Below are 72,089 nucleotides of genomic sequence, written 5' to 3'. Positions count from 1 at the left end.
TCTTTTCTTTAGGTTTCTTTAGCCAAGGTTACTAATTACTTTAAAAAAAAAAAAAAAATAAGAGCTAAGACAAGTTTCCTCGCATCGTCTTCCCTTTCTATATTCGAGTCCGACATCTTGTTATCAACATTCACTCACGACCGGGACATCTCAACCCCTCCCCTTTTTGCTTCCCTTCCTCACCCAATTACTAAAGAAATCAGGAACCGTTTGTTTTTTCAGGATTCTACGGCGCACCCCTTCCCCCTACCGAAGGGGGGATGTCGGAAGTAGGTCGTTGCCTTCCCTTCTCCCCAGGTACTGTTGCGTGTTAATGGGAACCATATGTGGGACAGAATGTGGGATGGAGAGAAAGAAAAACGATGTTACGCCACTGGAAGGGGACAGATATACACATCAGGAGGCTGAGCGGGGATAGGTGTTAGTAATGAGGGGTGGGAGAGAGTGACGTTCTTTTCTGACTTCTCTTTTTTGATCCCTGCTGACTGAGGTTTGACACCATTGGATTGTGTGAAGTCCAGGGGATTCCTGTCGAGCGATGAAATAGTGGGATCCGAGATAGAAATAAGTCGGCAAAGGTTTATCGGAGATGGAAGATGATGTCGGATTAAGCACCAGCATAAGGATCAATCTGAATTGCGACAAAAAAAAAAAAAAAAACTCCCGCTTTTCGCATAGGCCGGTTATCTATTTATAGAAAGATAAACAAATTAACAGCGATCAAAATGTGCATCTCAGGAAGACAAGTAGACCTGCTTATGCAGAATTTTTAATACATATAAAATATGTTAAGCAGAGTTATTAGTTAGTTATCCCAAAATTCTTATTCATTATTTACACTTGGAAGTTAGTTTGGTTAAGCTTAACGGCAAAAAGTCTGCCCCCTCCATAGTTGCAACTTTAAGGGTTAAGTAAGATAATCCTGGCTCCTTAAATGAGCTAACCGGAAACTATATATTGAATACATCGACTGGTAGCCACAGTTAAGATGGTCACAGACCAAATCTCAACACCGGCCATTTGGGATTAGTGTTACTGGCGAATACCCAAACCAGAACTTAAGTAAACCCCCTGCTCTGCTCGAAGCACGGAGACTTCATATCTCAGATCGTTTCCTCCTAAATCAAATGCTAACGGAAGTATAGCACTTATTAAGGTCGACGCCGACTTGAATAAGTTTTGCGCTAATCAAACCTATAGACAAGAAGTCTTGGAAGCTCACTCGAATACAAAAAGTCAATAAGAGCAAGCTCGTTCTCCTCTCAACACATACTGCCAAGCCCCCCTGTGCTTAAAAAAAAAAAAAAAAAGTTGCTACGTGTGGTGGTTAAGTCGGACCATAACCATGCTTCTGTAAACAAGAGCGCATCGACGCGTATCCATATAGAAGGTATAAATGCTATTCATGTATATTGTAAATATAACTTTATGATGTAGAAATTCAAATACAATTACAGAGGACCGGGCACCCCATCAGTGTTTCGCTTGGTAATTCAGCAACTCTTTAAATCGCAAAATGAGAGATGCCATTTTAGATTTTAAAACAAGACTACTTAAAACTCCCCAGGAAAATTTAAATAAATCTGAAGCAAATATCGAGGAATTCAAAAAAATAAATAAATATAAGAATACAAAATCAAAAAAAAAACCTGCAAGAGTTTAATCCCGCATCAGGTTTCTTTCTGATGCCTGTAAAAAGCAGGAAAAAAAATCCTCAAGCAAAGTTGTGGGGAGAAAAAAAAGTGTACAATTCTAATCTATATTAACTAGTACAGATAGCTGTTTCCTTTTTTTTAAAACATTTCTACAAAATTCCTGGAATACTGAAAAATTCTCTAAACCTTGCACCTATTCAGCTCCTCGAATAAAATCTGGTATAACTGATCTTAAGTTAGGTCTAAATTCTTCATAAAGAGGACAATCACAAAAACATGCTCCCATGTTTCAGGTAATCTACCTATACAGAAAGGATCCTCCTCCACTATGTCACATAGCTTACATTTAAGTGAGCCATGCCCCGTGATTATATGAGGCTTCCATGCAGAGAAAGAACCATTTATTATGTTTATTTCCAATATTAAAGCATACATCAGGAATAAAAAGCCTAGTTACAGCACCAGTTACACTGGTGCTCCAAAGTTCTTGTCATATTTCTGTCAACTTCAATAAAATATTTTTTTCCTCTCTCTTCCGATCAATCAAAATATCATTTGTAATTCCCACGATTGTAACTTGTCTGCCCTTCCTTAAAAAAGTAACTAAAAGCTCTATATAGGATGTACAAATCCAAGGGGAGTGCCCCAGAAAGCACCTGAAGGACATTAGTCGATACTATCTTACACACTCTGAGTTGTTAATAACATAATACGCTGTAATGAATTCAGCTTATTTCTAAACTTGATATTACTTAAACGCTTAAACCAGACAGAGGCAGCGTAAGCTACAATGTGTAAAAGAATAGACTTATAGTAAAAACTGAGGACCCTTTTTCCTACCCCCCAGTCTTTCCTGGTAATCCGAACTATAGAGGCTGTGTATTTTTTTTACTTTACCACCTAAATATTCCAAGTGGGGGGTGTAAAGAATAAATTGTCATCCAACAAAATCCCTAAGTATTTGACTGGAGACACCAAAGATATCTGTTTGCTATTAATAATTAAATGGAGTGGTCTCCTGTAGTCCAGTTTACCTTTCAATGACATCATTACAGTCTTATTAGAAGAAATTCAGAGTTTATTATTCATAGTCCAATTCATCAGGTGACAGAATTACACCTTCGAGTTTAACTTTTAACTTCAATTACTCGTCTGGATTTCCCCTGTACACTCAGTACCAGGTCGTCAGCATATGCAACCTTGTGGCAATCCACACATTCTTGTTATAACAAGTGTTAAGGATCAGATTTCAAAAAATTGGTCCTAACACCGAACCTTGTGGGCCCCCTCGATTAAACTCTCTCAAATTTCAAATGTTGAGAACTAACTATAATTCTTCTATCTGTTAAGTAATTGCTGACTGTCCTAAACAACAAATCAGGACAATTCAAAGATTTCAAAACACTGGGGTACCGAACCGTATCGAAAGCCCCTTCAAAATCTATGAAGAGTGCTAGGACATTGTTAAAATTAGAATAAGTAGCAAAGTCAACGAAATCATGAATTGCATCCTCTGTGGAACATTTTTCTTTTTAAATTCGTATTGACAGGGAAAATCCAATTTCTTTGTACAAAATAAAGTTTCAAGTCTTACAGGCAATAACCATTCAAAAATCTTCCCGAGGTTTTCCAACAACTATATAGGCCTATAACCTCTCGGATCAGTTAATGGTTTCCCTGGTTTATGAAACAGCTTGAAAAAGGCTGTCTTCAAACACCTTCAGAATATACCCCGGAGGAAACATTTATTAAACATATTTAACATTATATCAGGAAACAGCTCGACAAATTTAACAATACTATTATTTTCAATTTTATCAGGACCAGGTGTTTTGTTTACATTTAACTTAGAACACACTATCCTAAGTTCAGTAATACTGAATAATTCAATGCCATGACAGCCAATATAATTTATATTCTGTTCTCGAACCTTATTCTGTGTAACTATATCCTCATTAACACAGTCAACCAAAAACAATCTGTCAATATTGTCTTGATAGTGGAAAGCCAATCAACAGATTCCTTATTGTCAGACACAATTGTACTAATTAAATTATTAATATTCAGTTTGTTTCTTGTAAGTTTAAAAAAAGAAGTCCCCAGAGTTAATTATTCCCAACCATGTAAACCAAATCTTTCCAAGCTTCAAACTTATGATTATAAATAGCTTTATGGTTTTTATTACTTTTGTACAATTCCTTGTAAATCAATGCCTCAAGAATGCCTCAGATCAAATACTTCTTTTCTTAGGGCTGTCAACTCAGCAGACCACCAAGAAACCTTATGTGTTAACGCTCTTTTTCTTAATAGCAAAATGTAAAGCATTATAAAGTGTTGTCTGTACATAAAAAACATTTAACTGCATTTAATCCAAATAACCCTTGTGCAATGATATCTGAAAAACTGTTTGAAAAGCTAAACCCAAATTTTCTCCAATTGATCCTTTTATAATTAAATATAACATTGTCTTGCACTATAGGTTCATTTAAAATTCCATCTACCAAACTTAAGCTAAACACATTTGATCTGTGATCACTATTAGTGTGCTCTGTATATTCATCCCAGCAACAGATCCTTCTATTCAAATGTTGAGTTACTATTGTTAAATTCAATATTAGAACTTCCATGGGCGTTATCGAAAGTATATGACTTATTAGGTAGATTTAACACATTTAAATTATGGTACAATAAAAACTTCTCTAACTGTACACCTCTGCTACAACATAATTACAATGGTTCGAATCGATAGATATAATCAAATTACTGCCAGCAACAAAAGCCACCAGTTTTTTTAAATACCGAATAGAAGGATCAAAACTCGCTGCAGGGGGGCAATAAAGAGACACAAGATAAAACGATACTACCGTAGAATTAATATGAATACATGTCGCATACTGAGTACAAAAACTAGAAATGGCTCTTACATTTAATTTATTACTAAAAATAACTATAGCTGTCTTTGGTTTAATATCCTGGGTATGTGTTACTTTAGTAGACACAGGAAAACCTGCAATCCTAAAGGAATCTGCAAAAGTTCCTACATACGGTTCTTGAAGAAACAAAATATCATACCTTTTCTCTATCATAACAACCTTAGCCTCATCCATAACACTTCTTGATCTCTGCCCATTTAATTGTATGATCTGTATCAACCGAGCTTTCTGAAATTATGAGGATTATAGCCAATAAAAATTCTATCAGATTCAAATAAAGACTTATGCATCTGTGCAGTTAAGCCTATAACGCAATTAGTTACTCGTGATTTTAAACCAGTAAGTATTAAATCTGAAAGAAACACCTTTTTTTTACTTCCTGCTCAGTAAAACCAGTCTTTTAAATTTTTACAGTACAAATCCTACAAAATTTCTTCCTTGGTAACTTCCTTAGGTACATCATAAATCAGAACTGTCGGCTTGGCTAACTTGACATTATCAAAATTTAACACTTTCCCGAGCATTCTCAGACCCAGCTAATTTATTCAAATCCTCCACTGTATCATCTCCACCCAGTACTGCTGTGATAGCGCAGAACTTTTGCGAAACGGGCCTGAAAGAAGTGTTGTGTCAAGCCACTGCGCAACCAGGGAGAAGCCAACACCTGGATCAACCATTCTCTGTGTGTGCTTTATTGCACAAATTCCACACCCACCGGATAAAGTGGTATACCTCTAGGTGCCAACATTCCCGCTCCCAAGGTTTCCCAGACCTGGGGGCCAGCCAAAAAAAAAAAAAAAACCGCTAACTGATAATAAATTATCCATATAAATAATAGAAAGATTCCAATTAAAAACAATATACACTTGTTGAAAAGAGTCAAACAAAAGCAATATTATCCAGTTATTTGCATGTAAAGAACAAATACATTTAGAATAACATTAACTTAACATTAACACTTATTGAAACTTGAACTCTAGAGTCCACCCAGAAATACAAACCTGCATTTGGGTTTCCTGGAGCAAAAGTTGATCTTGCACTATCATCTGTTCTTCTTTATTGATATTAGAAATAATTGTTTATATTTGTCCTCTAAAAATTTGTACTCACTGTAGTAGGCAGTTTTCTGACGTTAACTTCTATCCTGCAATAGAGTTTTTGCTTCCTGTCTTCTTTTAAAGACAGGCCGAGAATTGCTGGAGCAAAGCAAAGATGTCCTGGCTCTGAACCAGAGAGGTAAATTATTCTTCGTTAGGTTTGGTAACCTATTTAGTAATTCCTGCTTGTCTGAGGCATACAGTCTACAGTCAAAGATGACATGTTTCCAAGATTCAACCTCACCACACGAACAGTAGGGATAAAATTCTAATCCTCTTTCAAATAGTTTGGCCCTTAAGCTATGTTCAGTAATTAAGTAACTCGTGGTCATGGTGGGCACAAACCAAGAAGATACCCTCTTATTCATTGCACAACTTACAGTTGGAATGAACCCTCTTGTAATGGTTCCAAACTCACTCACATCCCAACTTTGCTGCCAGAAATTCCCAAGCTCACCCCAAATTCTACGTTTTTCCTCCTTTATGTTGTTATTTGGATTAGAGTTGATATTCGGTATTTATAATGACCTTCCCTTCTTTAAGTTATACACAATACCTCGGAAAATAACCTATAAATCCAAGAGGATGGTACCTATAATAACCTGCAGGACGTTTGTGGACACTGTTCTGGGAGCGCTTATAACTGTAAGCAACATTGAACATTGCAGGGACAGAAGCTTGGCTTTAGTTGTAATCTTGGTAGCGGCCAAGTACCAGCACCATAAACCACAATTGGAAGAAATATCGTCTTTTAGTATAATACCAGTGGTTTTTTTTTTTTTTTTTTGGATAAACCCCATTCTTTGCGGGAAATTCTATTTCAGCTACAAACTTTTTGATTTTTTCTTTCATTGATTTTTGTGACACGTACATGAAACCTGAGACGATCATCCCAAGTTAAGCCCAGATGTTTTGTACATATGGAATTTGAGTATCATATATGGTTACCTTTGGCGGCCTTCCATAATTGAAGTGTTTAAATACCATAAAGTTTGTCTTACTGACGGAAATCTTTATTTAAACCCGGCCAAGCCAATAAATCATTCAAAACTGACTGAATTTTTTGTTCGAGAATTTGTCTTGATTCTCTCTGCACAGCCACCACCAGATAATTGCCATGTGCAACTTTGATGAACATTTAGCTTTTCTTAGAGGAGAGGTCATAAAACTGAACCCTGAGGACATCCTCTGGAAGCGGTAGTCTGTATGAGTTAAGTGCTTGGCACATACTCTAATTTTTCTGTCCTTAAAGTAAGAAATTTGAACAGGTAGTCATCACACTTCGCCATCTGCAGTGACCCGAGGGCCCTCTCCCCAAGAGGGAATCGAAAGCGCCCTCGAAGTTAATAAAACTAAAAACAGCAAGAACATATTTGCTGTTTGCCTCCTGAATGTAAGTCAGCAGGGTTGAGATTGCATCCTCAGTGGGTCGTCCTGTTTTGAATCCAAACTGGTAATCAGAGGAGAGTTGATGTTCTGTGAATAATTTTAAAATCCTTGGGGCAATCATCCTTCCGAATAATTGGCTAACAGAGAGATCGACCTGTAGGCTCTGGGATTTGTTTTTGGCTTTCACGGTTTGTACAAGATTTTTAAGAGCGCAAACTTCGATTAACAAGGGAAAAGTCCCTCTAGGAAGCATTTATTAAATAAGTTTAATAAGGTCTGTTGGAAGAATTCATAAAATTTTTCAATCACTTGATTCTCGATGAAGTCAATGCCAGGGCATATTTTACGGTTCAATTTAGCTACTGAAACTCCTAGCTCAAGCTTAAAAATGGCAATATCAGTTGTTCTCGTGCATTCCTGGTTAATACGTCTAACCTCGGCTGTCCATATACAATAATTCTTCCCGTGCCATAGAGCAAATGGAAATGCTGCAATGTCAAGTATATTGCAGTACATGTGGCCCACACGATACTAAGTATGATGAATTTCTTGTAAACTTCTTTGACGCAAGGTGGCTATCTCGGAGTGTAAACAGAAAATTTATACAATTCAGTTTTATTGAAATATGAAGTCATTTGTCCTAAACACATTACTGGACTGTACTTGTATGTTACATATTTTATAATTCTCATGATATATTATATTTGTAACTTTTCTTCCCCATCCTTTTCCTGGTCAACACTTTATTATATTTATCTTAATGTTAAGTGTTATCAAGATGTGTATATAATTTCCCTTAAAATTTGATTGTTTTTATGTCTAGATTTGTTACGAGTATTAAGCCCCTGGATGCATGCTGTGGTGGGTAAGTCGTATATATATTTTACATTTTTTTCCCGTGGTGTATACTGTACAAGAAAGATTTATTTAGGCAAGAAACCAGAAAATACGAAACTGATGTCCTTGTGGTAACCGCTTTCCTGTAAATTCCACTGACACTATCTGGCCCTCCTTTGGGGTTGTTTCAGCAGCACATTGTTAATGAGCTCATATTTAAGAACTCGGAAAGAAAATGCAGTGATGTAGTCTGTCTTACCGAGTTCTTGCTGTCTTGCTGAGTATTACTTGATGTTGAAGATGTTACTGTTTTGTAGATTGTGTTTCTTACATATTAAACATAAGGCAAGAATTGAGCTTTTCAGATTCCGTTAAACATGAACAGACCGTACCTTTATTATAGTCCTCACCTCTCCATAAATCGATTCTTAGAGAAAGAGATGAGGAGGTGCTCTCTTTTCAGTGACAGGCTTTTACCGTCTCAGAGATGATTATATTTATGTGAAGTAAAGTCAGATCTCTTCAGTTTGGAATAAGTTTAAGATCTAATTGCTAAGAGTTGTAGTTAAAGGTGACCATCTGGATTTGTAAATATTTAATCCGGCTTTGGGGAGAGGTATAAATAACAATTTCGTGGGATTGCTGTCCATATTATTTATAACAAGGTATACATAATATGGACAGCAATCGCTGTCCTTCCACTCTGTGAAAAATAGCTGGGTTCGAGTTCCTCAAGATGGCAGGAACTTATGGACTGTTTCCAGGTAGCATCGAGATTGGTGGGTAAAGCTTCTTTCTGAAACACTTTTTTTTTTTTTTATCCACAAAATAACCAAAACTGACTGCAGAATTTACGCAATCAACAGAGTATCTGCGCGAAAGACAAACTCTATAAACAAATCTTATCCTAAGAGTAAATAGTTATAGTTGAGTCCTCCACAAGATCGTCAGAGTATTTTACCATTTCAATGCTCAGTTCCATAGCTATGGTACAGAGCATTGAAAGTACTACGATACTTTGCCATAGTATTGGCAAAATACTGTATGTATCCTGTTTTTAAAATGGATATTTCGGATGACATGTTTATTTTTCAGAGCAAAAATCCAGAGAGTCTTATTTTACTTATTCATTACACATTATAGGGCCCTCATGGGTAGAACAGTCGGTATACGTAATCATCTTCTCCCCACTCCGGTGGAAACGATCTAGTTCGAATCCTGTCAATGACGCGAGGACTTTTTATGGGTATTTTTATTCACAATGGCTGAGTTAGTGGGCTCAGGCGAGGGTAGCGTGGTTTTCTTCCGGAAACTTGGGTTTTTTTTTTTGGAAACAAAACAGGAAATGGATCAACAGAACCACAGAACACAAGCAATTTACAGACATATTATACACGGCACAATATGGCCTGAGTTGCTGATGCGCTTAAAATCCTACTACAACTAACCAGCACATTATAGGCGAATTCCCGGTTACAATCTGCAGAAAAATCATTCAAAATGCATACTGCACAATTATAAGAAGCAGCGATATTTAGATACCTAATTTATAGTATTTGTAAGCGCAACTTGGCAGTAATAGCCCGTGCGCCATTAAACCTTTACTCCAAGAACAATAATATTTGCATAAGTATATATGCTTGGTTATTTGTAAAATTAAAAAAAATCCCGAACTAGAGATTCGAACTAGAATTCTTTTTCACGCGGTGTGGGGGAGAGCAGTAATAATATCGACTCTGCTACTCATGAGGGCATTTCGTTATGTTGTATTTTCGTTCATTAGTTAAGTAGAAGTTTTATATGCGTTTTCTCAATAAACCGTGTAACTGCTGAACTTTGTGAATGGATCCAAGCTAAGTGGTAAAACACATCATCGATATCCTTTCTATCGTTTAAGCTTTCAATAATTGTCTCAATTATAATTCTGTAATTGAGATATTGTTCTTGCATTCCCCATATTACATTGCGATGTCAACTGTTCTACAGTGTCCTACTTTTGAGACCCTTCGCTCACCATGAACATACACCCTGCGTAATCCTTTACATTTCGTTGGCGTGATGTGGTTTGACCCGTTCCACACCATTCTTTGTAGACCTTAACCACAGTGGGCCGTGAGCAACCAACAAGATATCTATTACGTCCAATAACTGCTACCTTATTACTTTGACTTGCACGATCATATGCCAATTACCACTGCTCTAGAGAAGTTGTTCGGCTTTGTATACTGCGAGCTATGTAGTATAGTCCATTAGGGATGGGATGGTCACAATCAGTGATTACTGTGTCTAGACCTACAGCTGTAATCAGTTGTCTGTGCAAAGACGTTTTTTTTTTAAAAACGTAATAAATACTAGATTAATATAGTACTAAGAAAACCAACAATCTTCTTGCCAATATGAAGTGTGCTTTCAGACGAAGCAGGAAAACACTAGACCATCTGTAGATCATCTTGTTCAACTTGAAACCGGTAGACAAGACGCCTTTTTCAGATTCAAACGCCCTCGTGGGTAGCATAGCCTGTAGGATCACCGTCCTCCCCGCATCGGGCGGAAAAGACCTGAGTTCAAGTCCCGTGGATGACGTGAGGAGAATTTTTATGAGTCTTTTTTCACAACGTGGCCGAATTAGTCGGTCTCGGAAGAGGCAGCATGTTTTTTCGGCCGGGAACTTGGGTTTTTCATTCAGATTACAGAAAATTGACCACAGAACACGTTTACAGACAATATACACGGAGCATTATGGCCTTAGTCACTGATGCTGCTAAAACCTACAACAACGACAGATCTGAACATTCAGCATCAGTATATTTTGCAATAGAAAAAGTTTGACAACATGCCACTATGGCACCCTGCAAATCATACTAAGTTTTGGACAGGGGTTATTAAAAAAAAAAAAAAAAAATAGAAAGTCACAAGAAAGTAAAAGTAAAAATTAAAGGAAAGTAAAATCATATGGTTATGTTTCATTTATTGTAAATATAATTTATTAATGCATATATGCATTGTAATTATTGTTTTCATTATTCAGTATTTTTTTTTTTTTTTTTCGCTTCTGGAAATATTCCTTTAAACCATCTTTGTTTCCCAGTGGATTTGTAGCTGGTTAAATCTAAATTTCTTCTATCTGTTTCTTGTGACAACGTTTGCATCTGGTTCGGGTTTTGTCATTAGAGTGCAGAAAACACAAACATTACTGTTTGTGTCTTCATGAGATTAATATATTTTTTACGCAACCTATATTAACTACATTTGGTCTCTACACACCTATATATATAATTTATTTATTTTTAGTGCACCATATTGTTAATGTAAGCTGTGTTTTTAAAAACTTGTATTTTATTTATTTAATTTTTTGTATTCGGCCATTGGATTCTTTTTTATAAGATTGCTACATACATGATCGATTTTTATATAATTATACTGCTCAAAACTAACATTAGAACTGCACATTTAGATTTTAGAGCTGCACAATAAAATAACGCTGGTTTTGGATTCGGAGGACATGCCATACTTGTATTTATCCAAAACTTCTTATCAAAACGAAATTTCCAAGTACGCTAAAAACCACATGTTCAAAGACATTCCAAGATGTAGATCCAGCAGGGTTCCATCGTCAGTGGTACTTTATTCGCAATAAAAATAAATATTACTACAGGACAATTGCTACCCAATATATAGATAATTTTAGTATCTATAGTCACTCGCAGAATATGGGAATAATCGAAATAAATTCACCCAGATCCAGAACTAAAATTAAATGGACAAATAATCTCAGTCAAACCGTGTGTGAAAATTTTAGGACTTCTTCTGGATAGGAAGCTAACGTTTTTAGAATATATAAAATAGTTGCGAACTGCTGAACCCATCTTAGATTGTATCGAGCTTTATTCCGATCCAAACTGGTCCAGTATGTAATTTTCAGTGCGGAATTACATACTTCTGAAAGGATCCGCTCTATCATCAGGCTCTCCGCATCGCAATAGGAGCATTTTCAAAGCAACTGAGACCACAGAGCCCCCCCCCCTTCTCTCAGATGACAACAGCTGGTATTAAATTATACCAACGAAATCTGATACTTTACCTTGGTGAGAATTATCCCTTAAATTGGATTAATTAACAATCGAAAGACATGGACACTATTGTCCATGACTTTCGATTGTTCATTATCGTCATTGACACTATTTTAAACAATTTAAATCGTACGTTTAAAATGACGAATGAATTAACTATTCCAGTAAAAATATTCCCACCTTTAATACCTCATCAGTTATTCTCTATGATATCTTTGCGCTGGGAAGTGTTCCTGAATAATTCTTGAAATTTGGGATGAAACCTAAACATTTACATTAGGAAAATCTCCCATGTCAACAACGAGTAGTCATGCAATTCAATGGATGCAGTTGTCTCTGCAATCGTAATGCACGCTGAAGAAGTTCGCCACGCTCTGCAGCTGCTACCATGACAGAGACCCAGAGGGAAAGACGTGGGGAGGGAAAAGAAAAAAGCGAGTTAAAAAAGCTTTACGTAGTTCCCTAAATGCATACATTCCCTCTCCAACCCTTCACAGTCGATGAGTGAACAAGTCTGATTCAAACGCGACCCAGCAAGTGTTGTGCACGTGGTTGAACGTAGCCCTGCTTACTGGTGACAAAATTCGCACGTGTGGATATTGCTCACGGGAACGCCTGGTACGCGTCTGTTTACGTTTGCCGTGGATTCACGGTTCTGTCTCCCGGGTTACAGTGTGGTATGTTTGTTCAGCCCTCTCCAATGGCCATTTGTGTTTGCCAGTGCTGTGGTTAGGGTGTGCATATAATGCCAGCCATGGAGATTGCGGATGTTATGAATACAAACAGCCACAACCTCCAGTCCTATCAAGCAAAGCCATAAGAGGGCGGAAAAAAAAATCTCCTTTCCTTAAACTGAATAAGTGAAAACACCTCCTCCATAGGAGGGCTGCGGAGTTAATATTTCTGCTAAAGATAGAAAGAGAGACGTCTGGTATAAGGTAACACAAATATACGTAACCTGGAGGGGCACAAAATGTTTTAAAAAAATCCTGTTATCTTCTAGATATCAGGGTATTTAGTCTGCATATGTATATCATAAATTATTTTAAAGGAATCTCAAGAATTTCTGCTGTAAGGTCTATGTTAAAAAAAAGAAAGAAAAACGTAGATATCTTCTACCTTAATTACTGTATGATACTACAATGGCGCCATCTATGAACAAATCTGGACAATCTCGCTTTAAAACAATTCTGCATTTTATTATGATCTGTTTATTGTTTGTATTTTCGATTTATTGCGTCCCGCTGCTGTTTAACTCTCCATTTAATGTCCGCGTAATATTTTCTGCTCGAATTGCAAAATATTAACTACGGAAACTTTAATGTTTTCAACAAAAACAAGATTAAATATATTTTTTTGTCGTGTTTATCTAATACACGCAGATATTATGCATTATTCATAATTAGTTTGATATTCGGATGCCAGAGTTAATTACAAATGTGCTCGAACATTAAGTCAGAAAAATATCTGGGGAATTTAGCGAACCGTACACATTTAGCTTAATTTTTAAAAGTAAACATCGACAAGCCGTAGTTGAGTAGTCAGTGGGAGAGTTTGAATTTATGGTGTTGTTTTAAGCCCACTTGGCAACTGAATTCGATAATATTATTTTATTATCTCCAGGGGGATGAACAAAACAATAGAAATACCTGCGATAAGAGTTACAGGTATGCTCTAATATAGTTTTGAGCCACCTTTTTAAAACAGTTAGTATTATACGTCGAATAGATTAAAATAACTGTCTCTAGAGGAACATTGTACCATTCTTCATGGAGGAACGATTCAATCTCCTTGACTGAAGGTGGAGGAAATCTAGTTCTCGCTTTTCTCTCCAAATATGCTCACAATGGCTCAATAACGTTTAAATCTGGCGATCGTACAGGCCATGGGAGATGCTCAGCCTCAATTTCTTGCTTCTCAAACCAAGATTGAACACATCTGGGTGTGTATTGGAGCATTAACATCTTTAAATATGGGATGAACCTGGCCACTCAGAATGTCAATTATCTGCAGTAATTAGACCGTTTAGGGTGATGATAGGACCTAAAGAACCCTATGATATTGCTGTCCAAACCATTGTTGATCCTTCATGTTTGATGGTTGACACAAGACAGTCAGAGTGGTGCTCTTCCTTTCGCATTCGCCAAACGTAAACCCTCGGTGATGTAAAAAAAGGGTGAATGATGATTCGTCTGAAAATATGACGTTTACAATCAAGTGTCCAGTTTTAATGCTCCTTATGCTATTGCATCCTCTTTCTAGCATTATCATCAGTAATGAGCAGCTTGGCAATAGCTGCTATAAAGTTCAAATTTATGAAGTTCTCACTGAATTGCTTTGCTAGAAACTGGAATTTGTGAGACTCGCATCAAGTTCTTAAGTTATTTTTGAAGCAGTAGTTTTATGTTTTTAGGCTACAATACCTTTCATTGTCCGGTGGTATCTTTCATTAAGCTTCGATTTTTTGCCACCATTTGTTCTATCAACCATTTTCCCCCCCATAGTGGATGACTACAGACATTCGATATAGTTAATTTGAATACATTAAACGAATCAGCAAGTTTAGTCCCCTATGCCACTGCTAAACGTAAACCAACAATAATTTGACCTCTGTGTCGATCATTTTGAGAGGGGGAGGAAGAAGTCATATAAGACAGTGCTGTGATCAAAAGAATGGAAGTTGGCCAAATTTCGTTAATTTTTTTAAGTGCCCAATCAGCGATGCACTTCCTCCATCCCAGGCAGGGGATTTCATATGGTTGTTCAAGGGCACGCGGAAGTCCAGAGTTTCTAAATTCTCTTTTACTGTAATTTATCTTTCTTTCTGGTTCACTTTATATTTATACATAGGGTGGAGTTGGTTTTTTAACTTTGGATTCATAAGAACGATTGATCTTTCTTGGTATGATATGGTAGAATTAGCCCAGCTACTACGCTTGGCCACAAGCGGCACTGCTCCTGCCTCCCCGTGGCGGGGCCGGTAATCTGGGTGGTAAAGGTAAACCCCCAGGGCCAAAAGGAGCCGACATGGATATAAGTGACTATCCACCATTTAGAGCCCTCGGGCTCGAGATCAGAAATTCCTGACAACGACCGTGACTCCAATCGTCCGAAGCGACTAAGGACAGAAAATCAGAATAATGACGTGCCAGCATTTCTTATAATGCACTCATTATCCACACAACCTGTTGGCAAACTATCGCCTTTTCTTATACAGAAATGTTTAGAATCGGTTTGTGGATCTCCTAAAATGGTTAAGCGTCTCCAATCTGGAGACCTTCTAATTGAAACTTCTAAGACAACTCACTCAGAGAAGCTGTTAAAATTAACATCATTTAACAGTATTCCAGTGTCAGTTACGCCCCATAACACTCTTAACACCTCTAGAGGCGTTATCAGCGAATGGGACTTACTATCAGTGTCAGAAGAAGAGATAATACAAGAACTCAGGGAACAAAAAGTGACTCATGCGCTGAGAATAATGACCAAAAAAGATGGGAACCTACTACCAACCAGGTCCGTCATTTTGACATTTAGCACTCCGACACTTCCATCATCTGTTAAAGCAGGTTATTTAAGCTTCAAGATTCGGCCCTACATCCCAAATCCCATTCGCTGCTTTAAGTGCCAGAAGTATGGCCATTCTCAGACGGCATGCCGAGGCGATGCTGTGTGTCCTATTTGTGGCTCTAAGGAGCATTCCCAAGGAGACTGTACAGCTGCCACTCCTAGTTGCCCTAACTGTAATGGAAGCCATCCTGCCTTTTCTAAAGCATGTGACCTTTGGAAAACAGGCAAACAAATCCAGAAATATAAGGTGGAACATAAAGTCACATACCCGGAATCAAGGAAGCAAATACTGTTAACCATGCCTAGCCGATCATACGCATCGGTCTCTAAAAACAGCCGGTCAATTTCAACTCAAACAGATGTCTCCATAGAACCAAACATTTCATTTGCCACCTGGGCCAAAACTATGCTAACGTGCAATAAAAAATCTACAGTTAATGAAACCAGCAACACGCCAATCAGTATCCCAACTGATGCCATCTCAACCTTGCCCGAAAGAACAAAATCTGTTAGCGTTGAAAATCAAAAGACAATGAAACCATGCTATAGCAACATTCAAATGGAAGTTCAGTCAGAGGACGAAGACACAGTCCTAGAATTACATGCCAATGACACCATGGATACAGGACGCCCAACCTTTCCCAAAAATGAAAAATCAAAACTAAGCAGGCAGAAACCTCAGAAAAAACAGTCAGATCAATCTTCGTCAAATAAACCCAAGCAATGAACAAATTCCTACAATGGAACTGCAGAGGATTACGCAGTAATATAGATGACCTGAATGATTTACTCATACAAACTAACGCATTAGGAGTATGCTTACAGGAAACATTTTTATCACCAAAAGTTTCACTCAAATTCAAAAACTATACTATGTTTAGGCGAGACAGGGATTCTGACTCTTCTTCTCGTGGAGGGGTAGGTATTCTTGTCAAAACTACCATACCATCAAGACATCTCCAACTAGTAACCTCCCTAGAAGTTGTAGCAGTTCGGATAGCAATGGGAATATCATTAACTCTTGCATCTATTTATATACCACCTAATTACCCTTGTTCCCAGGCTGAACTTGACAACCTTTTAACACAACTGCCACCTCCTGTCTGTTTACTCGGTGATTTCAACGGGCACCATCCATTGTGGGGATCCTCCACTATGGATAAGAGAGGCCAATTAATTGAAACATTCCTAGATAACCATAATCTGACTGTATTAAACACTGGCTCTCCAACTCATGTTCAATTACCTACAGGTACAACCTCTGCCATAGATTTATCTATCTGTTCAGCATCTCTTTTTCCAAGTATGGAATGGTTGGTGTTGAATGATCCATTCCACAGTGACCATTTTCCCATCATCAGCTCAATTCAAACACAGGTCGTATCATGCCCGAAAGCCCGTTTATTTTGGAATTTCCACAAAGCAGACTGGAAAAACTACTCTACTTGTGTCCTACTCAACAAACAGTATGTACAGCAACAGCATATTGATGACGTAACCGAACCACATTACCAGCCATATATTATCAGCAGCCGAAATTTCGATTCTAAGATCCAAACAGAGCAAGCGGGTACACCAAAACCATTGGTGGAATCAAGACTGTACCATAGCGAAAGTAGAGAAAACTGTGCTTGGAACCAATTTCTCAAATTCCCCACTACCGCCAACCTTATAGTTTACAAAAAACTGAGAGCCAAAGCAAGACAAATTAGGAAAAAAGCAAAACGTGACTCCTGGATTAAATTCGCCTCAACTATTAACAAAAATACTGACACTCGAATTATCTGGAAAAAAATACAAGCTCTGAATGGAAAATTTCTACCGTCACATTCTCCAATAATACAGTGGAATGGGCAAGACCTATCCTCTCCTACTGACATCGCAAATGCTTTAGCAGAATCTTTCTATAATATTTCGGCCTCTACCACTTATGCGACTGCTTTTCAGAGAATTAAAACTAATGAAGAACGTAAAAAGTTGAACTTTTCGACTAATCTCCCACTTCCATATAACCAGCCCTTTATCATAGCTGAACTCAAAGAATCCTTGAGTAAATCTCCAAATAGTGCACCAGGACCAGACGGCATTCACTACAGAATGCTTAAACATTTGTGTGAAGCTGATCAGTACACACTATTGCTATTTTATAACAGGATCTTCTCAGAAAACACATATCCTCTCTCATGGCGTCATTCCTATATTTGTGCAATACCAAAACCAGGAAAAGATACCTCTCAAGTTCAAAATTACAGACCAATATCATTGACCAGCTGTTTGGGCAAGATCTTCGAAAGGATGGTGCATAAGAGACTCACCTGGATTCTAGACTCCCAAAATCTGCTTTCTGATCACCAATATGGCTTCCGCAAAAACAGGTCCACCCTAGATTTACTTGTCAAAATTGAATCCAACATACGTAACGCCTTCATCAGGAGACAACATTTAGTTATGGTCAACCTAGATATTCAGAAAGCATTCGACACCACATGGCGTTATGGTATTATCAAAGATATGCATCAGTTAGGGTTGAGAGGCTATCTACCTCAAATTATTCAGAATTTTTTAAAGTTACTTACCTTTCAAGTCAGATATCAAAACTTCCTATCAATATCTCATATTCAAGAAGAGGGTGTCCCACAGGGTTCAATACTGAGTCCAACGCTATTTGCAATTAGGGTCAACAATATATTGGAAGATCTTCCAAAAACTATTGAAGTATATATGTATGCAGATGACCTCACCATATCGTGCCAATCACAAAATATGAATGCCATCGAAAGGCAGTTACAGATTACTCTAAACAGAATAGAATCGTGGACTTTAAGCAATGGATACCATCTTGCTGAACAGAAATCCACTACCACTCATTTCTGCAAACTCCGGTCATTTCATCCTGATCCTGATTTAAAGATAAAAAATGTGTCGGTTCCTCTGGTTAACACTGTCCGCTTTCTTGGCCTGGTACTAGATAGAAAACTGAACTTTCAAGCACATGTGGCCCATCTTCGAACCATCTGCTTGAAGAAATTGAATATCCTTCGGTGTGTGCCATCCATGTCATGGGGCGCTGATCGGCATACTCTTATCCATATTTATAGAGCTCTCATCAGGTCCCGTTTGGACTACGGTTCTCCAGTGTATGACTCTGCAAGGAAGAGTACTTAGAGCGATTAAATACCATCCAGCACAGTGCCCTTCGAGTTTCTCTAGGAGCTTTCAGAACCTCCCCAGTCCAGAGTCTTTACATTGAAGCCCATGAACCTCCCTTCCACCTTCGGAGGAAAACATTACTCTTGATGTATGCCGCAAAAATCCGCAGTCTTCCCTCTCACCCGAATTGGAGATGTCTGTACAATACCGAATGGGACTCATTGTACAACAGTAAACCAAATGAAAACAGACCTGCTGCACTTAGACTTAAAGAACTAACTCAAACGTGGAATATTGAAATCGGCAATATATATCAGGACATAACACCGCCTGATCCACCGTGGACAAATATCCCTGCAATTTTCGATGAATATTTCCAACAGTGGGGAAAGAACACCTTGTGTGCCTTCAATATCGCACAGTTACATGAAGCTCACTCTGCTTCTAATTCACAGGCCTGTAAGATCTGGCCCCGGGTGCCAAGCGTTCCGTGGCCAAGCGATTCTAGTGCGTTTTCCAAAGCGTTTTTCTACAGAGAACATTTGAGCGAACAGTTTCTATTTTAGTTTGAAAAACCGTTTTCTTGATTTCTATAGCATAGTAGCTGTCTCGCACTACAAGAAGTAGGCAGAAGCCCAGAAAGGGAAACCACCTTTCTGTTTTTTTCTATTAGTACTAACTTACTAACTCAGCCGCTTGGTCACCTCGTGGCACTGCTCCTGCCTCCCCGTGGCGGGGCCGGAAACCTGGGTGGTAAAGATAAACCCCCAGGGCGAAAAGGAGCTATCATGGATTCAAACAATTTTCCACCCTTAGAGCCTTCAAGCTCAAGACAAGAATCCTGTCATGATAATATTAATCAACCAAAAAGGCTTCGAACTGAAGCACAGCGTCCAGACATCCCTAATTTTCTTGTGATACACTCTCTGTCCACGCAGCCCGTGGGCAAGTTATCACCATTTATGATTCAAAGACATCTAGAATCTATTGCAGGATCACCAAAAATGGTGAAGCGACTACAATCAGGAGATCTCCTGGTTGAAACAGCCACATCCAAACATTCTGAGTGGCTATTAAAAACAACTACATTTGGTGGATTACCAGTGTCTGTCACTCCTCACAATACCTTAAATTCATCTAAAGGAGTCATCACAGAATGGGACTTAATTAAAGTGTCTGAGGAGGAATTAGTCCAAGAACTTAGCCATCAAAAGGTAATCGCTGCTAAAAGAATTATGACAAAAAAAGATGGAAATCTCATTCCAACTCGTTCCATCACCTTAACTTTTAGTACTCCTGATTTGCCATCCTCAGTAAAAGCTGGATATTTAAATTGTCGAATTCGTCCATACATCCCCAATCCTCTTCGCTGTTTCAAATGCCAAAAATATGGCCATTCACAGCAGGCATGCAGAGGTGACGCCATCTGTCCTATTTGTGGAGCAAAAGATCATACACAGGCAGATTGTCCAGCCGCAATTCCCATTTGCCCCAACTGCAAAGGCAATCACCCCGCCTTTTCTAAATCATGTGAGATGTGGAAAACAGGTAGGACAATCCAAAAATACAAAGTAGAACATAAAGTCACATATCCTGAGGCACGCAGACAAATAATGTTGACCATGCCAAGTCCATCATATGCCTCTCGAACCCACAGTTTTCAGACAACTGCAATTCAAACAGATGTCTCAATACCGCCCAACGTCTCGCTAGCTAATTGGGTTAAAACAACCTTATCAACCACTGGAAAAGAAAATTCTAAAACTAAAACCAGCCATGCCACCAACACCCCAATTAGTATCCCAACTGATACTGTGACAGTCTCAAATGATGCAGAAAGATTGAAACCCAATAAAGACTCTAAGGAAACTGATCCACCAACCAACACTATGGAAGTGGATATACACCAAAATGATGAAGACCCTATCCTAGAACTCCATGCCAATGACACTATGGATACTGGACGTCCATTATTCCCAAAAAAAGACCAAAAAAAATGCCCTGCACATAAAAAACAGTCAGATGAATCATCTTCAGCCAAACCAAAATAATGCCTAACATCATACAGTGGAATTGTAGAGGACTAAGCAGCCATTCTGATGACATAAGGGATTTAATCTTTCAGTTTAACCCCATAGGTATATGCCTACAGGAAACATTCTTGTCACCCCAAGTTTCGCCGAAATTCTCAAATTTTATGATATACAGACGAGACAGAAGCCCAGAGTCTCCTGCCCGTGGAGGAGTAGCCATTCTTGTAAATACTAACATACCGTCCAGACCGATCCAATTAAGAACCAACCTAGAAGCTGTGGCAGCTCGGATTGCAGTTGGTATTTCAGTTACCATTGTTTCGATTTATATTCCACCATCTCTATCACTGGCCCAATCAGAACTTGACAACCTCATCGCACAACTTCCAACTCCATTTGTCTTTTCGGTGACTTTAATGGACACCATCCATTGTGGGGATCAGCTACAATGGACAGAAGAGGCAAGTTGATCGAGGAATTTATATATAATAATGACCTAAATTTATTAAACTCTGGAGCTCCTACCTACATCCACCTACCTACAGGATCTACTTCTCAAATTGACTTGTCAGTTTGCTCACCTTCCATCTTTCCAATCATGACATGGTCTGTATTAACTGATCCTTTTAGCAGTGATCACTTTCCGATCATTTGCTCCTTACAAACAGGAGTAACACCAAATCCTGATAAACGATCCTCTTGGAAGTTTAAAAAGGCGAACTGGGATGGCTATTCTGCTCAAATACTTCTAGACAGACTTTACGTTAAAAAAGAACCTATTGATGATGTAAATACTTACATCACCAATCAGATTCTGACTGCAGCAAATACCTACATTCCAAAATCCAAGACATATCACAAACACCGAAATCACTGGTGGAATGCAGATTGCTTCACTGCCAAACAGGAAAAAAACCGAGCTTGGAATAATTTCCGTAAGAATCCCACCACTAATAACCTCATTGCTTATAAAAGGTTTAAAGCAAAAGCAAGGCAGATTAGACGGAAAGCGAAACGAGACTCGTGGATCGCTTTTGCCTCAACAATCACAAAAGACACCGACACACGCCTCATTTGGAAAAAAATACAGGCACTAAATGGGAAATTCGCTCGTATGCCCTCTCCAATACTTCATTGGAAAGGGAAAGACCTATCTACAGCTGAAGAAGTTGCTAATGCACTTGCTGAATCATTTGCTACAATCTCTGCTTCTGCCTCCTATGGGCCCACATTTCAGAACATCAAAGCTAGTGCAGAACGATATAAAATAAACTTTTTCACGCACCGTTCTTTCCCGTACAACCAACCCTTTACATTCATAGAACTTCAAGAATCGTTAAACAGATCTTCAAACAGTGCTGCAGGCCCAGATGGAGTTCATTATGTTATGCTGAAGCATTTAATCCAAGAAGATTTGAGTACCATGTTAATCTTTTATAATCGGATATTCTCCGAAAATGCCTATCCTTCTTCCTGGCGTCATTCTTTCATTATTGCTTTACCAAAACCAGGAAAAGATCATTCCTGTGTTGAAAACTATAGGCCAATATCTCTTACGAGCTGCCTGGGTAAAATTTTCGAAAGAATGGTTCACACTAGGCTTACTTACATCCTGGAGTCACAAAATCTCCTTCCAGTTCATCAGTATGGCTTTCGGAAGAATAGATCAACGCTGGACGTGCTTATCAAAGCCGAATCTCATATCCGCAATGCCTTTGTCATGAAACAACATCTAGCCATGGTCAACCTAGATCTTGAAAAGGCATTTGGCACTACATGGCGTCATGGGATTATTATGGACCTTTACCACTTGGGGTTTAGGGGCCATTTGCCGAAAATAATTCAAAATTTTCTGCAATTGCGTTCTTTTCAGGTCCGATATAAAAATGTACTCTCTGCATCCCACATTCAGGAAGAAGGAGTCCCGCAGGGATCGAAACTTAGTCCTACACTATTTTCAATCCGAGTTAGCAGCATAACACGAGACATCCCAAAAACTGTTGAAACTTACATGTACGCAGATGACCTTACAATTTCTTGTCGATCTCAAAGTATGAACACCATCGAACGGCAGCTCCAACTTGCCATTACCAAAATACAATCGTGGACTTCACGGAATGGCTACAGACTATCAGAAAAGAAATGCACTCTCACCCACTTTTGCAAGAAACGAACTCTCCACCCCGATCCTGAATTACAAATAAACAATATTCCAATCCCGCTTGTAAGTACCGTTAAATTCCTTGGAGTGATATTAGATAGCAAGCTGAATTTTCAAGCTCACATCTCATTTAAGAAATACATGTCTAAAGCATCTGAATATACTGCGATCAGTCTCGGCTATGTCATGGGGCGCTGATCGGTATACACTATTGCACCTTTACAGAACTTTAATCCGGTCACGGCTAGATTATTGTTGTCCGGTGTATGACTCTGCCAGGAGCACTACTTTACAACGTCTAAATATTGTCCAGCACAGTGCTCTCAGGACTGCGTTGGGCGCTTTTAAGACTTCTCCAATCCAGAGTCTCTATATCGAAGCACACGATCCTCCATTACATCTTCGTAGGAAATCATTACTGCTCCACTATGCTGCTAAGATCCAGAGTCTTCCATCTCACCCCAGTTGGGAGTATCTTTATAATACTCGGTGGGATTTGATATATGACAGCAAGCCAAATGAAAACAGACCTGCTTCACTAAGGATTAAAGAGCTTTCTCAGAGTTGGAATATCAATTTAAGCGATATTTTTCAGAACACAACTGCACCTGTTCCACCTTGGACATACGTTTCTTCCTCCCACGATACACATTTTTTGGAGTGGGGAAAGAATACTGTACCTTCCTTTAATATCAGGCAGTTGCACTTAGCTCACACTACTCTGAACTCCCATGCCTGTAAAGTCTATACTGACGGATCCAAAACAACTACTGCGGTTGGTGCAGCTGCAGTTTTTCCTTCTCTAACGGTTACTGCTTCACTACCATTAGTCTGCAGCATCTTCACAGCCGAATTATATGCCATCAAATTAGCACTCAGTAAAATTATTGAACTTTCCATCTCACCTGTCATAATTTACACTGACTCGCTCAGTGCTGTTTCTGCCATAAGGAAGAATTTTTCGTCTTCTCATCCTACCTTGAAACACATTCATTCTCAACTATTTTCCTGCAGTGTGTCTAATCAATCAATCAGTTTTTGCTGGATCCCTGCCCATTGTGGTATTCCGGGAAATGAAAGTGCGGATCTTGCAGCTAAAAATCCTCAACCAGCTGGCCCAGAACATCCTCAGGTTCCTTACACTGATTATAAGCCTGTTATTCGCAAAACAAGTTACGACAATTGGTCACAGATCTGGAAAAGTAACACCAACAATAAACTTTACCAGATAAAGCAAGAACCAAAGCTGTGGCTCTCAGGCTTTCGACAAAACAGACGAGAGGAAGTAGTACTGGCAAGACTTAGAATTGGACACACTCATCATACTCATCTGTTCCTGCTACTGGGAGAAGATCCACCCCAGTGTTCATCCTGTGACAGTCAACTTACTGTTAGACATTTCCTCTTTGATTGTCCCCTATATTCAACCATACGGTCAAACACTTTTCAGTCAGTCTCTAGGTTGAACCTCTCACATGATTTAACTCATATCCTGGGAAATGAAGCAAACATAAATGAACTTGTAATATTTTTAAAACGTATTGGCCTATATAGGAGTATTTAATTTAACATCAACAGTGCTATATTTCGACTAAATAAACTATGAGCAGACACGTTCAGCGGTGCCTACAACCTATCGCACTGTATGCATCAGCAATCTGGTCTTCTGCCCCGACGTCGTACATAAATAGATTCCTCGCAGTCGAGTACTGGGTAATGCGATGGATGAACAGGGTCACGGGCAATGCTTTCACCATCTCCAGGGCTGTGTTATATACCAACTTAAATATCACTCCCTGGAGAGTTCACATTGCATCCAGGAATATTCTTCTTCTTTCTCAGATGCTTACCGGTGTGATTGACGCCCCCAGTCTTCGAGGACTTCTCTACTCCACGTGCTGGACGCAGTAATGACAGTCCCTACTTACCTTTGCATTCTAAACTATCCAACCTGTGCTGTCTGAAGAATTTCTTCCCAAACAACGCAGTGAACCTTTTCAACTCATTGACAATAGACCCTGTGAAATACTCCGAAAGTAAGCAGTACAGAGTGAAGAGCATCTCAGAAGCGCACTGCTTACTTCAACTATAATCTTGACGAGTGAATTTGTAAACAATATTGTAAATATACGCACTTGTGTAAATATTGTAAATAATTGTATTCGTGCATTTTTGTACACCCTTCTTATATTGTAAATACTGTATATAATTGCAATTCTTGCATTTTGTACACCCTTCTAGCCGGTCGGCTGTGTATAAGGGGTGAAAGCAAACACTTGCTATTTTTTTTTAATAAACGGATTTTAATAATAATAATAATAATAATAAAAATTTGGCCTCAGTAGCCCTTATGTCGTTAAGCTAAATAACAACAACAACCTGTAAGATCTATACAGATGGATCAAAAACTGAGACCCAAGTAGGCGCTGCGGCGATCTTTCCATCATTCACCGCTTCTGTCTCATTACCTGTAGGATGCAGTCAGTATCTTCACTGCTGAGCTTTATGCTATTAACTTGGCGCTAGGGCACATTACTCAACTTCTAATTTCGTCTGCCTTAATATACACTGACTCGCTCAGTGCTGTCTCTGCCATAAATAGTAATACCAACTCCTCTCACCTAATAAAACAAATCCATTCTAAATTACTTATGTGTAATGAATCAAACCAAACTGTGACTTTCTGCTGGATTCCAGGTCATTCTGGGATAGCAGGAAATGAAAGAGCAGATCTTGCAGCCAAACAACCAGATATTTCTCTTTTGCAGACTTTTCAAACTCCATATACTGATTATAAGTATATTATCCGTAAAGCATGTTATAACAGCTGGTCATTAATCTGGAAAGGTCATCCAAAAAATAAACTGTACCAAATAAAACCGGAACCAAAACTGTGGCACTCCAGCTTCCAGAAAAGCAGACGAGAAGAAACAATTTTAGGAAGGCTCAGAATTGGGCATACTCATCTCACACACCTGTATCTATTAACTAACGACAGCGCTCCCCAATGTACATCATGTCAAGTACAACTGACCATTCGCCATTTGTTAGTGGACTGTCCCCATTTTCAAAACATCCGCTTAGACACTTTTAAATCAATTACTAATATGCAGAGATAAATAAATTTAATGCAAATTCTGGGAGATGAGCCTAATAAAAAAGAACTATTTACTTTCCTAAACCGGATAGGAATATATCATAAAATATAGTTATTTATTTCATATTCACCATTAGAAAGACACAATATGGCCCAAGTAGCCTATGTGTCGTTAAACCCAACAGCAACAACAACAACATAGCCCAGCTACACGTGACAGGGATGGGAGACCTCTCGACTAAAAGGACACACACATACAAAGTTTTTCGTTGGGTCCGACCGTGTACATTATACAAATAAAATAAATTACAGTAATACCAAATTGCAAAAAAAAAAAAAATAAAAATAAAATAATAATAATAAAAAATAAAAAAAACTCCATCTGGATCGCCAGTCACTTTGGCAGATTATATATACGTGTATATATAATCCAATAATTAAATATTCTTTTAATCTCTCTCTCCTTTTTCTGTTATTTTATTAGGTGCAGATAGTAAGCTGAATAAAAAACATTCAGCTCAGGGTCCTAGTATAGGAACAGTATAGGAACGGGCTTGCGATTCCGGGCTTACCCGAGCTGCAACTTATATCTTGCATTGTCTTTGAGCTGTCCTACACTCTTTGTTGTTATTTCTCCGAAATTATTAGGGTAATCCGAGGATGTCGGAGAATCTGCTTATTTGTACTACTATATTTTCGCCTTCACGGAGTTCAGGTTCTATTATTCTTACTCTATTAGTTTTTATTCTTCTTACTATCTGCATGTTTCTCTTTGCGCTAACTTAATTTTAATTAATTATTTATTTATTTTTACCATATCCATCCCATAGAGGTCACCACATCTATGTTAACTCACTAGAGGGATTGTTATTTCTTTCATGACGACTATTGTTGTTACTACGTTATGCCATGGATACGGTAGATATGCCATTACATTTATTCTCATTTTAATTATTAAATTATGTTCTCTGTCGGGTGAACGATGTTCAATATGTGCTTGCATTTATACCATCTTTCTTTTGATTCTAAAATTTTTTAACTACCTTTTAACTGGTTTAGATTCAAATTACTTAATCTGAATTTATATATCTTAGCAGATATTGATCATTACAGAAACAAAACTCCTTGTTTTTTTTTTCTTCAGTCTGGGTGGTTGGCCGCAGTTGAAGTCACTTAGATTGTGGGTAGACAACGATAAGTTTTATGTATATATTTAAATTTTTTGTGTGTGTGTGTGTGTGTATATATATATATATATATATATATATATCATACCTTACTTTGCTAACCTTACTTTATCCCTTGCGTTCCTTTAAATCCATCTTGGTATAGTCTGTTTGAAATTGTCTTCAATATTATACAACATATTTTATACACATTATAGTCGTAATGTATAATTGCTCTAGCGAGTGCATTGTCCCATAAGTATTGGTTACAGTTTGTTTTAATTTATTAACTTTCTTATATTTATTATTATTATTAAATTTACTGTTATTATTAAAATCAGGTCTGCACCCCTTATACGGCTGCATAGCCAGGAGGGCGATCCATCATACAATTACGTTTTTCGGTCTGAAGAACGTAAAGTTAATAGGCAAATCATATACGGCTATTGTATGGCTTAGCAACGAGAATGTGCCTCCATCTGGTGTGAAGGAAAGATTTAATTTCAAATATAAATAAATCTAGTGCGCAAAATGCGATGTTTATACGTTTCGTGGATTTGTAAAATAACGATTTTTCAACTGTGTAGTGTGGCCAACAAGATAAATGCCATTTCGACCGGTTATTCTTCTTCTTCGTACTATATTCAATTTTACAACTAAATATTTTTAAAAGGTTAATAAGTGTAGACACTGATGGAACTGAGCGGTTACACCGTTCTTATTCATAAGCTTACTTTTTAAAATTTGAAAATTGAACTCGGTGTTAAGTTGCTAAATTTCAATTCGTTGTTAAATTTCAATGTAAAGCTTTCGAAATGTTCCGAATGTCAGAACTAATGAGAATTATTATATAATTTTTGCATGTGTTGGATATATTTCTGACATAAAAGTATGGTGGCATTCGATTTTACTGGAATATTATTTATATACTTACACTGTGCTGCCACTTTATTAGGTACACCTACCTAGTAGCGTGTTGAGCCTCCTTTAGCCTTCAAAACAGCCTGAATTCGTCTAGGCACGGATTGAACAAGATACTGAAAACGTGTGCACGAATGGCGTACCATGCAGACGTGTGTGTCACGCAGTTCCTTGAGATTCGACGGAACTGCAGGCCTACAGCGAACAGTCTTTTCCAGCTCATCCCAAACATGTTCAATAGGATTGAGATACGCAGAATGAGCGGGCCATTGCAGTAAGGAAAAGTCTGGAACCATTCCATAATGATTCGGGCTTTGTGCACCGGCGCATTATCCTGCTGAAAGTAACCATCTGACTGAGGAGAAACTGTCAACATGAACGGATGCACTTGGTCAGCAACGATGTTTAGCTACGATGTGGCATTCAGACGTGAATCTATGGGTATCAATGGACCCAACGTGTCCATTGATACTTCCCCCACACCATAACACTGCTCCATCTTGCACAGTAGTCATCAGACATGATGGGTCCATGGATTCATGTTGTTTTCCCCAAATTCTGAGTCTTCCATCAACATGATGCACCAGGAACTTCGCGTTGTCAGACCAAGCAACTTTTTTCCAATCCTCGATAGTCCAGTGCTGGTGTTGCTGTGCCCAACTCTAAGAGTCTATTTATTGATAACAAAGGTATGCGATGTGGCTGTCGGAGCCCATTCGCGATAAAATGCGACTAGTGGTCCGTTTCGATATTTTGTTCTGCGCACCAAGGTTGTATTGTGACGTGATGTGCGACATTGTGGCTCGTGTGTTAGCTCCATTGTCGTTGCACCATTCTCGATTACACCCTTGAAACTGTGGTGCGTGAAAAGTTCAGGAGCACTGCCGTTTCAGAGATGCTTTATCCAGCACGTCTTGCACCTAATACCATGCCACATTCGAAGTCCGTTAGATTACTCCTTTTCTCCATTCTTGCGTACAAACCGCTTACTGCTGCTGGTTTTTCGGGCTTTTTCAGTGGTTAGTAGATATCATAGTTCCACGTGAAGGTTTCCTGCTAAAAGTGACCTAGAGACGTTCTGAGTCCCAAAACTTCTCTAGGTCAGTCTGTTGATAAGTTGGATTGTGTTTCCAGGAAACATGTTATTTGGAGACCTAGATTGTTACATAGGTGACCCGCTTGAAGAAGAAGCGGGGACGGGACAGCCTGGTAGGGTCCTAGTACTCCTAACGATATCGTCGATTCTGGGGTCATCGATGCGTACAGTTATAAGTTTAGTTAGTGTTAAGATATTTTGGGCATCAGTCTATATTCGAGTACAGTACCGATCTGTAAATGGTATTCTCCCTCTCTGTTATTCCATTAAACCATTTAAAGATCTAACCCGAGAAACTTGAAGCGGGTTTTGGGGGTTTGATGACCGGATGATGGAAGAATATAACAGTATGGGATAAAGGCAACGTTGAACACATTGGAGAATAAGCTGTGAGGGTCATGTATTCCTGTAAACTCTTGGCGTAGCAGCGACATTGCTGCACAGGTCTTCGTTCTTTAGATGCTGCTGAAACGTGAGGCCCCTCATCTCAACAAAAATGTGGATGAAATGACGGAATGCCTCTTACCATCCATTTATTATACGTAAAGTTTACTTAATCTTTTTAAGTGTATATTTAAAAGAAAAACGGAACAACAAATTATTTTCTGACCGGTACTCTCGAAACTATGCTTTGCCTGATGTATACTTTTTATGGAGGCTTTAGTTACTACTAGATGTCGCACATGTGCAGTTTCGTGAAAATCAGGAAAAAAATAAATAAATTACAAGTACTGTAATACAGTGAAAACGCTTTCACACCGCAATTCACAGGGAACAAATGTGGATCCAAGACTTGTCCATAACAAACTCAACAAATTGTTTACAACGTGCTTACATTGTTGAACACATTATTACCCGTGTCAAAAACTTACCAACTACACCTACTTCATAAGATATTTCTCACATACTCGAATATCATAAACAACCAATCAATGGGTACCCAAATTATGGCTCTGATTTCATATACCGTATCTAACATACGGTTGCCTGACTCCATGGTGCCACAACTTCAGAAGTGTCCTGTACAGCAGCTTCACTTTATAAAGCAGTGGGTAAGAAGGGCGTTTATTCGTTTGGTTTACCAACCAGTCACGATAAGAATGTTTGAAAGGAATCGGTGTCCTGAACGTTTGCACTGGCGAGCATTAGAAGGCTTGTGGCTGGTCAATCCCAAGAAGATGCAGGCATATGACTCAATGAACCTGAGATTCACTGGTTTTGAAGATGATGCCAAGAATGTCACCAGTTAGTTAAACTGGAACCAACACAACTGATGTGTAATGAAAATAACCGAAACGTGTTATTCGCAAATGAAACAATTCTTTGCAGATCTGCCATTTTTCTGTCAGATATCAGTGATTTTTAGTGAGAAACCACACCAGGCCTCCTTGGTGAACTACCACATGGTGAAGTACTTTTCCCTCGCGGATAATGAGGTCAAAATATTTCGCCATAGGGTAATTCACATATGGTAGATATAAGACCCGTCCTTCCAATACCAGGTGGAAAGATTCTGGTTGGAACCCGTCAATGACACGAGGAATTCTCATGGGGTTTTTCAATAACGTGGCTGAGTTAGTTCCATGTTTTTTCTCCCGGAAACTCTGGAGTACGGTTTAAATCAACGATGCCCCTAAAGCCCTACAATAACAACAATCGTATACTTTTCCCACTTCCAAGAATTTAGCACTGTCTTTTTCAGGGAGTGAGTGAAAATACGTTAGCAAACGAAAATGCTATTGCTGAAAACAGCATAAACCACTTATACCATTAGTACAGAACACAGTAGTCAAACATGCATTATTTATATATTTTGAATAATTCATATATTACAGTGATAATCACTAGTTCCCCTGTATGCTGAAACACAAAATAAGAATGAACATGAATGAATACAAAATCATCAATAAAGCGCAACTTTTATAGATTTGAACAACATTTATTTACATGTTTCTTATCTGCAGGGTGCGCCTATCCTGGAAAATGGTGAGAAAGTTGAGCATTGCATTAATATAACTTGTGGTAAAATATATACAAAGTTAGAATCAATACTCGTAAAATAGAATAAAAAGCAATTTATTATAAATTGATGCGTTGAGCGTATATTCAATGTGATTGGAATTAGAAAGTGACTTTCAAGTAAAATAGTGATGAGTTAGAACTTACTAACAAATAAATCATCAAGATGAACTTAATTACATTTAGACCAATAAATTTTTTTTTTTTTTGGTAGTTGTTGGCGCATCAGCTTCTGTGGCCATAATGCACCTCCCAAGGTTTTTGCAGTACTTTGATCCAAGCCCGAGGCGGGATTCGAATCCGCGACCTTTGTGTTGCCAGGCAGGCACTTTACCCACCCGGCTAGCCCAGACCAATAAATACTCTTCGGAGATTAAACAACGCGCACTCTAAAAATATCAACCGTACAAACTGGATACTAACGACAGGTCAAATTGATCAAGTAAGGTATAAATACCCTTGGTTAGTTTTAATTAAACATAATACGTTAATAGTAGAATTTTAAGTTAGTTGAGCACACCGAGTCAACTTCCTGAACTAATTTCTGGGAATAATTAATCCTGTGATCATTAATTAGTTTCATACCATGAATTATCGAACTCATTGATAAATAGTTCGTTAATAAAAATCGGTGTGGCTACATTCTCTCTTGTGAATTCTCGTGTGGTGTCGGAGTATAAACAAAACAAATTATTTATTTATTTACAAACTAAAAATGGCTTTAAATATATCCGATTAAGAGAGATAAAAATGCTCTTGGATGTATTTTATGGAATAAAATTCTGTTATTCCTTCAACCTGAATCGCTGTTATGTCATATTTTCGCAACATACCACATTTAGTGAATCTTTTTTTTTTGTATGAGATAGACTGTAGTTAGCACAAAATTGATAAAAATCACTTTAAGCCTAAAACTTTTAAGTCCTTTTGAGATACTGTTATACGGAATTCAAATTTGTCTCGTCTCCCATTTATTTTTTAAATTTACCATTTTCTGGGGTGAAAACAAACTTTATGGAATTTTGGTTTATAAGTGAGCTCCATTACAGCTTCAGTAAAATTTTCAGTAACGTTCTCGGGCATTCTCATTTCATACTTCTGCACAAGGGAAGAAATGAAACAAAATATAACCGCTTTGGCAAAGATTTCCCCGGGGCATTTCCGTTTACCTGAAATAGAAATACGAAAATTGTTTTATTCCAAATGAATTTCAAAATTGTTCATAAATGAAGTATACTTTTACTATTTCTAATCAGGAAGTAGCTAATTTTTTCGCTAAACATTTTGAACAAATAAATTCAAAGTCTATTCATGCTGTTCCATATCATCTTTACTTTCAAATTATGGATACATATACAGAGATTATTTTTGGACGCTGTGTAGACCATTTAGTAGATCATTTAATGTTTTCGAAAGGTCTCACACATTCAAAAATCCATGGGGGTTAAAATCTTGAGTGACCGCAAGCTGGGATTTATAACCCCAAGAATTTTTGAATATGTTCGACAGTAGTTTTCTCAGTTGTTTGACAACCATCTACGATTCGTTTCCGAGAATTTAATCATCACGAATCGGGGCAGTGCAAACAAGACTTTAAATCGGAAGAATGGATTGTCCAATGGATTGGTATTGGTGAACACTTTCTCGAAAATAAGTATCTCGAACACTTTCTCGATCAACACTTTCTCGATCAACACTTTCTCGAAAATAAGTATCTTGTGCAAGATACTTATTTTCGAGAAAGTGTTGATCAGTGAGACTAAAATGTGCTACACGAACCACGCATTTGATGGTCTCTGCAGTGGAACTTCTTCCGACAATGCGGGTAGTTCATCCTCGATGAAATTGCTGTAATTTTGACTATTGAACTTAAATAACAAAAAAAATGGACCGGCTTGGTTCACTATGATACCAGTCCAAATGTTACAATGAAACTGGTGATGAAACCGAGAATGGGTTGTTTTTATTATTGTTGTTTATATATTCCTCCCGAGGCTACATTTCACTTATTTAAATTATAGAAGAAACAAGTTTCACTTTTAAGATCTTGATGTCCTAAATGTATTCATGTCAATAGTGGTTCCAGGCAAGGGCTAAAGGGCGCTTTAGCACCCATTCTTAAGATTTTTTACTGCTACATAATCATTGAACCTGAATAATTCCCCGGAACACTGCTTTAGCCACTTTAGAAAACGTTCTCCAAAAACTGCTTTATCCTCGTAAACAAGGGAGATTTCGGAAAAGGAAGAATTTTAATAGTAACATTTGGTACCCCAATCAAATCTGATGAGATGCTGTAAATACTAGAATTTTAATCACTTCTAGACAGTCTGCAGCGTAGTTTTTATGCCTTACGTCGATCGTATAAGAAAAGTAATCATATTGACTGCTCTGCAGGATCAAAGAAATGCCCAAGTGGAGGGAATCGTCATTATGTCTACTCGCGTGTAGCTCAGTGCATTTAAGACCGTCTTCGCCACATCGAGAGGAAAAAGCTCGGTTCGAATCCTGTCAATGACACGGGGAATTTTTGTGGGCCTTTTTCACAACGTGGCTTAGTTAGTCGGTCTCACGATTAGGATTTTGATTTTTTTTCTGCGGAAACTCTCGTTTTTCGTCCAGCAAATCGACCGCAGAACACAAGAAATTTACAAACGGTATACACGGAGCAATATATCCTTAGTTGCTGATGCTCCTAAAACCTTATTACCAACAACAGCATATCGACATATGAAACGCTTTCCTACCGAGTTTGTGCCTTTCTTCTGTTTTCATAGAGTGAAGTGTAAGACATGGAATCTTACAAAAATAATTTTTTTTTTTTTTTATAAACACTTTGGAAGTTAGTTTTTTTTTATTAAAAGATTCTTGCCGCTAGTGGGATAAGATGGTAATATCGTCAATTTCAGTAATAAGAATTATTCAGTATGAAATATAAATTTAATGGGTACTAAGAAATAAAAGCAGAGCCATTAACTTCCGCTATAAGCGGGGAATAAACGTAGAAAACTACTGTAAAGCAGCATGGGTCCAAGCAAAAACAGGCAAATTAAGGTTTATGCGGGGTCGAACTTAGTAGGGAAGGTTATTTCAAACAGGATACAGTCAGGTCGTAAACAGGAAGTGGTTTCTTGACCAGCACATAAGTTTCCAAATATTGTGGTCACTACATATGAGTTTCGTGGTTTTAGAACGCTACGGGGACAAGGTGTTTGATGAGAAGGAGTGTTGTTTTTTTTGGATAATCGGCAAACATCTAAGGGCATACAGAATGGGAGCGGATCCGGTAAAATAGTAAAAGGGGTGTATTGAATCACGTGCTACTGGGCAGGCTGAGTAAAAGTTTTCCAACAAATGAAGGGAGAAAAAAATCCGAAGATAAGTATAGGATTGGAAGAAGTCACTGGTAATAGGCGTGGCGGACTCGGGAGCCAGATGTGGGCGGAGATGAACAAAAAGAGAGTGAAAGGGTTGGAGACACGCACGAAGTTGGGGTTTTTGTCGTGTTATGAAATATGAGTTAGGAGCACAAAAAGTTGATTTTTGTTAGTGTGAGTGAAAATGGTTTCGGGTAAGACAAAGTTGAGATTTCGTCGGAGTTGGTTAGGATGAGATAGTAAGAGAGAGAAAGTGGAGATCTTAGTTAGTGTTAGTGAAATGGGAGAGTCTGTCAGAGTTGAGCAAGTGCTGGCCATTTTAAGATGGAGTAGTTAGTCGAGAAAGGGTAGATAAGTTTTAAGATAGAAGAATTAGTGAGAGAGGCAGTCGAGTAAGTGGAGAGAATAAGTTAAGATGTATTAGTCAGTTAGTTAGTCAATCCGTCAGTAACAGAAAGTTTTTTTTTTGAGTGAAGGAGTGAATGGAATGGAGAAAGGTGCCGTAGAGAAAAATTAAAATCGTTGGACAATAAAGGAAGCCCGACGTGTTGTCAGTAAAGAGCAGAAGGCAACTAAAATAGTTGAGAGGGCAGAATACGGTGAAGTTAGCTCATTGTAGGATCTTACACAATAATTGAGAAGGAATCAACTCCCGTGTTAATAAACAAGATGTCTGATGTCCAGGAGATAATGGTGCTGAAGCCGATAAAATTCGGATCCGGACAGAAGGGAAGACAAACATACTGAAGGATGGAATGAATCGCTTTCAAGGAGCAAAGGTTTGTTTGTTTGTTATTTGGTTTTTAGGAGCATTAGCAACTAAGGCCATATTGCTCCGGGATATGCGGTGGTCATTCCCTGACCTTTCCGCATTCTCCGTATTTGGTGGTGACGGGCTCGAACCCCGGTCTAATCAAGAAGCGTGTGCTATGCACTGCTGCTCCTTCCCACCTGGCTACGGAGGCGCCAAGGAGCAAAGGAACCCGAGTCCCAGGAAGCAAATCAGATAATTCCTGTCGAACCTTCCAAGGTTTGTGAGATGCGTTCCAGATAGAATAGGCCTGCTGCTCACCGCGAGAAGGATGAAGGACGTGCCGCAAAGCCCCTCAAGATAACTAAGTAAGTGGTTAGTCAATAAGTAGTCATACACACAAAGAACTGTAGGAACCCCGAAATTTGATTAGCAGGACTTTTAAAAGATAAGTACTAAAAATACCAAGTTGTAAAGATAGGTTGGAGAAGAGTCAGGAAGGATAGATATTAACAAAGGGGAAATCATTAGATATATGATATTTTGAAAGGGAATAGGAAGGGATTGACATTTGTTATTAATTGTTTTAAATGATGCAGGATCAAATATATATAGAAAGGGATTGATATCTTGTTATTAGTGGTTTTAAGTGATGCATTATCAAATATATGTAGAAAGAAATAGAAAGTTGATATTTTGTTATTAATGGTTTTAAATGATGCAGGATTGAATATATGCAGAAGGGAATTGAAGGGGATTAGCATTTGTTATTAATGATTTTAAATGATGCAGGATCAAATATATGTAGAAAGGAATAGAAAGGGATTGCTATTTTGTTATTAATGATTTTAAATGATGCAGGATCAAATATATGTAGAAAGGAATAGAAAGGATTGATATTTTGTTATTAATGGTTTTAAGTGACGTATGATCAAATATATGTAGAAAGGAATAGAAAGGATTGATATTTTGTTATTAATGGTTTTAAGTGACGTATGATCAAATATATGTAGAAAGGAATAGATATTTGTTATCAATGGTTTTAAATGATGCAGGATCACATATGTAGAAAGGAATAGAAAGGGATTGATATTTGTTATCAATGGTTTTAAATGATGCAGGAACACATATGTAGAAAGGAATAGAAATTGATATTTTGTTATTAATGGTTTTTAAATGATGCAGGATTAAATATATGTAGGAAATAATAGAAAGGGATTGATATTTGTTATTAATGGTTTTAAATTATGCAGGATTGAATATATGCAGAAGGGAATTGAACGGGATTGGTATTTGTCATTAATGGTTTTAACTGATGCACGATTAAGATATATGTGTGTGTATAAGAAGATGAGACTAGATCATGTTGTCATATGTTTGGGTTTAATCATTTTGGTTTTGATGTATTTATGTAAATATGTACAATAAACTGAATTTTATATATAACTTTTGTGTGTGTGTTTTGTTGTTCTGAGTACCAGCCTATCCGAAAGGAATTAAATACATCTAAAAGCTTTTCCCCTTGAACCTAAAATTTTCTGTGAAGTTAATCGTCAGATGCGCAAGTGGGGAGTTATTTAAAATGGGGAACTAACCTAAAGGATATACAAATATAAATGAAATAAAAAAAAAAAAAGAAAAATCCCCACACCCACGGAAGGTTACCACGCATCTGAATAAGTAAAATTAGTAAATGCAAATATTTGCATATCTGACGTCACAGTACATGATTTCAACTTTGGAACCTTTTGGGTGAGGAACAGTTCTTAATGTGACTTTTCGGTTGTTCTGTTTATCAGTTGTCCTGAGTTAGCTGTAAGTAAATTCAGCATTCCTTTTGTTAATTTCAATCCACTTGTTATTTTTTTCTAACTTGACCAAGAGTGATCAATACTCTTACCTGGAATGGTAGATATTCATTTCGTTTATGGATGAGCTAGCGGAAACGGCAGGGAAGGGCACTTTTGTGCCATCCGTCAGCGTCTCCAAGATAGACGAGATCCTTTTCCCCTGTTGCCGCTTATTGAGAAAGACCCAGAACTATCAAACACCTGCTTTTGAGGAAGAAGTGGAGAACGATTGAGGTGGATTTTGGAATTTGCACGAGAAATGTAGTTGCAGTATTAGGTGTTGAAAATCAGCTATATGGAAAATTCTTCATGGTTTGTAAATTGTTCAATCACTAGAAAGCACTTGGCACTCGTGTGTTTAGGACTGGGTGTGAAATTTCATAATGACACCTCTTGTGAACTGTGATTCATTCGTGAAAAGTAAACAATGGAGAAACCATTAACAAAACGCACTTTGTATATCAGGGGTGGCCAACTTAATTTGTGATGCGATCTACTTTTTCTCTTCAAAATGTGCCGCGATCTACCATCTCAAGAATTTCATTGCACATGATTAAAAAAGTTAATCAACACATATTTAAATTTAAAAACAACATTTTTCAATACAATTTTGAATTCTTATTTTAAAATCATACGTATTTAAATTTTTAATTTATGCGAAGTTTGTGTCTTCATCTCATCTACTAAGCTTTCAAAATCGGGGATATACTGTGCTAAGGCCAACCGTAAAGAATCTTCTGTATGCAAGTCCGTACGAGTAGAGCGGTTCTTCGTCTTTGGTTTTTTTTTTTTTTTTTTTTTTAAATACGAAAAGGCCGATTCACAGAGATATGTGGAACCAAAACAGCAATTTAAAAGTTCACTGCATTTTTTTTACATTTGGGTAACTTTTCTCGACAAACATATTTCCAAAAGCCTTTTTCTGATGATCTGGCTTGTAGGAAGATATCGTTTCGCAATATAATAATTCAATTTTCAAGTAATATTTTCTCCATGTGAAAAATCTCAGCAGATTTTTTTCTGCAATTTGTTTCGTATCTAGTCGACATTAAATGGATAAGAAATATATTGAAAAATGTCTTCAGTTGTTTCAAAATAATCCACAACTTTCTCAATTTCAGAAACATTTCTCACTATTAAATTCAAAAACAGGATATTTTTTTCAAATGAACTTGCATATTTGCAAAATAATAGATTTTTTTTCTTTGAGATCCTTAGCCGTTGCCAAAAATTGATACTTATATGCAGAAATATTACTAATCATGCCACCCACATTTTTATTTTTTCCTTGTAATTCCAAATTCAGATCACTTTCAGATTTACTGGTAAACTCTGTCAAAAAAAAAAAGCCAGACCACACAACCACTCTGTATTTTGTAGCTGCTGATAATCATATTCCCTCTGATCAACAATTTTTTTAATTTCATTCAGCAAATTTCGAAATATCTGTAGAAAGTTACTCCGACTCAGCCACCTCACACCTGTTTGTAATATCAAATCTGGTTCATTTTCATCGAGTTGCATTTTGAAAAGTCTCCTTTGATGAAATTCACGATTTTGAAAGCTATGTTTATAACACTCTTAGTATTTAATCTTTTGCTGGCTAACACTTGTTTGTGGTTGATACAGTGGTAACTCAAAAAATCTGGGAATTCACCATCCTTTTGGCACAATACGATGAATCCATTAAGATGCCTTGTCATTGCTTTGGCTCCATCTGTTATTATTGATACGAGCTTAAATAGTGGTAATTTATTTTTTTCAATAAAATTTTTGATTGCGTTAAATATTTCAAGACCTCTAGTTCTTTCTTTTAAGAATTCGACACATACGCTATGCTCTCCACAACGTAACTGCGTTAGGTTTCACTAGACAAGCGTAGCTGCTGTGCGACGGCAAGAGTAGTTACGTGATTCAACGGATTTGTAATAAGCGTATGCAGTTGGGGCGCATAATAATAATAGTAACATTTAGATTTTGACTAATCTATTGTTTATATATGTTTAAAATCCGTCGTGATCGACCGAAATTAAACCTGCGCTCAACTGGTAGATCGTGATCGACTTGTTGGCCACCCCTGTTGTATATGAAAATCATCTTTTGAGAAAAGCTGTGTTTTTGTCAATGGTGACAAATGCTGAATTGTACAATCTCTTCTTTTCTTCCGAGTGGTTATTCTGGTTGCCTTTTAATTTCGCATCTAACTTTCATTCATTGAGATTTGTAATTATTGTTGAGCGTCCTGTTCTAAAGATTGTACGTAGACACACGCATGCACTATCAGATATTTTCCTCTTTCCACGCGCATTCAATTAACACATCTTAGCTGGTCTCCTGACTGATTTCTGTTCTTGAAAAAATAATAATAATAACTTAACAAAACATACGAGGTGTGGCAATAAAGTCCCCCGAGTGGTGCAATAAAAAAGAACACAAAGTAAAGGAGCGTAAAAATAGTTTTATTTTTTATTCAAAGTAATTACCACATGTTTGAATGCATTTATTATATCGTTCTAAAAGTTTCTGATAAGAGCAAGCTAAAGCGTCCAAAGAGATGATGTTCAGTTCTGCAGTTACGTTTTTCTTTATCCTCAACATCCTGAAATCTCTTTCCTTTGAGTTTTCACCTTGGAAATGAGGAAGAAGTCGGCTGGTACTAGATCGGAAGAGTAGGGTGAATGGTTGATCTGTACAATGCCTTGTTTCGTCAGAAATGTCTTCGAACCAGTTGCTCATCTCTCGAAATTGTGGCCTCACTAGAGGGATGCGCTTCAATAGTATTTTAAGCAACTGTGCAGATTGCATCATTGGCTTTTCCCTTCAGGTACAAATTCCTAATTATCCTGTTTGTCGAAAACCGCAATCAGCGTCATATTGAACCTGGACTTCTAAAAGTAACTTTTTTGGGCCTTGGTGATGATTTTGAAGTCCATTGCATGCTCTGGCACTTCTTTTCTGGGTCGTTTCTGAGTGTATTCTACACTCACATCCAGTGACAGCACAGTCAAGGAAATTGGGGTTGTTTTGGCAAATCTGGTTGAAGCCTTCGCGTGATGACACTCTTCGTTGCGTCTGCTCATCCGTGAAGCACAAATTTTACGCAGAGCTTACTTTTCCATATATCCACATGCAGAATTTGACTAATCGTCTCTTATATACATAATCCACTCATCAGCCATCGTTCTGAGGGTCAAAGGACGATCTCTTGCCACAATTTCCAACTTTTGCAGCTCTGTCCTCATTTCGAGAGATTGATAGACACCCACTTCTTGGGTCATCACGAACATCCTCAAGTCCGTCTTTGAACAGTTCATACCACACACTGGTACAACTTTACGTTTCATCCCCCCATAAGCAATTTTTAACGTTTGGTAAGTTTTGTTTCAGATTTTCCCAGTTTCGAGCTAAATTTGATATTCGTTCGTTGCTCGATTGCAAAATCGTGACATGGAATGTTAACTCTAATAACGAAACTGGTTCTTACTTTCATCAATCTCTAATTAAACATTATCGCCCAATCTCTAAAGCATCAGCACTACTCAAGTTGTATTAAGAAATGCGATGCGGCTCCAAACAGATTACTGTATTGGATAAGCCTCTTCAGATTCACAGCGATCAACGACTCCAAACCTCCTCGAACCACAAAAAAGCCATTTTATCAGCGTTTGAGTCCAATCAGGAACTAGCCATAACTTACTCGGATATAGAGGCCGTGTTTGATTCTGTGAATGACCCTTCTCTAATATTGGCTTTTAGAATCATACTGTCACCTTAAGGGAGACACTATCTGCTTTCTCTCTGCACAATCATAACACTTCACACATTTCTGACCTTTTACAAAGTTCTGTATTCATCAGAGTGTACCAAGGCGGAGTTGAACTTTCGTTCAGGTGCCGTCCTGCATAAGATACTATACATGTCATACTCTCCTTCGTTGATCGCTTCTCTCCCTTTTGTTAAAGATCAAAGTGTGCTTGCTCTCTTTGGCAAGATCAAATGGTCACTGCTATCAATATAACCTTATATTATTTAAGTTGACCATGGGGTTTTGTGTTTTCTATATTTAATATATATCATTAACATACTGGAAGTAGTTCTGACGCAATGCACAATGAGAACTAGTCGCATATGGGCAAAAGCCTGGCCTGCGTGGAGATTAGGATGAGAGCATCTCTCAAATGACAGATGCTCTCCTTGGTTAGATGTTGTTGCAACTTTAACACGGGAGTAAGATGCTATAGGAGGACAGTTACCTCTGGAATCCTCGAGGGTGGCACCTCTCCGGATTTGTTATTCACGACAGTTATAGTTCCACTGATGCGGAATAACCGGCAAATCATCTCCTACGACGATGATCTTAAGACTCTAACCTGAATTGGACCCAGTCCAAACCTCATCCTTACCACTGACTACATAAGTCTACTGAAAATTGCGTTCCTTTCTTCAGTACTTCGGCCTGACGATCAACCTCGAGAAGACCAAAATGATGATATGCTCACTGAAGACTAATCCCACAATGAACGCTCCGACTTTTGGTAAAACCAAAATCACTGTTATAACTGTGCAATCTGACTTGGATGCAGTGTTCGATCCTAAACTCTTTTTTAGGATTCAGTTGGATAAACTCACTTCGTGGGCCTCGAGTCTGCATTGGCCAACAAAACAAAATGTGCTGTATATTAATGTCATGGTATTATTAAGAAATATATCAGAACCATTGTCTACCCACCATTATTGTAAGCGTCGGAAGTATGAGCTTCCGCCACCCTGACGACCAAAAAGCCATGATTTCCAGAGGAAAATCAACAAGGTGAAATGAGTGTAAGTGTGTGTTGTTGTCATACCACACCAGGGGTTTTTCCCATCTCCGCGTTGCTTTCATTGTGGTGAACCAGTTCACTGGGAAATGCCAGCGATTTAAAAGTGTCTGCGAAGTGTTCTGTATCGTTGTTCATCTGGTCATTTAGCCGTTGGACCCCTATTGAGGCCCAACCTTGTCCCACTTACGCCCCGTGGAGGCAGACCAGGAACCCAGTAGCTGTAGATTCACTCTGGCAGGTCAAATGATTGCTGAACTAATTTCTGAACCATATGGGGTTCATGCTTCTGGAAAATTCTTCTCCCAGGTTTTGTGGATTATTCCAAAACTGACACCACCACCCCACCACCCAGACTATGGACTTTTCCTGACGGGCCGTTTCCTCCTCTTTCGAATACTGTCTTGGACCCACAAACTTGATGCTGACCTTCACAAATTTTCAAATGACAAAAGCTTTAGAAAGGAAGTGTTAGCCACGCAACAGCACCAATCCGGGAATTTTATTACCACACCTCGAATAATTAGATTTAAAAACAGCAGATAGAAATTAAAAGACATTTCATTGCAAGTCATCAAAAGCTTTTTTTCAAATTTTGCCGAATTGCAGTCCGAATTCAGGAACCACGACCTAAAAGAAGGAAGTATAGTTTACCTATAACAAAAGGCATGTAAGCTGGGTGCAGTATCGTTCGTTTTCCATCTTCAGTGAGAAATCTCTCTGGTATAAATTCCTCGGGTCTGTCCCAGTATTTGGGGTCGTGATGAATTTGCCATATATTCATCATTACCGTTGAGCCCTTTGGAATATCAAACCCCCCAACAGTAACGTCACTTGCCGTGCTGAAAAAATGATAAAAAATTGGATTTAATTTTTTTTTTTCAAAGCATTGCATGGCTTCGCGGCAAGATTCTAAACGAAAAATTCATGGCAGTTATTTTTTCTGCTAGTGATTTCAATTGGCATAACTTAAACTACTACTTTAAAAATTGCTTAAATACAGTAAACTCCGATTGTAAATGATTTTTTTACAGAGCTTTCCCACTTTGAAAATTCTTTTCTTGTAGTCACCATTATCAGTCCTGTGAAGCGCTATACATTTTTAAAGGCTGTAATGATCCTTTATATCATTTGTATCTTTTTTTAAGATCCCAAGAAGATATAAATGCGATATAACCCTTTTTCCTCTTGATTTTTGCCTTTATGAAAATGATGACGAAGACTGAATTCTACACTGTTCGACAAAATCAAGAGAACGCGTAGAAAAAGTGTTGTAACTCGTGCAGCGGGACAAAATTTTGTGTGGTGGTGCACCATAGAATAACGATGAAATGAAGAGACAAGAAGAAACTTTGGACAGGTATAAGGGAGATTTATAGGAGTTGTGTAAGAATTACCAATAAAGGTCATATTAAAGAAATCGATACAAGAATGCTTGAAAATATGGTCACATGACATCAGTACGGCGTTAATTCCTTCCATCAGCTAAACAGGCCTAACAGCAGTGAACCATGCTCGATATAAGAGTGTCTATAAGATTCTCGGGCAACAAATTCCAGTATTCCACCTAGTTCACCAAATGACTGAGGAGTTGGCCGTCGGCGTGCAATGTGATGCCCAGGGGCGTCCCGCAAATGTTTAATCAGATTTAAGTCTGATGATCGTGCTTGTCACGGCAATCATTGGATATTTACAGTTTTAAGATATCCCTCCACCACTTGAGCTCTAGTTGTAGTGGCGTTGTCGTACATGAAAAGAAAATGCGGGTCAACTGTACCCTACAAAGTAGCACATAGGGTTTTAGGATCTCTTCTCAGTACCTCTGCGCGTTACGGTACTCTATGAAAAACATGGAGGGGTGCGACCGTTGATCATAATTCCGCCCTACACGAGAACACCGCCTCCACCGTAAGTGTCCCTTTCTCTGATGTTGGAGGGATGGTATCGTATTCTTTGTCTCCAGATGATATAACGTCCAGAATCTGTTCGTGGGTGAAAACGGGACTCTTCAGAGTGCAGAAGTGTACTCCATTTGTCAGGGCTCCAAGTCACATGCTCATGACCCCCATTTTCGATGATCTCTGCGGTGTTTTGGTGTTAATGGGATTCAAACCGTTGGCTTCCTTGCCTAGTGCACTTGAATTGAACCTTCTTAATGTCTGGTTGGAAATTTTTCATTTGTGTCCGCAGCAACCTGAAGAAGCAGTTGATGACAGGACATCGTTTGTCTTGCTGGTAGAGCCAGATAGCCGTCTTTTATGGTTGACGTAGCAGTCTGGCGACCTTGGCTAGCTCTTCTTGTAATGGTTCCTGTCTAAACTACCTGCAACTACCTGGCTTCAAGTGGTCCAATAGCCCACCATCTCAAAGAATCATGTAAACGATGATGACTTGCCATCCTGAGTTCTGGTGATGTGGCTATACTACTGAATCTGTTCGTGGGTGAAAAAACGGGACTCTTCAGAGTGTAGAAGTGTACTCCATTTGTCAGGGCTCCAAGTCACATGCTCATGACCCCCATTTTCGATGATCTCTGCGGTGTTTTGGTGTTAATGGGATTCAAACCGTTGGCTTCCTTGCCTAGTGCACTTGAATTGAACTGGTTGGAAATTTTTCATTTGTGTCCGCAGCAACCTGAAGAAGCAGTTGATGACAGGACATCGTTTGTCTTGCTGTTAGAGCCAGATAGCCGTCCTTTATGGTTGACGTAGCAGTCTGGCGACCTTGGCTAGCTCTTCTTGTAATGGTTCCTGTCTCCTAAAATTGCTTTCATAGTGCCGAGACGACATTGCGTGACGCATTAATCCAACGTGTCACCTGCAACTACCTGGCTTCAAGTGGTCCAATAGCCCACCATCTCAAAGAATCATGTAAACGATGATGACTTGCCATCCTGAGTTCTGGTGATGTGGCTATACTACTGAGCAAGCCAAAAAACGGGAATGAAATGATATGACCGCAAACCGTGTTTTTATACGCATGAATAAGTTGCTTAATGTGCTGCTCTGTAAGGTGATAGATTGATTTCTATTGGATACTCGGAATTTGATTGTCAGGATGCCTATTAGGTATATCAAATATTTGACTTCGGCGACACTGTTCAGAATAAAATATTCATGAAAAACATTTTGTGCTGTAAATTTTGTCGAGCAGTGTATGAACCGTTAATCATTGTTTTTTTTTTACTTCATAGAAATCGTCCCACTACAGGTGATTTTTATTTAATATTTAACTCGATTCTTTGATAGTAGGTAGGCTGCTGCGTACAATTCAAAGTGTTGCTATTGCATTTGCACGTTTTACTCTTTTAGATTCTAATTTTCTTAAATTCAATATTAATCATCCGCTTTGCTTGGTAGTAGAGTAGTTAATGACTTGTGCGCGTGCGCAACTCGACATCAATAAATTTCATTTAATGGCATTATTGATATTTTCTTTGTTACAACGTAGTATTTTATTAGTACTGTACTGTGTTTGATCAGTGCTAAAATAGCAAGCAAAATTTTTAAAATAAAATATCAAATCGCAGAATTTCTTAAAAATACAAAATATTGATGTTAAAAGCCTTCAAGATATATTTTTAATATGCTGTATGAATGCCTTAATTCGAAATAAGGATCCCGAATTTTCTCAACTAATAGAGGTAATAATATAAATAGTGGACTATTTTAAACACTGCAAAAGAGTTTAAAAAAATCATATTTACAAAAATATTTACGAAAAATGAAATATTGCCTCCAAAAAGAGGAGTCCAGCTTATATACGTTTATTTTCAGTTATAAGCTACTCCGCTATAGTGTAAACAGGCCGTTTGAAAGAGCTGAAACGGAAGTTTGCTGCATTTAAAAAAAAATGACACGCTATTTGTAACCACTCCTCTCGTGGGAGCACTTCTTCAGGCTCTGGTTGGTTGTTCACTTTGCCCAAAGGAAACTAATGTCACGAGGCATCACTGTATACACTGTGCTGCCACTTTATTAGGTACACCCCTGCTGCTGCTGCTGTGCACACAAATGGTTGTCCCACAACGTTACAAGTCACATGACCACAGTTGTGGATATAAATGCAGCAGACAACTTTCTAGTATCAGTTAAGCGTACAAACCGTAGCAAGGATGGGGAAAAGGAGTGATCTAACGGATTTCGAACGTGGCATGGTAGTAGGTGCAAGACGTGCTGGACAAATTATCTCTGAAACGGTAGTCCTCCTGAACTTTTCACGCACCACAGTTTCAAGGGTGTATCGAGAATGGTGCAACTAACAGAAAAAACATCCTCTCAACGGCACTCCTGTGGAAGAAAATCGCTTGTTGGTTGATGAGAAAGATCAGAGGAGGATGGCTGGAATTGTGCAAGCAAACAGACGGGCCACAATGTCGCACATCACGTCAGAATACAACCTTGGTGCGCAGAACAAAATATCGCAACGGATCACTAGTCGCACTTTGCTGCGAATGAGCTACAACAGCCGACGGCCACATTGCGTACCTTCGTTATCAATGAAGAACAAGACAGCACGTCTCCTGTGGGCACAGCAACACCAGCACTTGGACTATCGAGGAGCGGAAAACAGTTGCTTGGTCTGACGAGTCAAAATTCCTTGTGCATCATGTTGATCGAAAGCTCAGAATTTTATTTGCCTATCATCTCTGACGACTACTGTGCAAGGTGGTGGGGGCAGTGTTATGGTGTGGGGAATGTTTTCTTGGCACACGTTGGGTCCATTGATACCCATAGATTCACGTCTGAATGCCACATCGTTGCTGACCAAATGCATCCATTCATGTTGACAGTTTATCCTGTCAGATGGTTATTTCCAGAAGGATAATGGGCAGGTGCACAAAGTCCGAATCACTATGGAATGGTTCTGGAACATGATAATGACTTTTCTTTGCTACAGTGGCCAGCTCAATCCTATTGAGCATCTTTGGGATGAGCTGGAAAGGGCTGTTCCCTGCAGACCTACACCTCAGTCGAATCTCAAGGAACTGCAAGGCAAGACACACTCATGTCTGTATGGTACTCCATTCCTGCACAACGATTTCAGCATCTTGTTCAATCCATGCCAGACGAATTCAGGCTGTATTGAAGGCTAAAGGAGGCTCAACACACTACTAGATAGGTGTACCTAATAGTGTCAGTACAGTGTATTTCCAGTAAATTATGTAGTCAGTTTTTTCGTTTCGAAGGATGAAAAACCTGTAATCGTCTTCCGAGACCGGCTACACGAATTTCTCAGTTTTTGCCAACTTTGAGAATTGAGCAGAACTCTTCGATAACTTGAAAAACACCAAGAGCGCAGCAATACTTTGCAATGAAATATCTGCGAGGACCACAAGCATCGGTAAACATTTTGCCTTAGTTCACTGACTTTGGTTTGCTTTTCTAATAATAAATCATTAAAAGTACCGAAGTTATCAGGTTTCACTTGTGCATAAACTCATTTTGCTCTAACACGAAATTGTGGGCTGTTCCATTTTGATTCAACAAATGCAGGGGCTTCGAAATGTTTAAATCTAATATTCTCATAGAGGAATCTAAGTAGAAAAAGAATGCCGGTTTCATTTGGGCAAATGAGATTATCAACTAAAGCCACTCTGGTTTAAATTTATACGCTACGAGTATATACATTTCCTTTTATGCAGACTCATTGAAAGTGTGCCTCTGACCCATTTATGGTTTATCCTATTCAGCATGAAGTTTCAGTTTCCAATACGCAGACAGACCACAGGTCGTTGGAGGTTGCTTCGAATGGTAAGCGTGCTAACGAATAAGTAGATGCATCTTTCTTATAGGGACTACACAGTAAAAACGATTATTTTAATGTATTCAAAATCTTACTTACTATCTGAAACCGCCCATTGGTATTATAGTTATGAATCTCTGCGCTTCCATCAGGAATGCTTGCGTGTAGGGTAGATGCTTACGATCTGCCAGGGTAACTTGCATTTTCTCTCCTGCAAAATTTCTTATTTCTTCTGCTAACCGATTCTGTATGTCTGGAAACACTGATAGAAGAATAATAGCCCACGAAATCGATGTGATTGTAGTTTCTGTTCCTCCTAATAAAAAAACTCGTGCACCTCGGGCAGCAGAGAGTTCTGAAATTTAAAAGAGCGATTTTATTCTTTGATGATATCTAAATTGGTGTATAATACAATTTTTTGCGCGCCAATTCATATTGACTGTGTGTACATTAGCATGTAGTAACGATCTCAGATTTATGTTAGACAGAACGGGTAACAGGTAACGTTTCCTCCATTTCGTCATTGGGGATTTGAGACTCCAATGAGTAAAGTACCAGATATCAATTTTGATCCAACGAAATTCCATCTGAAACGCAATTTTCCATTAAATAAACAAATGAGTGAGCGCGAGCACACAACAACAACACACTCACAAGGTCCCTCCTTACTTCAGAAACTATTTTATAATCACACTATATACAGGATGTCTGAAATAAATTCGCGTCGGAGTTTCTCTTGTTTGTCGCTTGGACTTTTTTTTGTCTGAAATTTTTTTGTTGTTAAAATTGTACTCAGTATTATGATGTATATTAAGATTTTACCGAATCAAATGCTCTTTTTCTCGATGGGAATATTTTTTTTTCCGTATTTGGTTTGGTCTAAAAATACCATCACTGTACTTATGAACCAATTTTTCGCCTTAAATAATAAAGAGGCGCTTCCATCTCTGCGCTTCCATCCTTCGACTATTATTGTAATATTATATACTGTATATAGTTTTCTTCAAATAAAGCGGTTTACGCTCTTTTCAGAAATACACAGAGTATGTTTTTAGACTAATTGAGGACGGGGGACAACTTTTACATTGAAAAAAAATTAATTTAACAATCGTAAATCCAAAGTTTTTATAACTATTCCAATTTTAAGGTTAACTTAAAACCCAAATATGACAAAAAAAGGTCCAGACTTGCTAAAGTCTGGACCTTTTTTTAACATAATAATAAGGATAGGACCGGTGCGTTTTAATTGATAACTTTCACCGATAATACCTTGAAAAATGTAAGACAGCTTATTCAAAATCACTTTTTACAGGCATAAAATCTAAAGGCTTAACCTGTGCTCTTTTCTGTCGAATCTTTCTTTTGTAATTCTTGCAATAATTTTTCAAGGAATTTTTCGCTTCCCGCATCTGGAGTTTCCCTAAAATACTCGATCTTTTCTCTAAGAGAAGAAAAAGAAAGAAGACACATTACTTTATTATTTAATTAGACTTTCTTTTACCATTTTTGATAAGTAATAAGCATTAGTAAATTAACTTTCAAAATTCCCCCATTAAAAATTAAACGTTTGCGCTACCTGAACAATATTATATTAAAAGAGTTGCTTATGTTTAAATTTGATTAAGAGAAAAGAAGAAAACATTTTACTCACTTCAGTTTTTCATTGAAATGGTCCACAATTGGACTACATTTGTGAAATATTCCAATTTTGAACAGCTTTGAAAGCGTGAATATGACTGGTATATAAACATAGGCGCCTCCTTGAAAACACATTTTACCCATTACTCTGACAGCGTCATCCACTAGTGTCCTTTTGGGATCTGCGTAGCTCCATCTTTCTGCACACAATCCAAACCAGATGTTATTAACAATAGCCTTATGAAGAGATTCCGCAAAGTCAAATGGTTTTCCTTTGGTATCATCCACTGTTTTTAGGAATAGGTCAATTTCCTCCTATAAATATATTTGTTTTAACTGAGATGTACTGTGTAAGTATTTCAGGAATATTCAAAGCAAAATTGTCATGAACATTCTAAACAAAGACAAAACTACTTGCAGAAACGTCCTACTACAATTAAGATGAAAAAGGGTTCTTTACGAATAATGAACCAGTCAAGAGAAGACATTCCCTCCCTAGAGAGAGAGAGAGAGAGAGAGAGAGAGAGAGAGAGAGAGAGAGCGAGAGCGAGAGCGCATTTAAACTGTACAGATGTTACAGGACAAACTTTTCTTTGCGAACAGAAGCCTTGATATTGCACCATTTTTAAACAGATAACCTCTATAAAAGGTTAAATTGCCATTCTTTTAACGGTTCTGAAACAGCCTGTTTTAGAACTAACGGGTCCTTAATCAGATGGTCTCTAGTGACAAAAAGCGGAAAAAAAACAGGTATAAACAATTGTTCCATGTTCCTGTATACTAAATCAAGTTTCACAGTTGTAATATAGATGAAAAATTTTGGGAAACTCTGTATAAAGGCAAAGTTTGCGCTGTTGTGGGAATTAATACCGCTGTATTACCATGCAATTTAAATCCCTGTTTCCCTCAAAAACAAATGAAAGAACATGATAGTCTGATTTACATCTATAAATAAATATTTTCATATGTTCTAAAAAGATTGGTTTGATTAATGAGCTTTGTGGAATTGCTTCTTGCTGTGGGATATGACATAATTATAAAGTTCACTGTTATAAAAAATGCTGCATGAAGACAGTTTCGAAGCCACAGTTCATGTAGGTCACGTATAATCCCATATTTCCATGTCATGTCCAAGCATATAACTATATATTCAACTTTTAAAAATGCGTTGCGGATGTTAGGCTATTCTTTTACCATGTGGCTGTGACGTTCAATGCTCATCTAACGTTACAGAGACCATGCTGGCTGGCTGTCTGGCTTTGATTAAATATTTTGAGTTTCTAGTAAAGTCATCTTGGATGACCATGTATTAGCCACTCTAAAATCTTGGGACAGCCAGTAGAGTAAGAGGAACTGGGCGGTCATTAATCAGATTTGATGGTCGTTTCTTTGTTTTGGTAAAGCTAGTATTGGAGAGTGTTACCCCCCCCCCCCCCAGGTTGTGGGGTAGAGTCCTTCCAAAATATTTTGTTAGGTCGAGCACTGAACTGCTTGATTATTTGATAATATATCCCATACTGGCCAGCCAACCTTGCTTTTCTTTTGCGTAATGCTATTTGTAGTTTGGTTATATGGAAGGCTTATAATATAACAATTATTGAATAACGTGGAAATAGATTTTTTTCCCATATTCAATTTACTATTTATGATTAAAGACAGATAAGGAATATGAAGCCTTCGCCATTTCGCCTTATGATCAGTGTTAAACTTGAAAAAGTTTTTCCAGAAATTTGCCGTCTTTGGTGGACACAGTAATTATATATTCACCAACCCACACTGAGTTCGAATCAAGCTAAGGAATAGAGAAAATTTTGTGGGCTTTCATATTGACCAAATGTCAGAGTCGCAAATCCATATTGGTGTAAGGCACTTCAGGATGTACTGGAAAATCAACGATGGATTATGCACTCTCAGAAGTTCCTGTCGTACGGTCCACAGTTCTGCTTAAGTCTTTTTTTCTCATCCTGTCGAAGTGAGGTTGGAAAGCGAGCAGTTCATCGCAAGTGACAGGAGGGATCTCACACTCCACTGTGAGATCCTTTCTGTTATGTCGAAGCTTACCTGGAGACTGTTCTGTGAAACTAAGGTATGTTTTGAAAGTAAGATTGGCTCAAAAATTTTCAGCATGGTAGCTAACAAACTGAAGTAGTGTTCGAAGATGGTGAAAACAGCTGAGAGGTACATTCTGTCATATACTGATTTTATGTCAAGGCAGATAATGTCGACCTGGGATTTGTTATACTCTGAAGACAGTACATGAAATATTAGTAGTTGTTAATCGTTTGTGAATACTCGATATATAGATACTCAGCTCTCTGATCAAAGCAGTAGTGTGCTATTGCTGACTATTTGATATATTGACACCCATCATCAGATCATGTTGCTGACAGACTCCTCTTTCGATGCTCCCAGAAATATGACGTGCATACCTTTCTGGAAGCATCGGCAAGAGGAGTCTGTCAGCAGCATGGTCTAATGATGGGTATCGGTAAGATAACTGAAACGTCATCTTAATGTATAGCAGTTTAAGCGAATAGCTTAATAAATGATATTATTAATTTTACCTAATATCATAGTAATAATCTTAATGGAAAACAACCATGTAACGCCCTTCCCTAACTATATTAGAACTTGGTTCCTTAATTTTTGGAACTGGCTTGACATGATAGGCTCTCCAAATTGTTGAGACGATTCCAATTTGTTGTATTTGTCTGAAGATATACTATACTCGTACTGCATATTTTGATTATGAAAAGTGGAATCCATCTGGACCCACTGTAACTTTGTCTGGCAATTTATAATATCGATAACGTTCTCTATATGTGGCCTAGATAGCTAACCTTCCTGTGGGAGAGTAGATTTTGGAACATGTAGGCAAGCCTGCTGAAAGTTATTTTGTGCCCATTCCTGCATTAGCTTTTCGTCTAGGTCAGTGTGATACATTGGTGGAAAAGAATCCTTTTCGATCCCTTCAACCTGTCGAGAACAGCTGGATTATTCACCTGCATTTTCTTTTCCTTTTTTTTTACGAAGCATGCTCTTTCTTTCTTATAAAATTCAAGGTCTGAAGCAAATTGAGATTTCTGCCATTTTCAGTTTCTCAGATTTGAGATTTCTGCACCTGCTATGCTGCTAAACAGTCTTGGTCGAAACCCTGTGGTTTGAAGAGAATGAAACTGAACATTTTCACATGTCATTGCCGTGGCAGTCTCCAGATCTAAACCCGATAGAAAATCTATGGGAAGTTCTGGAACGACATCTCAGCCAGAAATTGATCACGCCTTTTATGGACGAATGGTATCGTATTCCTCCTGCTGACTTTCAGATACTGGTAGAATCTGCACCACGCCGGATACAGAGTGCACTGGATTCATGTGGCTGTCCAACACCATAGTGATTTTACGTTGTTTCTATTTTTTTCCGTTACTTATGAATAAATTTTGCACGTTTCCATTTTTCTGTTTTAGACTTAAAAATCATGCTTTGTGTTAGAAGACGAAGGTTACAATGACATTGGTAATTTTAAATACGGATCATTTGCTCCGTATTTAAAATTATCAGTTTTAAATCGCTGCTGCTCTATTTCAAATGAAACACAACTCGAACAGTACTTGTGTACCGTATATGGTATTTATGTATAAATTAGAGTATTCATTTATGATAAAAAAAGAGGCTTGCGTGGCCGAGTGGTCAGGAACAGGAGTGCAGTAGCACACGCTCCTTGAGTAGACGGAAGTTCAAGCTCCTAACTACTAAATACGGTCGATCTGCCCACCCGCAATGGACCAGCGTGACAGATTACGGTCCATTTCCCTCAACATGTATAAATTAGAGCATTCATTTATGTTATGGACTTATTAAATGATTAACTCACCTGCATGTGGCATTCGTCCATCGCACTCCCATTTTTTAGAGACCAGTTAAACATCCTCCTCTGTTCTCTCCATTCTTTTCCTGTGTCAGTGGTGACACCTATAGATTAGAGATATTAACACATTTTTTAGGAAAATAACTTGGGATTTTCCTGCTAAAGTAGTTAAGGTAAAATTCCCTCCCCCAACGGCATAATTTTAATGAATAATTCTGATAAAAGCTACACTGGTGTGCAAAACTTAAGGACCAACATTTATTTCTAAAGGTTACAACCACAAAATCAAATGAAACAGCGTGTGGCGATTTGCATAACTTGGCCGTTCAATTGAAAGCTGATGCACATGTAAAAACTTGAATCGTGATGAGAGTGCTCACATAAACAGATAAAAGCAGCAGTTATGTGCAAATTACCGAATACTGAGCACGATTGTTACAGATGTTCCATTGGTTTTCTAAAGTGCTGCAGACAACGAAATGGCCAGTAGACAACATTTGGAAGACTTCACCCGGGGTCGAATAATTGGGAAGCTCGAGGAAGGTAGAAGTGCGAGGATTGTGGCAGCAGAGTTCGGAATCGCCTATAGCAGTGCTTCTCAAAGTGGGCGATATCGTCCCTGGGGGACGTTTGAATTATCCATGGGGGCGTTAGGCATGAAAGGGGGCTACAGGGGGTGGATGGAGCACCATCAATGATTGGCCGTTACAAAGGTTTTATGGCTTATTTAAAAATTGTGCCAAATATTATTACTGTTCATTGTGTCATTCACCGTCAGCATTTAGTTGCGAAAACACTTGGTGATCAACTGCACAATTCTCTACAAACTGTTATTACTGCTATAAACAAAATTAAAGCACATTCTTTGAATGATCATATATTTCGAAAGCTTTGTGATCAAAACAGTGAAGATTTTGAACGATTGCTATTTCACTCCGCGGTTCGGTGGCTGTCAAAAGGCAACTGTCTCAACAGATATTATGAACTCTTTAATACTGTTGTCGAGTTTTTTGAAGATAGGAACAACGACCTTAGTAATGACCTCAAGAAAATGAAAACTGATATTGCTTATCTTGCAGATTTATTTACTAGATTCAACTCGATGAACTTACATTTACAAGGACAAGATGTAACTCTTATTAAGGCAAAAACTCAAATTTTAGCATTTATTTCAAAATTAAAGCTTTTTATGCACAACGTAGGACGACGTGAATTGTATCAATTTCCAAATCTGTTGGAAATAGAGAAAAAAGAAAAAAATAGCTGATGACACTCTACTAACTTTTTGTAATCATCTAGAAATGTTGCGCAGAGATATGCAGGAAAGGTTCGAAGATCTCGTTAATTTGAAAATTACAGATTGAGTTATAAATCCTTTTTTAAATGACAATTGTGAACGTTTTGTAGAAGAAGAATTGCTTGAGTTACAAAATGAAGTTGAATTGAAGCCAAAATTTCAAAATTCACGTCAGGAATTTTGGTTACAAAAGAAAATCCCTGACTATTATCCTGCATTGTGGGGAATTGTAAAAAAAAATTACTTTTCTTTTCCAACATCATATCTAGTCGAAACCGGTTTCAGTACTGTATCTCAATTGCTAACAAAACAAAGAAATTGTCTGGATGTTGTTAAACGTGGCAATTTGCGACTTCTACTTACAGATATTAAACTTAATATTGATAAGCTAATAAATCTCCACCAAGCTTATCCATCGCATTAAATATTAAAATATAATTAACTACAGTATTTCCATTAATATCATGACTTATTTATGTAATTAACTTTAATTTTTATGACTTAATTTAAGTGACTATAACTGACTTTATTTATGTAGTTGTAATTTTTACGAAGAAGGAATAAAGTGCAGTAAATAGTTTTCTTTATAATTCACACACATACATGCAGGGCTGCATTTACGTGTTTGGAGGCAAACAGACAAATATTCATTTCAGTTATTTAGCTTCCCTTTATATTAGTGGGCTAAAAAAAAGCCCTGGCGAGGGCTTTTTTTAAGGGGGGCGATGAACCAAAAAAGCTTGAGAAGCACTGGCCTATAGCATCATCTCACGTGCGTGGTCGGCCTTCAGAACGACAGGTACAGCTGTTCGAAGGACCAGTGTTAGTCACCACAAAAAACAACACCCAATGATGACCGCTATATACTCCTACAGGCCAAGAGGGACCGACACCAGACAGCGGGATCCATTTGAAACCAGCTGCACAGGACGCAGATATCGCGGTTTACTGTGGCCAGGTGACTCCACAAAGGTGGACTGTTTTCCCGACTGTTTACAGTGGTGCATCGAACACAAGGACTGGACAGCAGCGCAATTGAGTTAGGTACTCTTTACTTATTACAGTAGATTCAGTCTCAGCAGCGTTTCTGGACGTCAGCTAATCTGGTGAGAGGTTGGCACACGGTATCACCCCGCAAACACCACTGAAAGGAATCGATATGGCGGTCGAGGTGTTCTCGTCTGAGGAGGCGTTATCTTGGATGGACGTACATAACTCCTGATACTGGAAGGCGATACTGTAACCGGTACAATCTACAGTACTGAGGTAATCCTTCCCCATGTGCGTCTGTTCCTAGGTGCCGTTTGCCCCGAGTTCCGTGTTTATGGATGATAACGCCACACCCAATCGCACTGCAGCTGTTGAATATGCTTTTGGAAAGTGAGGACATTGTTCGTATGGATTAGTCTGCCCGTTCCACTGATCTAATATGGGACACTTTGGGGAGATGCCTAGCGGCACGTCCACACCCACCAGAAAATGTTTACCAGCTGAAGATAGCGCTGACAGAGGAATGGACGATGTTACCGCAAAAACTTATCAACCACATTGTACTAAGTATGGACAGGCGGTGCAAAGCCTGCATCGACATTAGGGGTGGCCATATTTCCTACTGAAGACCACCTCTTCCCTTTGTTCCATCTTCGGCAGTGATGCTTCTGTATCGTGGCAGCCAGTGCTATGTTGCCATTTTAGAATAAACTCCCTCTCTACCGTTTTGTTGCTGTTGTTGTGTCGATGTTGTTTCCCTCATCATTTCTGTACCTCCCGAGGTTCCTTTTGTATGATTTTTTCATATCCAGGCCACTCTTATGAGAAGCTACAAGTGAAAATCTGACTGGTCTTTAAGTTTTGCACACCAGTGTATAACAGACCGAGCATGCCATTAATTCAAAATATACTTTGTGTAATAAAGTATATTTTGCTATATAGTTTTTAAAATATTTTACTATATAGATAATACACAAAGAATATTGCAGAATCTTATCTGTGTATCATAAACAAGGTATGGCTTCTTTTGGACAGTGTATTGGTATACCACCTTCCTCCCAACACCACAACTTTTCTGCCCATCAATCTGCTTACTATGATTTCCTGCCGTCTTTACTGTTGGCTTGAAATCAGAGTCATCTGCAGGATCCGCTGCGGTCTTCCCAGATAGCACGGTTTCTCAGAAAATTTCTCAGGAGTGCAGTATATATACAGCACAGTTGTACACTATAGAGCTAGCCTTGGACCACATTAAAAGTAATAATTATCGAAAGTGGATGGTTTATACTTATTCGTTAAGCACATTACAGACCTTGTCCATAATCAGATATAATTCCAGTCCAGTCCAGTCCGGCAGAAGTTGTTTATTCTTTGTGAATCTACATTTCATACAGCTAATGATGGATCCCAAGCCACATCGGTATCAAAGGAAATGATCTGGCAGACGCTGCAGCCAGATCAGCCCAATCCCGCAGCAGTCACAGCCTACTACTCCCCTATATAGACTACGGGCAAGTGGTAAGAAATGCATTACACACCCAGTGGCAACAACATGGCACGGACAGTCCACAAACAAGTTGTATCAAATCAAGCCTGTAATCCAAAGGTGGCGGTCTAGTCTGCGCAGGATTCGTAGAGAGGAAGTTGTTCTAGCTCGCTTCCGCATAGAACATAGTCGTCTGACGCACTCTTTTCTGCTGAGGCTGACGACCCTCCTATGTGTGAGTATTGTGACACAGTTTTAGCTATTACACATTTTAACTGAATGTCCACGTTTTAGACATGAACGACGTATATACTTTACCGCTTTTAACCATCTGACTGAGCCCCTATACACTCAGTCAGATATTCTCTGACAATGACCACGTGTCAGCTGTTTTTAACTATTTAAAACTGATAAACTTATTTACATCATTTTAATATATACTCTTTTGTTAACATATAATTTTGTTACATTTTATATATCGTTTATACCCTGTTGACTGCTCTTATACATATTTTGTACAAATATTTTTATAATAGAGTGACCAATATTCCCGGGTAACTGTAATATTTTAACCTTTATTTCTGTACTTTTAATATATCTACTCATTTATCGTGGTTGGCGCATTATGGCCTAGGTTGCTGTTGCGCCAGTAAATCCAAAACAAAACCAAACCCTCCTCACACCAGGTGAAAAAGATGAAGTTCGAATCCGTATTCGTACCAATAACAATATATGTTTCGGAAGTCTTATTTCATAGAGCCGTTAATGTTAAACTTCGTTCCAAGCTCATCTCCATTCAACGGATTATACTACTTGCCATGCTCCTGGCCTACAGGACGATGTCCTCTGCTGCTCTGCAGATCCTTGCTGGAGTCTTACCACCTACTAGACCTGCATGTCATCTTCAAAGGACTATGCTATCGTCTAAAGCACGGACTTCCTGGCGAGATTTTCGGCATCTCATGCAACCTAACTGCTAACATCAAAGACGAGAAACGGAGAATCTGGAATTAACTTATTAGCGTGTGGCAATCACGATGGGATTTCATCGTGATTGCCACTGGGAGAAAAAAAGAGCTGGTCAACTCACCTGCTCTTTTTTCCCGCAGTTACCTTCCCTCTCAACAAGAACGCCCGCCAATAGTTTTCTCCCAGCTTAACAACATCATGTATACTTACTGGGCACGGCTCCATCAACTCCAAACTATTTCAATTTGGCTTGTCTGACACCAACCTCTGCTTGTGTGGTGTTGAGGAAACCTGGACGCACATTCTGTATCGCTGCAGCCTGTACCACGAGGACAGGTCTACCATACAAGCTGCTGTCAGCAACTTCTCTGAAGGAAATTAAGTGGCACCTAAGAAAGCAACTCTTCTGAAGTCTCTCAACATATCAACAACAAGAAACCAATCCAACACCTCCAATGTCTATCGATATCTCTTAAAACTGATATTTTCTTTTTTTTTTTAGTTGGTACCCCAGTTTCGGCAGCTGTAGATACAGAATTAGCTAGCACCCACTGGTATAGCACTACCTTTAGTGGGTGCGGTTTTCATCCTTCCTAGGACAGAAGAAGATTGCTGTCTTGTTGTTCCTTGTGCCACAATTTATACTTCTGATTAGCTTCGTGATGTGATTTGCTGTGTGAACATGTTATATGTTCATTACACTTATGACATTGTAATTAACACGATTCTATGTATATCATTGTATATAACACGTATATATGTACATAGCGGATTTGCCAGCTTCTGTCTACGGACCGCTCGTTGTTTTGTTAATAAAGAATCCGTCAATGACGAGAGTAATTTTTATGGGTATTTTTCGTGGTTGAGTTATTAGGTCTCAGGAGAGGATAGAATGTTTTTTCCCCGGAAACTCTGGGTTTTCGTACAGCAAATCAACTACAGAACACACGCAATGTATGAACATATTATACATGGCCTAAGTTGCTGATCCACTAGGGCCTGAAAGTCACTTGCTAATTTCGAAGTAAAAGCATACTGACAGACAACCTCTCCTTAGTATTTTCTAATTCTTGTTTGTTTTGTTAATCGCCAAAACAACTTGAGTTTTAGTATATTGTGTTCGTATACTGAGTGTTGATATTTTGCAGTGGTTGATTTTCCTGTTTGCACGGTTTTTCCTCCCCGAGTTTCGGGGAGGAAAAACCGTGCAACCCTTGCCCGAGACCTACTAATTCAGCCACATTGTGAAATAAGCTCTAAAACTTTCTCGGGTCATTTGGCCGAATTCGAATCAGACTTTTCCAATCGGTGTGGAGGATGGTGGTTATATCCACTGTCCATTTTCTGAGGGTGTTTCTGTTGTAAAGCGTATTCTACAAAGCACGTCTGATTCTAGAGAAATTCGCATTTAAATTTTCTGTTGATGTAGGATTAACCTCTGGTTTTTGGAAAAGGATTGATCCGATAGAAACTGCGATATTTTCTTTATAGTGTAGTGCATGCAACTTCCTTGGAATCAGGATAAGTTTAAGCCCGGAGTTTAAGTTTTCGGCTTGTTTTCTGCAGTCGAAAAATTAAACTCATCTTCGCGGCCACCTAAGACACTATTTATTTTTGTACAATAATCTCAGTCAAATGATTTGCAGTTGCGACATTTTTTTATATAAAAATGGAGAGAGACTATCACTTACCAATTCTACCTGGAATTAGATCGAAAATCTGAACTGGAGGTTTGTCGAATAATTCAGCTTTATGGTAAACTTCTCTGGCTACTTCAGCATCTCCAACTATCACGGTATACATTTTTCCAAAGTAAAGTCTAAAACAGTGGATTGATATGTTTGATTAGACAGGCATTTAATACTAGCTTTACCTGCTAGACATTTAAAACAGATTTGTTAACATAAGCACTGAATTGCATTTCGGGCACTTTAGCAAGTAGCAATAATTCATGATTTATAACAAAAAAAAAAAAAAAAAGTTTCCGGGCGCTTATACAGGAAACTGCTTTTTGTGCAACATTGAAGTCTGGGTGTGTAGGCGAAGACAGATGGGTACATGATGCTAATTGAATGCAGTTTCTGGTGAGACGTCAGAGGTTCGTGGATTCCAGGATAATACCCGGTCTAAAAGGTTTCCCCTTCCCGTATGTAAGGAGATCATTAATTTGTGTAATACAAATTGTGGAGACTGTGCTAAATATTCTCGTATGGAGATTGACTATCTAATTAATGAAATCCACAGATCAAGTAGACTGCTGATTAAGGGAGGCTCTTAATAAGCCAGTTGAGAAACTTCAACTATAGTATCGACATCTGATTCAGTGCTGGGTGCCAAGCGAATTCGAGGTCAAGCGTTCCTATTGCGACTTAGCAATCTTTCTCAGAGATAAAAGTTCCTCTTAAGTTATCGCTTTCTATCAGCAGTTCATTTATAAATTCAAGTGTACCGACTGCGTCGCAGTCGAGGTACGCCAAGTCCGGCACACCGCGGTACACTCTCGGCATACTGTGTCTTAAACAAGACCTCGCAATAAGGAGCAGTTCGCCTCGACTCCGTTCCGCTCTCCAACTCGTAGTGCGGAAGAATGCTTCGACTTCGTAAGAAATCTCGGCGCTCGGTCGCATAGGCAGCAAACTTAATAAATGGAAATCCGAATCCAGAACGCCACCCGTGAGACCTTCCAAGTTCTACACTTGGAAGGTCTCACGTAAGAACATAGAACGGAAATTCACCTTTCTTTCTTGTTATATATATATACAAATGCTTGGTTCCCGAGTTAGTAACCGTAATGTCTTATGTCCCTCAGGTGATTTCCTTCATCACAAGGTACTGACAGAATCTGGTGATTTTCCATTCCGACCACGTATTCAAATCAGGAGCAAGCGGATACGCACTTTATGTACGGTTTGGCGGACGACAATGCTCTGACGGCTCGTCGTTTGTACCACGAAAGTTTCCCAGAACGAAGCTGTCCAGGCAGGAAAATGTTTGAAGGTATCCATCGCCACCTTTGTGAACATGGGACCTTTACACCTCGTGCTGCCGACAGAGGACGACCAAGATCTAAGACTCCTGAAGTAGCGGAGGAGATTTTGGATGTTGTGCATGCCACTCCTGGAATCAGCATACGCAGAATAGCAATTCAACTGGCTGTTCCAACGTTCGACTATTTGGAGAGTGTTGCGAGAACACCAACTGTATCCTTACCATCTGCAACGGGTACAGGCCTTGTCACCAGCAGATTACTCTGCGCGAGTAATGTTCTGCCAGTGGTTCTTTCAGCAGTGTGGTACAACTCCTCACTTTCCTGCCTTAGTGATATTCACAGATGAAGCACAGTTCACATGAGACGGAATCCAAAACTTTCACAATCAGCATGTATGGGCTGAGGAAAACCCACAATCAATTGTTCTATCACCTCACCAACAGCGGTTCAGCCTCAACATCTGGACGGATGTTTTTGGTGATAAGGTATTTGGGCCCCATGTACTTCCAAACAAACTCACAAGGCAGGCGTATAGAAACGTTCTGGAAAACAACATGCCTGATTTCTTGGACGACACACCACTGATCATTCGTCAATACGCACAGTTTATGCACGATGGCACTCCCGCACATTTCAGCCATCTAGCCCGCAATTACCTGAATCGAAGGTTTCCTAGTCAGTGGAAACGTAAAGGTGGACCAACTGCCTAGCCTCCACGCTCAACTGATTTAAACCCACTAGATTTCTCCTTGTGGGACCATTTAAAGCCGGTAGCTGATGTGGAAACTCTCCGCAATCGAATTGTGGCAGGTTGTGAGACAATACGAAACATGCCAGGAATTTGGCATCGTCTTCGCGAGTCCATGAGACGTCGATGTGAGGCCTATATTCACGCATAAGGTGGACATTTTTAACAATTACTATAATGCAAACATTTAACTGTCATGCGAACAGTTAAGTGTCATAGACAGACCTTCAAAACTCGGAAACCAAGCATTTCTGGAATTATGTTGATATAAAATATTTTTATTGTCTACATATGAGGAACTCACTCCTGAAGTTATGCCGTGTATTTTTGAGACACCCTGTATATACAGGGTGTTTCAGTTAAACGTTTCAGAACTTCTAAGAGGGGTAGGGTACATCCTGACAACTCGAAATCATATAGCAATGTGGGGTCGGAAATGCTTTCCTGAAGCGGTGTTGTACACAGAAGCACCATAAAGAAAAGAGACCGTAAGTGAGAAATCGTTTTAATAATACATGAAAAGAAGCAAAAGGTACATGGATTAAAGTAAGTGTTCGAAGTTTCTTCCACGGGCTACAATGCACGCCTCACATCTCCGACGCATGGACATCCGAACATTCTGGAATACTCCAGGCGAATTTCGAATTTCTTCGGCAGCTACTGCGATTCTTGCAACCAGCTCCTCAGCATTGTCAACAGGGGTGTCATAAACTAGCGATTTCATATGACCCCAGAAATAAAAATCAAGACATGATAGGTCGGGTGACTGAGCAGGCCAACGCACGGGACCACCACGTCCTATCCACTGTTGACCAAATGTGACATCCAGGTAGTTACGAACATCTCCGCTGTAATGGGCAGGGGCTCCATCGTGTTGGAACCACATTGTCTGTTGCGTCGATGCAGAAATCTGTTCATCTCTCAAAAGTTTTGGCAATACTTGCTGCAGAAAGATCAAGTAGATAGGTCCGGTTAGACGACACGGTAACAGGTAAGGTCCGATGAGGTGATCTCCCATAATACCGGCCCATACATTGACCGAAAATCGAATCTGTGCTGCACGACGTCGTATTGCATGCGGGTTCTCGACCGCCCAGATATGGTCGTTATGCGTGTTGAAAATTCCTTCCCATGTGAAGGATGCCTCATCGGAAAACAACAGTTCAGCAGGAAAAAAGGGGATTTGTAGCACATTTTCCAAGGTACCACTGTGCGAAAGCAATACGAGGTGCATAATCCTCCGGTTGCTGTGTCTGGACACGCTGCACGTGAAACGGATGCATGTCTTGTTCTCGGAGAATCCTCCAGACGCTGCAATGGGAAACCCCGACTGCGTTTGCTAGACTTCGTGTACTCGTTCTTGGATTCCCCTGTAGCTGGTTGCAAGAATCGCAGTAGCTGCCGAAGAAATTCGAAATTCGCCTGGAGTATTCCAGAATGTTCGGATGTCTATGCGTCGGAGATGTGAGGCGTGCATTCTAGCCCGTGGAAGAAACTTCGAACACTTACTTTAATCCATGTACCTTTTGCTTCTTTTCATGTATTATTAAAACAATTTCTCACTTACGGTCTCTTTTCTTTATGGTGCTTCTGTGTACAACACCGCTTCAGGAAAGCATTTCCGACCCCACATTGCTATATGATTTCGAGTTGTCAGGATGTACCCTACCCCTCTTAGAAGTTCTGAAACGTTTAACTGAAACACCCTGTGTATATATATATATATATATATATATATGTGTGTGTTTTAAAGATAGCAACAGTTTAAAATATTAATAATAGAAATAAAAATAATAATGATTATGCACCTGGGACACTGCTATAAGCAGAAAGTACCCAACGACCATAATTTATACATGTTAGTAGTACTGAAGGGTAATGTGCTAACGTTACTGGAATGGTAACGCTGGTTATGGAGAACAAAGGGCGAACGGAACTGTGATCACAATCACGGTGAACAAAGCCGGGAGCTAAGAAAATGGGAAGTAATAATGATTAATAAGCATAACTTAGTGCTGTTCGTCCTGTGATTTCAGTGCCTTTTTCTAGGGCCGGCCGCCGAAATCAAAGGAGGAAACGGCAAAAAGTGGGTATAGCCTCTGTTTCTGACATGAAATACAGCCCCTCGTGGTATACTAGGAAGTAGGTAAGGTATGTATAAATCAATTAAAATAATTTGTATAAATAAACGAGTGTTTAAGGGTGTTAAGTTCCTGCTGTCTAGAAGTTTTTTCGATCATCTGTTCTCTTTTGTCTGTAAGAAGTGATCCCCAAATGATATGATGCCCATTTAGGTCTCCCATCAAACAGAATGGAGATGGTAATTGTTCAATTAAACCTTCAAAATCTTGCAGTGTATACGTATGATTAGGTGAAAGGTAGAGAGAAACTGTCGTCAATGTAGTTCCAGTCACGATGCGTACCGCAACTGCTTCAAGGGGTGTTTGCCGCTGAATACGCTTAGATGGAATATTAGAGTCGACCAAAATGGCAACTCCTCCATGAGCTGTTGTGGTTTTACGATCTTGCCTATATATATTGTAGTACTTGATTGAATTACTTATTTGCCGAGTTAGGTTTGTTTCTTGTAAACAGACAAAAAGTGTAAAGTGTATTCGTGTCTAGCGGCACCGGGGGTTTCCCCCAACTCCGCGTTGCTTTCATTGTAGGTGTAACAGTTCACTGTAAAGGCCAGAGATTTAAAAGTGTATGGATTTTGTAAGTGTAGTGTTGTGTATCGTTGTTCTTCTGGCCATTTAGCCGCTAGACCCCTACTGGGGCCCAACGTTGTCCACACTTAGCCTCGTGGAGGCAGACCAGGTACCCAGTAGTTGATATTTTACTCTGGCAGGCCCTGCCACCTAGTTTCCTGAGATTTCAGTGGCTAGGGCCTAAAAAAAAAAAAAAAAAAAATATATATATATATATATATATAATAATAAAATAAAATAATCGCTGAAAAAGGTTTAAACCGAAAGAGTTTTGCTTGCGCGGTTTGAATTTGGACATATTTTAATTTTTAACATTGTGTGGGACATACGCTGGTGTATCGACAGAGTAAGGGAGGGAGACTAAACACTGGGGGGGAAAAGCCAGAAGTATGGGGACAATAGAGTAGGTGTCCCCAAAAGCAGTGGGGCAGGCCCATGCCCCACCAGGAGTAGAGAAGCGGGGAGTGGCAGGGGAGGGAACAGGAAACCGTCTCCCCCTGCCTGGGGATTGGGAATTAAAGGTGAATAGGACTAGGGTGTCCTATTCAGACCGCCATATGGCGTACTGCAAGTAGTTCCTGCATTTATGTCCAGTCCGGGATTTTTGTCACTTGGTTTGTTTGCCTGTACTCATCTTCGTTGGGTAGTTCCAGTGGCTGTGTCTGACCAGGTTCCTTGTCACTTCGCTATTTTCTTGATCTTTGTAGGGTCCTGTTGGGTCCTTTGACCCGTTTGTGGCCTCACGTTGGTCGGGGTTGTCTTCTTCCACGCTCATTTTGATTTCCTCTTGCTCTTTGCAGTCTTGTGGGGGTGGTCGATTTTCTTCGAGTATGTAATTTACTTTCATTCATTGTGGATGGCAATTTCTGTTCTTCTTCGGTCGAAGACTTCTCGTGCAAATTTGCTGAAAGCCGCGTAGTCTTTGTTCTTTGTTTTTCGGTATATACTTTATTTTAGACACTTGCAGGAGCATAGACGAAAGTAAGACCCTTGATATCGTTTAGGTTACTTCGAATGCCACGACAATTCCACTGAAGAAGTGTACGCATTATTTGGATTTAGAAACTGATTCAGATGACTTACGATGGGTTGCCTGTTTTGAATCGATCTGTTTTGATTTTTTTCATTTTTAGGGAAGCTTGGTCGGCTCCCACTGTCCACTCAGTTCCATAAAGTTCCAGGACTGGTTCATCATTTTGCCCTTTTTCCTCGTCAGTATTTTTTCTCTTTTTTTGCCTACAGGTTTGGTGGTATTTGTACTGCTTGTTGGTGTTGGATCATCAGCATCTGGTGAGATTATAATAGATATATTAATTGCCTGGTCAGATTTTGGTTTTGTTTGTAAAAGTAGGTTACGTGCCCAGTCCATTATTGAGATGTTAGGCTGGACTGAGATGTCAGTCTGTGTTGCAGATACCTTTGTTTTTTGCACTGTAGTTGCCGCTGTTGCTGCGTGTGATCTCACTACTGGAGGTATCTGCTTTTTGGCTTCTTGGTATGTGTCCTTATGTTCGGTTTTATATTTTTGAACTTTCTTCTCTCTCCATATACTGCAGTCTCTGGAATAGGTAGGGTGGTCTCCTTTGCAATTTGGACAGTGAGGAGACTCTGTATGTCATATATTTATCATTATGATCTTTTGAGCCACATGTGGCACAAAGAGTGACCTCTGCATACTGTTTAGGAATAGCCATACCTTTGACACTTGAAGCATCTTATTGGATTGGGGATGTATGGCTTTACCTGGCAATTCAGGTATCCCGCTTTCACTGATGTTGGTAGGGTAGGTGTTTTGAAAGTAAGTATGATAGTGCGGGTTGGTATAAGGTTTCCATCCTTTTTGATAAGAATTCTTTTCGATTGAATGACATTCTGATTTTGTAGCTCTGTACGATTTCTTCTTCAGAGCTGTTTAGGAGGTCCCATTCCACGATAACCCCTTTTGATGTATTTAAAGTGGCATGTGGATTGACTTTGATGGGAATCCCTCCAAAAGTTGTTTTAAGAAGCTCAGAATGTCGATGATTTGTCGTTTCTATCAGTAGGTCGCCTGATTTTAGTATTAGTAAAATTTAACGGCGAACCATTTTCAGTGAACCAGCTACATGTTCTACACACCTTTTGTATTACAAAGGGAGAAAGTTTACTATCTGACTCATCTGATAGAGAATGAAAAATTAGAAAGAGCGGAGAGATGGTCTGGGTCACATCTTTCTTTTGTCTCTTGATAGTAGATGGATTTGGATCATCTTGCTGCCGGCGCCTCCGTAGCCAGGTGGGAAGGAGCAGCAGTGCGTAGCACACGCTTCTTGATTAGACCGGGGTTCGAGCCCGTCACCACCAAATACGGAGGATGCGGAAAGGTCAGGAAATGACCACCGTATATCTCACTACTGGAGGTATCTGCCGACCAGAGTTCGTTTCTTCTTCAGCATAGATTTCTGAAATAGGATCTTCTTATATAGCCTTGGTTGCTAATGCTCCTAAAAACCAAATATGGCCTTGGTTGCTAATGCTCCTAAAAACCAAATAAACAAACATCTTGCGACCGATTGTGTTCAGTTTGATCCAATGATCCAAGTGAAACCTGGTTTGTAGAATCCATTTTTCTCCTTTTTGCCCCGAAAGGATTATTTTTTCCTTTCAGGTTTCCGGCCCTGTCACGGAGAGACAGGAGCGGTGTCACCTAGTGCCCAAGCGCCTGGAGAGGTTAGTTTGTTAGTGAAAGAATTGACTAAGAAAAGAAAGAAGGTTATTTCCTTCCTGGATTCTTACTCAAAATCTCTTAAGTACAGAACCACTTCAAAATAACTGAGAATAAGAAAGGCACTGGAAAGAAAACGGAATGAATTCACTCAGAAAATCACCTTATTTATCGCTCAAGAAAATCACTTGGACGCTATCGCTTGGCACTCAGGGCCGCATTATTTGTGTTTAGTTGGAGCTGAATGGCTTATTACGTTCCAATTTTTTGTTTATCTTTTTTTTTTTTGGAGAAAACTGGCCGACCAGAGTTCGTTTCTTCTTCAGCATAGATTTCTGAAATAGGATCTTCTTATATACATTTGCCAACTGTGCCCATGGTTGTGTTCTGGATATTTTTCATTGCATTTGAGTTTTTAATATGGGATGTGGTAGCACTCTTTGGAGGAGAATTGTTTGTTTGCTATTTAGTTTTTAGGAGCATTAGCAACTTAGGCTATATTGCTCCGGGGATATGCGGTAGTCATTCCCTGACCTTTCTCATCCTCCTCATTTGGTGGGCACGGCTCGAACTCCGGTCTAATCAAGAAGTGTGTGCTACTCCACTGCTATTCCTGCCCACCTGGCTACGTAGTCGCCTTTGGAGAAGGAGAGGCCGCTAGTATTGTCAGAGGAATATTATTTGCTTGTTCCGAGGTTTTGGAGTGTTGCTTGCGTACATTTGGTTGTAGCTCAGAGGAGACATTTCTATCCAAATAAGATATTGATTTATTAGTAGGAACTGTGACATCAGTTCCTACTAATAAGCTACCCATCTCGCTTCGGGGGTGGGATATGCTAGCTGGCAGTGGGGAACCCACCAGGTGAGGGGGAGTGGGAGAGACACACATTTACTTCATTCATGATCTGCATTCTTTTTTTTCTCTCTTTTATTATTATTATTTTTTTTATTTATTTATTTTATTTATTATTTTTTAATACTTTTTTCCAAGTTTTTATATATATATATATATATATATATATATATATATTTATTTTATTTATTTTATTTTTTTCACTCAACTCATTCATCTTTTTCTCACACGCTTACACTTTTATTCATTATTATTATTAATTATTATTAAAATCAGTTTATTTCCCAAAAAACCTTGGGTCACCCCGGGACGGCTCTGTGCCAGAAGGGTGTGAATATTTACAGACTAAGGTGCGAGGAACACAGTGTACAATAAACAAGGGTACATTCGCGCTCGACCCGAGTGGTCTTGGTGCATTATAGCCTTAGTAGCTAATGCGACAATAAACCCAAAACCAAACCAGGTACATTCGCGCTCGACCCGAGACTTTTACAGGATTAAATAAACAATGATGTACAAAATATACAGTAATATACATGATTACATGAAGACAGAAAGTCTTTGTCATATACAAATAGGCAAGTTAAAAAAAAAAAAAAAAAAGGTCTGTCCAGGAGCAGGTGAGTATTATAGGTTCATAATCTGGTAACAGTTCTTGAGGATTTCCTTCCTGTAGGGCTTGTCTTCACAGAACCTATCAGGGTGGATCCTAAATTTATTGAAGATCCGAAGACAATTGGCTGGAAACATGTTCCTCAGGGAATCGATGTTTGACAGAGTAAGACGTAGAGGGAGACAGGAGTCGGGGTGCTTCCCTGTTGCCCTCCTCGGGCCAGAGATTAATGCGGATACTGATGGAATTCTTATAGCTCTCATCTCATTTATTCGACTCTTACTTTCTGCACTGCACTCTCTGGGCACCTCAACTTACTGTTATTCTTCAGTTGTGGTGCAGGCCTAGCCGCAAGTTTTTTTGTTTTTTTTTGCAGGCCAGGGGAGAATGCAGTGATAGTGTTTATGTGGTTAGTAAATGTTTGTTGGTACAGTATATGTAAAGTAATGTAAGTTATTTTTAACTTTGTATTCTTTCGGCCAATTACATTTGATCTTCCACTCATTCCCATTCATTCTCTTTTTCCCTCATGCTAGGTCACTCTTTCTTTCACCAAAACTGCCATTTATTTCCTTTACCATAATTCCTAGTTCACTCAGTGGCCAGCCTATTCATTCTATTTTTCATTCATTCATTCATTCATTCCATCTTTAATTTTAATTCATTCATTCTTCTTTCATTCTACATTGCATCCCCTTGCTACTAGCTTACTGATATTTTTCAGTTAATGGGCTTCCCTGGCTGCTTGTACATCTCCCTCTCCTACATGGTTACTTATTTGGTGTGGGGGCCCCAGGTTCCTACACATGGCTCCAACACCACAGAACAGCATTCTATTAACTTTCGAACTGCCCTCCTTCTACCCTATAACAATCCACTGCAATATTCTGAATTATTGCAGGCCATTGAAACAGCCGATAATTGTGCTTCGGGACCAGATGGGATCTATTATGTCATGATAAAACATCTTGATGACAAAGCTTTGGGCCTCCTCCTGCTCTTTTACAACCGTATTTTTCTAGAAAATGTTTATCCAGCTTTTTGACATCATTCTACTGTTTTGGCTTTCCTAAATCATGGAAAAGACCCAACGAATCCCCATAGCTATAGACCAATATTCCTCTCAAGCTGCCTCAGCAAAGTCCTTGAAAAAATTGTCCACAGTAGACTCATTTGGATCATTGAGTCAGAACAGTTAATGAGCCATTTTGAATATGGCTTTCGTCAAAACAGGTCATGCATGGATCTTATGGTTAAGGCTGAATTTGCAATTCGTAATGCTTTTGTTAAAAATGAACATCTAGTTATGGTTTCAATAGATATAGAGAAGGCTTTTGAAACCACCTGGCGACACGGCATACTCAGAGATCTTTATTCTCTTGGTCTGCGGGGCAACCTTCCTATATTTCTTAAGAATTTTATACATACTAGATCGTTTCAAGTTCGATACCAGCATGCCTTTCTGAAACCTTCATTCAGGAAGAAGGTGTTCCACAGGGATCAGTACTGAGTGCCACTCTTTTTGCTCTTAGAATAGTCTATCACTAAAGGACTTCCAAATACAGCTGATACTTACCTTTATGCAGATGACCTTTCCATCTCCTGTCATTCCCAAAACATGAGATCTATTGAACGACAGCTTCAGATATCACTTAATAAAATACAGCTATGGGCCAGCATCAACTACTAACAATTCTCGCAGCAGAAAACAGTTGCTATCCATTTTTGTAGAAAACGCAAATATCATCCGGAACCTGAACTTCAAATCGTTAGTATCTCCATCCCAGTCACTAATAACATCAGATTTCTAGGATTAATCCTGGACAACAAGTTAAATTTCTTAGAGCACATTAAAAAAGTACGGACTGCTTGTCTAAAAAAGATAAACATACTAAGAGCGCTATCTGCCCTAACATGGGGTGCAGATCGTACGTCCCTTCTTCGATTATACAGGGCATTCAGATCCCATCTCGATTATGGAGCCCTCATCTATGATTCTACCAGAAAGAGCGCATTACTCTGGCTTTATCCAGTTCAAAACACTGCATTGAGGATTGCACTTGGTGCATTCAGAACATCGCCAGCTTACCCTTTACATTGATGCTCACAAGCACTATCTTTACGTAGGAAATCGCTATTGCTGAAGTACGCTGTCAAGGTACAAAATTGTGCTCCGTATCCCATTCAGTCATACCTCTTCAAACCACCATTAGAGAATCTGTACAGAAATAAACGTAACATAGTAAAACCAGCTGGTCTTCGCCTTCTTGAAGACGAGGTTTGGAATGTTTCCATCCATTCCGTACAACAGGTAGCAACTTTTTCTCAACCACCATGGGTTCACTATACCGACCTGTGACAATTACCTCTGGCAATGGGGAAAGAATATTATTTTGCAAGCATCAAATATCAGACAACTTCATGCAGTTCGTATTCAAAAGTATATTGAGTTTTTCCCAATATACACCGATGGCTCTAAATGTAATTCAAACGTTGGAGTAGCCGCTGTTCCGAATATCACTATTTCAACATCTCTTCCATCTGATTTAAGTATCTTCTCAGCTGAATTATATGCAATTAAATTAGCTTTAGAAATTCTCTGTTCTGACGGGTCTTCGAAATCTGTTAGTGTTATTTACACTAATTCCATCATGGCATTATGTAATTCGCAGATAAGTTCACCCTGTTCTTGATGAACTTAGAAGCTTATTACTGCACATTGAAAAACACGAACTAGTCCCCTTCTGTTGGATTCCAGTAAATTCTGGTATTTTGGGCAATGAACTTGCTGACAAACTCCAAAAAATTCAACCACCTTAGATTTAACGAATATACCTGTTCAGCATCAGACTATAAACAAATCATTCATGCTGCATCCCTATCAGAATGGACAAAAATCTGGTACTCTCAAACTAATAATAAACTCTTCAGTTTAAACAGGATCCGAAAATTTGTTGCTCCAGTATCTGTACATCAAAATGAGAAGTAGTAGTCCTTTCCAGGGCAAGAATAGGTCATACTCATCTGACTCTCCTTTATTTACTCACAGGACAGGTGTTTTCAAATGTTTGTGGATTTCTAAAGCCCAGATCCCTTTGTGAGATTTTAATGAGTAGCAATTTAGGTTAGGTTCATGCTAAAATGTTTGTCCAAAAATGTGGTGTGACATTTGCCAATTAGTCTATAGATATCGTACCAGGTGTTTCGCCCTTTAAAGGAGTTATTCCAATTGTCCAGCCACCGTCAAATCAAGAACTGACAATAATATGACTTTTCAACAGTGGGATCAGTGGCATTGTTAACTGTAAAACCCCAAAATTCAACAGAAATCCCATGTCTTATATAAAAAGTAATAACACGGAAAATAAGCAGTAAATTAGTTAACCGATTTACTGTTTGGACTTAACTGAGTAATGCCGTACTGCTGTCGAATAGGAACAGACAGCAATAGGTGGATGCTTTTATAAACAAGTTGATGCAATACCACTT

At 38.8% G+C, this 72,089-nt stretch overlaps 2 protein-coding genes across 2 annotated transcripts; both read right to left on the bottom strand.

The window, feature by feature from the left end:
- Positions 1–32,178: 32,178 nt before the first annotated feature.
- On the bottom strand, positions 32,179–42,776 carry LOC150088523 (farnesoate epoxidase-like). The gene is made up of 2 exons (XM_090370214.1): positions 42,644–42,776; positions 32,179–32,363 (listed from the first exon to the last, which is right to left on the bottom strand). The coding sequence occupies exons 1-2, from the start codon at positions 42,774–42,776 to the stop codon at positions 32,179–32,181; spliced, it is 318 nt and encodes a 105-aa protein (XP_090226340.1).
- Positions 42,777–49,381: 6,605 nt separating this feature from the next.
- LOC150088522 (cytochrome P450 18a1-like) lies at positions 49,382–59,785 on the bottom strand. The gene is made up of 3 exons (XM_090370213.1): positions 59,674–59,785; positions 53,247–53,344; positions 49,382–49,687 (listed from the first exon to the last, which is right to left on the bottom strand). Exons 1-3 carry the CDS (start codon positions 59,783–59,785, stop codon positions 49,382–49,384), a joined length of 516 nt encoding a protein of 171 aa, XP_090226339.1.
- Positions 59,786–72,089: the final 12,304 nt, after the last annotated feature.

The sequence above is a fragment of the Mastigoproctus giganteus genome, chromosome 3 (genome assembly GCF_048544385.1).
Source record: "Mastigoproctus giganteus isolate SK-2022 chromosome 3, ASM4854438v1, whole genome shotgun sequence".
Lineage (NCBI taxonomy): Eukaryota > Metazoa > Arthropoda > Arachnida > Uropygi > Thelyphonidae > Mastigoproctus > Mastigoproctus giganteus.
Note: the sequence above shows the minus strand (reverse complement) of the source record. Positions and strands in the feature narration are given on the sequence as shown.

Coding starts and splice junctions, on each gene's coding strand:
- LOC150088523 (XM_090370214.1), bottom strand. CDS start 42,776: ATGATGAATATATGGCAAATTCATCACGACCCCAAATACTGGGACAGA. Junction 32,364..42,643: donor TTACATGCCTTTTGTTATAG/GTAAACTATACT, acceptor TTTCTATTTCAG/GTAAACGGAAATGCCCCGGG.
- LOC150088522 (XM_090370213.1), bottom strand. CDS start 59,785: ATGTATACCGTGATAGTTGGAGATGCTGAAGTAGCCAGAGAAGTTTAC. Junction 53,345..59,673: donor TCTAATTCCAGGTAGAATTG/GTAAGTGATAGT, acceptor TCTAATCTATAG/GTGTCACCACTGACACAGGA. Junction 49,688..53,246: donor TGGACGAATGCCACATGCAG/GTGAGTTAATCA, acceptor ATATATTTATAG/GAGGAAATTGACCTATTCCT.